Here is a 72,089-nt window from a genome sequence, read left to right on the forward strand (position 1 = left end):
TCTCATAGAATAAGTGCACGCAAGATAAAATGTAAGTAATATTGGACTGTCTCTAGAGAAAAACTGTAATACAAGTATAATTAATGATGAAATGGACAAAACATAATTTTTTATTTCTCTGAAATATATGTTTAGTGAAGTTTAAATTAACTTCTAAGAAACATAATTTTACAGACTCGCAATGTATTTTATAAATATATATCTCATAGTTTGTGTTTAAAAATACAACTTAACAAAATTTTTATTAAGAAATCATAGCTAGCCCAGACTGCATGGCTCAGTGGTTGAGCATGGACCTATGAACCAGGAGGTCACAGTTCAATACCTGGTCAGGGCACATGCCGTGGGCTCAGTCCCCAGTGTGGGGCAGCCAGGAGGCAGCCAATCAATGATATTCTCTCATCATTGATGTTTTGACCTCTCTCTCCCTCTTCCTCTCCCATCCTCTCTGAAATAAATAAAAAAGTATTTTTAAAAAAGAAATCATAGCTATAGTATTCTAGATGCTATTCTAAAAACTTTTCATGATTTTTCATTTAATAATCATGATAGTACCTTTTTTTTTTTTTTTTACTATTTTTTAAGATGTGATAAAAAAAAATTGGGTATATTATATATGGACAATTTACCTAGATTCTCCAAAGATTATATGGCACATATCCAGAAATTAGCCCAGGTCTGTCTGATATCAGAACCTGTACTCTTTATGTTATTTATAAATGTCATTTTCTATATATTATTAAAGTTTTATTCTAAAACCATTCAAATATATGTTTAGATTGTAAAACAATGGACATGGGATGTACACATACAGTTGTTGAGTAAGTGAATAAGTGAATGAATGGTGGCATTAAACTTTTAAAAAGTAAAACATTTGCCAAAACTGGTTTGGCTCAGTGGACAGAGCTTTGGCCTGCGACTGAAAGGTCCCAGGTTCGATTCTGGTCAAGGGCATGTACCTTGGTTACGGGCACATCCCCAGGAGGGGGTGTGCAGGAGGCAGCTGATCGATGTTTCTCTCTCATCGATGTTTCTAATTCTCTATCCTCCTCTCTGTAAAAAATCAATAAGATATATTTTTTAAAAGTATAACATTTTATGTAGAGAAATACATTAATGTTCATGTGAATAATAATAGAATGCATGCATCTTTAACATTTCCAAACGTTTATCACACATTCAATATTACTTGTGACAACATCCCTGTGTGATGAGCATTTGTATTCTTTGTCCACTTTGTATGAAAACACTAAAGCTCAGTTGTCTTACTTTGTCCAAATTCATACAACCTGCAGTGGCAGAGTCTGAACCTGAGCCGGGGTTCTCTCATATGTTCATGCCTGGACACAACTTGGTCTTGGAAATTAATCACATCAAATGTATCACCTTCCTCCTCCTGACCTCTGATCTGTCCTAAATGTATATACTCTAGACGCAGGTGTTCTTTTCTTTTTGTCTCCTGTTAGAGTTTCATGTGGTCACATTCACTTTACATTCTGAGTCATTATATTCTTGCTCTGTAAGCCCGTGTCTACTGCTCCAAAGCCCTCAGCTATTCTGGGACTATGCTTCTGTCCTATATATAGGCTGCTACTTTGAAAATTAGATGAGTAGTAACCTTGTTAATATTTCATAGTCTCGATCCTGCTTGAATTGATAGCCTTGCAGTAATTTTAGTGTGAAAAAAATGTAACATAATATGCATGGAGAATAAGTAGTCCTGTCAAAATTAATAAGACTTAGTTGTGAGAGGGGGAAAAAAATTCTCACTTTTTTTAACCCCAATTCAGGAGGACGTAGCCTTTCTCTCTGCCTACTCAAGTTGCCATATCACTAAACAAAGCATCTTCCTGTGCTGGAGTGCAGATAAAAGCTAGCATCACCGTTCTCCACAGATGAGTCTAGAACGGTGGTGTGCTACGTATTCCCACAGAAATGCACAGGGGTCTGTAACCATGAGAAGAGGGCTGTCTCCGAAGGAGGACCGCCTGTCCCTACAGTGTAGGCAGCTATCTTGAAGGGCAAACATGTGCATGATTTAAGATAAATAATATCTTAAATATCATTGGCTCTGTTGATTATTAAGGTGTCAATTCTCAGTGAACAGAGAAGCAGCGCCCTCTGCTGAAGAGGCATATAGTATGCAATCTTGGTCTCATCTCCTATCCATCCAGCTATGTCCTGCAGGTGTGAGCTCCCAGGTAACTCCCCCTAATTCTTGTTTCCATCCCTCATCTTCCTGGCTTTCCACTCTCTTGGCTTTTAGTCCTTTAGTAGATCCCAGGACTCTGCTTCATTCTTTGAGGAGCCTTTGCATTATCAGACGAGGCATGTTGACCTTGAATTTTGTTTCACTCTGATTTCTGGACAATCCGTTAGCTTTTTGTGTTATTTGGAAACCTGTATGGCAAGAAGAGTTCCCCCTGCCAAGCCCATCCACCCAACATAACTCCTGCGGTGCCAGCCCCTCCAGCCCCTCACATGCAGTGAATGGAAGTCTGAATGACCTTCTGGGATCTCCTTTTTTTTTTTTTTTTTTTGCAGAACAAAGCTATTAGACAAAAGGGTTTCTAATAGCTCTTGTAAGCTACCTAGTTAGGGTTATTTGTTAAATTATTTTAGGATTTAATGTAATGTCTTTTTTTTTCTTTAATCTCTGTCAAGGTCTTCTGAATATTTGGGATTGTCTACAGCTCGCTTACCTTGTCATAAAGACACAGATGGTATCCTGAAAGCTTGAAAGAACTGATATGCTTCCCCACGTTCCTCCCATTGCCAGGTACCACTTGGCCAATAGCGAGAGCCAAGAGCCAAGGCCACGCCGGGGCGGTGAAGATAGCTGAGCCCACATTACACTGATGGTTTTCATTGTTGTGTTGAGTCAATTGGTAAAAACCACCATCACCCTTCACTTGTCTTAGCCAGGAGGGCTTTTCCATTGTTCAAATGCTTTCCTGTTCGTGGATGAAAGATCGCGGGTTACTATGATCTGTAGAGCTTCTCCTGACCCTTGACAAGGCACAATGACATTGGACATCAATCCCATGGTAATTTGCAGCTATTCTGGGGCTGTTGTGCCTTTATTCAAGGCAAAAACTTCAAATACATGTGAGAGAGCAGTTTGCATTCTAATATCACTTTGCTTTGTGCTCAGAAATAAACTTGGGAGTCGTCAACAAATTCCACTGTGAATTAGTCACTAAAATACACGAGGGCATGCTGCTGGTTCAGGATTTTGCCACAAGTTCACTTGTTTGTCCCTGTGTCACTGCTTCAGAGCACGTGACGTCTCCTTGAATGCGTACTTGAGGCTTAGAGAACATGAACATTTTGGCCAGGCAGCCGCTGAAGGTCCTGTAGGGTCACCTTCATACTCACTCCCACTGGCGATGGAAATCCCTGGTTGGGGTCTCATTTCCTTCCTATGTCCAGAAGAATGAAGTTTCTGGCAAGCCCCTCTCTCTGTTATGTCTGAAAGCTCAGTTATGCCTCTACTTTTAAATCTTATCCACCTGATCTCCATCTGTTGTGGTTTTGGTTGAAGAAAACATATCAAAAACAATTTCCGTCTTACTCTCCATTCAAGAGTTCAAAGTTCGGTCTTGAACCTCTCTCTTTTGAAAGACGTTGTGTACTGTGAGTCCTTCCTCCCAGAGTTGAGCCAGTGCACTGGTTCTGTTAACACCGGCTTCGCAGAATCAAGCGCTATTCAAGCCTCTTCCTCTCGTCAGACATTTGACATTCCTTGGTGCAATATACAGAGGAAGCCAGGAGGTAGGGAAAAAATGAAAGGATTGTCGATTAAAAGTATTAGGTCTTATGACCCAGGAAATAGCTTATAATTTGACAGGAGGGAAGTTGAAGTACAGCTTTGGAAAGGGCAAGAGATAATCTCATAAGGAAAAGCAAAGAGTGAGAATTCTGTTGGTTAAATTAATATTTAGAAATCCAAAACACAACTGGGTTTGGTTCAGCTTTAAAATATTTTTTAAATTCATAATCAAAATATTAGTTTTCTGAGCATTCGTGGGGAAAAGAGTGATGCCGGCGGCAGAGGAGGCTTGTGAGATGCTGACTCATGCGGATCAGCCTGTGCATTAAGATTAAAATTGTTTTTGAGGGGAAAAAAGGAAAACACACAAAGGAGAGGCTCTTCCATTTCATTTTACATGTGAGATAAAGAAACATATAGAGGGTTTACCCCCCAAAATCTACACACACACATTTTGAATACTTGTGAAGGCAGCGTTTATTAAAATACATTTCATTTTCAAAATTGAGCTACCTGCTCTTATGTGTGTATAGGTTTGGGGGTCACCCTGTATACATCTTCATTTGGGCTAAGCTTAGGAAAGTAAGGTTCTCACCTGTGGGGGGCACACTCTGTGATGGGGAAGCAGAGATGGGCACGCTGTGTGCTTTGTGAAAGTGGTTTCGGAGAGAGGAGACATCGGTTTGGGAGGGATCTGCCAGCATTTCAAGGCTTCCTTTTATGCAAAGGCGAGATCTGGTCTGTCTTCTGTTTCCGTGGCTACAGAACTCTGCTCTGCGGCTCACAGAGGTCGCTGTCATTTTCGGACAGGCAGGCTGCTTTATGGCAAAGGGAGCAGAGTGGAGTCATCATGATGGGGCCCGCAGAGCATGAGCCAACCAGCAGGGTCGTGACTCACAGGCACCAATCCCCCGTGATTTTATTCTGAGAACCACAGGGGCCGGGCAGCCATGGTTCCTCAGGCCCTGCAGCTGCAGCGTGTCTGGCCTTTTTACTTAGAGAGCGCGGCCACGTCTCAGGACCCCCTCCCCCATCATGTGCCCTGTGAGCTTCAGGAGTCAACCCCGAGCTGCTGGCTGGACATGGCCGCTGAGGTGAGTGTGGCTCTGTCTCCCATCAGCAGGGCTCCGTCTACGGGGTCTTCTCTGCAGACCGGTCTCCTTCTCCTGGACCTCAGGCATGGCCATCCCACTTTTTGGGTCGGTGAACTGTGGATGGTAACGAAGTGGATCGTGGTCAATGTCTTGGAGTGAAGAAAACATGAATCAGAGTCTCAGCTGATTAATAAGACTTCTTATTAAATAAGAAATAGGTATAATTTTAAAACACCCAGAGCGGAGACATTGTAAAGGAGAGAGAGAAATCTTGCCATTCACAAGGACATGGATGGACCTTACGAGCAGCATAGGAAGTGGGTGTGTCAGAGGACAGATGCGTGACTCTCCATCTACACAGAATCTAAAACCAAAACCAGAAGATGAACTCATTGACAGAGCAGATTAGTGGTTGCCAGAGGCAGGAGTGGGGGTGGGTGAACCAGGTGAGGTGGCCGAAAGGTAGGAGCTTCCGCCACAGACTAAGGACTTCCTGGGATGCCACATACACAGGAGACTGAAGTTAACAGCCTGAATGGGACTTCGAAGGTTGCAAGGGGAGTGGGTCTCACATGTTCTTATCCTAAAAACAAAATATTGGGAACCCTGTATGATGATGAATGTTCACTGGACACTGGGGTGACCATTTCATGATAGATGCAAATACGAAATCATTATGTTGTCCACCTGAAACTCATGTCACATCACAGGTCAGTAATATCTCCACTTAAACTTATTTTGCATAAAAATGAAGACCTTTTCCAGGGTGCAGTTGGCACCCACAGGGTGCGCTATGTGACTGGGATATGCAGGAGGAGCACCTGGGGTCCTGACCCAGGGGCAGCCAGCAGGAGGGTGGGCTGGGACGTGCCTCCTGGCAGGGCGCTGCGAGAATGGCCCATCAGGCCTGAGGTGCTGCCTCCTGCCAGAGGCCAGGCCAGGTGCAGGGGAGGGACACCTGGCTAGGATGGAGGATTGAAGTGCTCATACCCAGCCCGCAAATCTACAGCCTCAGGAGCTCCCCAAGGGCAAGATCCCCAAGGGCCCTCCTCCAGGGCCTGGGTCAGCCCCATGGGCTTCTGGGAGGAACCAGGCCCGGAGCCGACCCCTGCTGAGGCCATTGCACACCTATTGGTGCCTTGCAAACCTCAGGGCCATCTGCCCCTCCACCAGCTGGGAGGACTTGATAGCCATGCGCAGCCTCCCAAGCAGCAGCACACGTGGGGGGCTGCCACAGCACAGCTCTGCAGGAGGTGGCCCTGGCCTTGGAAATGGGCTGTGGGCAGAGCCAGAGCTTCTCTATGAAGCTAGAAACATGCTATGAAAGTTACCCTGTGGGAAAACATTTTGAAAACAACTCCTGCCTGCAATAAAGGAAAAGGTAGATAATGTCCCTAATGAGCTTATTACTTTATTTTTTTAAAAAAAAAATAGGAAAAGAGACAGCGTGTAGCATAAATTGGCTTCTATTGGATTCTTTCAAAAGGCAATTTAGCAGAGGTGAGCACAGAAAACAAACAGGAAGACTGGCCCGTTCACAGGCAGGAGCTAGAGAGCACCTTGAGGGTCAGAAACTCAGGCTCGCACAGGGTTGAATGAGGTCGCTGATTCTTGCCAGATGCGAACAGGATAAAACCAGGAGCCTCTGAGTGACAGCTGTGAACATTAGGCTTAGCCATTGCAGCCGTAGCCAGAACTCGTGAACGATGCACACGGAATCCGGCAAACCTTCCAGGTGCTCAGACACACTCTCGAGGACAAGCGGTCTGGTATGACTCCCTACAGAAGCCTTGTGAATGCATGTTATATACAACAGACACATGCATGTTCACACACATGTAAGAAGGCAAGAATCCAATATCGCTATCCAATTATTCTGGGTATTTTATGTATCATACTGTATGTGTTATGCATCACTACCTTGTCTGTTCCACATGAATATTCTGTGTGTGTGTGCCTGTGTGTGTGTACGTGTGTGTGCACACACGCCTGTGTACACATGGTAATGAGTAGTCCGCTCTTCCTTTGCTTCCTTGGTCTCTAACACAGGAAGAGCCACATGCAGATCTCATGATGTAAAGACTTCCAGGCATGGCTCAGAGATCCTGGTCTTTGAACTCCACGCAGAGACCAGATGGGTCTCGTGTGTTGTTTTGCTCTGTCAGGGGAAAAAAACAAATACTAACGACCACAGAGGCTGATTTCAGTGTCTATAACTTACAGGTTATGGTGATGCTATGGAGGCGCATAACAGTCTGCTTGAAAATATGCTCCAGTGAAGAAGATTAAGCTGATTCTGAGGGTTTCGATGACACGGGTCTTCAAGCAATATGTGGCATGTTCGCTGGGCCACTGTAGTCTTGTCACTCCTTGTGAAGCTAGATGCTATCAGTCCCATTGCCCTTGCTTCTGGATGCTGCTGACTCGCTCATTACAGATTGTTGTGTTGGGTTGCAAGATTTCAAACCCGGATTACTTAGTCACAGGAAGTCAATGATCTTTATCAGGATTCTGAAAAGTCAAAGTCTTCAGCAATACAGCCATAGGAGTTCTTCGTTTCTTAGCAAGCTAATGGCATTTTGTTACAAAAAATGCTGTGAGCTTCCTGAGACCTTGTTTTGCTCTGACATGTCAGAAAGGAAGTCTATGCTAATTTCAGATTAAGGATAACTTATGCAAATTGTCCTTTTTTGGGTGGTGGTGGGGGGGTGCTTCCTGAATAGATTTTGTCTTTGTCTTCCTGACAAACTTGGAAATTGAACAACTAAACTCAAACAAACTGTCTGTGAATAATACCAACAGGATACTTGCTAACTATAAATCGACATAATCAGAAGTGATGCATGGACAAGCTGAGCCGGAAAGGATGAGTAAGAATCCCATGGGAATAGAAGAACTCTTCCGTTAGCAAAACATGAGTCAAAGCAGGTGGCAGGCATGTATGATAAAGACATTCTGGAGGTGCCAATCGTTATGGCCAAAGTTGTATGTTGAGCACTAGAGAAAGGTTAAATATTGTCTACCATTGGCTAACATTACCTATTTTGCCAATGTTCAGATTTGAAAAGAGCAACATAGCAGGATCTCAAATGTATCTGTCAAGACAATTGTATCATGTGGGGAGAATGAAATCAAGTGCCTCTCAACCTCATTAGTATGAGAACTATTTAATCAGACAGTTACTTCTTTGAATTCCCAGAGCAAATATTTACATTCTGATTTACAGGGACATGGGGTCCCACAGAGTGAAGGGATCATCAGTAGCATGAAAGACAATGTGACCGGCTCTCCTCAATGTGTGCTGTATGTAAACATGAATTCTAAACAAGAAACGAAAATTACTGGAGGGATAAGGGACCAAACATGTCAGAATCCTGGGAAGATGAAATAAAGGTAATAAAAACAATGACTGATACAGAGACTGTTCATTGTTTCACCTGGGAGGAGATGCTGTGTTTTATTCCCATTTTACAGGTGAGAAAACAGAAGCCCAGTGAGATTAATTAACTTACTCAAGATTTTACGCTAAGAATGGTGGCATTTGAACCGAAATCCATGTCCAACTTTGCTTCTAACCACCATGAAAATATTGTCCTCCTACTGTCTTCATCACTTCTCCCTTTGTTTCAGGAAGCAGAGCCAAGATTATCACGTACCATTTTTAGTTTCAGCTCATAAAGGATGGTAGAGTATTCCTTATATAACTTTGAATTTTTCCCTAAAACTTTGTCAAGGAATAAGCATGCAATTAATCACAATTCTCTAGCAGTGCCTTACTATACCCGTATGGATATAATACTATATTTTATATCTTTATTTAATATTCATAACTATTAAATCATTTTAACTTGACATTTACATTCCTGCTCAGAGAGCTTTGATACTAGTAGTGTTTAAGTTTTTAAATTGTTCAAGTTAAGATGATTAATAAAATACGTGAACTGAGACTAGAAACTAGAACTTTTAAATGATAAGCTATTGTTTTTCTTAAACAACATACATCCATATACTTCACCCTTCAAATTCTCATGTTAACTCTCTGAGACAGTGGTCGGCAAACTGCAGCTCGCGAGCCACATGCGGCTCTTTGGCATCTTGAGTGTGGCTTTTCCACAAAATACCAAGTATGGGCGCACATGTATAGTGTGATCAAAACTTCGTGGCCCATGACCAGAAGTCGGTTTTCGGCTCTCAAAAAAAAATTTCAATCGTTGTAGCATTGATGTTTGGCTCTGTTTACTAATGAGTTTGCCGACCACTGCTTTGAGATATATTTCATCTTAGTGAGCTTCTGTAGGTAACCTAGAATAAAGCTTAAAGTACTGCCTCCTTTTAGGAGTCAATACTCCTTGAGATGACTGATGAGCAAGAATTGATTTATAGATGCCAAAATATGTATCTGGCAATGTAGATATTATAATACATATGTCACATTGCAGTGATGTGGGTGTTAGCAAGGCATTTTCTTTTCCTAACTCTCTTAACACTGTTAAGGGATATGCAAATAATAATGTAAAATTTTGAGAGGCAGGACTTCATAGCTTCTAAATTATGCTGTCTCGTTTTTGTTTTTGATTTCCTGAATTCTTGCATACTCAAAAACCTGAGCACCTCCTCCTCAAGCTCCAGGAAGCTTGATTGGTTTTTCTCTCATTTCACGTTTCCCTCAAAGTTCCCAAACCTTTTTATGAATTCAGTAAATTAGTCACGTATATGGCGGTCACAGATTTTCCTCATGGCCAGGGCCTGGAAATCATTTAGTACTGATCAAGTCTGCTAGAATCATACCTTAAACTTAATTAAGTTGTCTCAGATATAGTTGCTTCATTACAGCATTTATTAAACATTGTTAGCTTCATACAACCATTACATTAAAACACTTACAAAAACATTTCTTTGTCATTTTCTCTTAGCCATCCGATTCCGCAAGCCCCTGTAATAATATTTTAAATACATGGATGCTTTCCATGTTGCTGTCATCACAGGCCTGAGGACGAGGTCTGCTTTTATATCACTGCAAACAAGTGGCTTTGCTGCACTGACCCTCCTAGTCTTACAGGCAAGTGATGGGAGCAATACTTGTCATGTTCTACTGGCCTGGTCTACCTGCACTGACTGCAGGAGAAGGAGGCTGGCCAACCCGAGTGTCCATCCTTTTCCCTTTAGACTGACCGAGTGCTCACATAACCTTGACCATAAATGAGTCACCTATGTCCATGCAACTCACTTAATAATTTATTTAAGCCAGTAAACAGGTGATAAATCTGTTGTATTGCTCAGCTTTAATTCCTGTATAAGCAGTGATAACCGATCTAGGTATTGCCAATTATTCGACCTCATTATTAACATTGGAAAACATTGCAGACAGTATGTGCTTATTTCAATATCAATTCTTATGTGAGTTTCTAATAATTCCCAGCATTCAGCATGCCGGAGCTGACTCTGAGTGATTTATTTATACTGTGAAATGGCCAAATGGCCCTTCTCATATTTCTAACAGTTACGAACACTCAGCCTGACAGAAAGATATCTCTTCTATTCATCAAATCTGGTCATTGGGATAATAATGCCTCCTTTGCAAGGCCACACTTTTAAAGTTGGTGGAAGATAAAATGTCTTTAAATAGAGCAAGTTGAAGGAGATTCTATTTATCTGCCTTCAAGTAAAGAAGAAAATAGATAGATAGGCAGACATTATAAATACACAGACGCAGGGACACCCTCTCTCGGAGGCCTGGTGGGAGAGTGGTGATGAGTAACAGTGGTAGCTCTGCCCAGAATCGGCCCCTATGAGGACCCAGACTCTGCAGCTCTGTATCTGCAAATCATGTCCAATTTCCACCGGGACACTGTGTTTTAGGAAGCATGTACTGCAGCCTGTTGGTAGCAAAGTGATAGGCAAATGTCTGGGGAGATGTGCCCACTGGAGTGGTATGAGCAGTGCAGCCTGATGCCTAAGGGATTGGGCTCTTGGGCCAGATCGCCTGTTCCGATGTCCAAGTTCTCCGCACACTTGGTGAAGCACTATGCTGGTGCAGGTATTAAATAAGTAAGGGTGCATAAAGTGCTTAGAACTGTGACTAGCGCAGAGGAAGTGCCATTACATAGGCATTAGTCAATAATAGCATTATCATTAAATAAATAGACTTAACCCATCAACTTAGTCGATTCTGTGGAGAGCGGCTTTAGTGTTTGGACAGGTTCAAGCCTCGGACTGATGAGAGGGCATGGTCCTCTCATTCCTAAGTGCAAGTCCCAGCCTGGAGGGCAAGGCCTCCCAGCAAAATGATAGCCAACAGCTTTGGCTGTGAGCTTAAACCTGTGGTTTGAACACGTGGTCCACATGCCTGAGTGATAGAGGCTGCAGGTAAACAAAGCCTGATCAGGTGCATGTAATTGAGTAGGACTGAAACCCACAAAAATGCTGCAAGCATTTTGACCATACCCTTGCTTTGCCTAGTGAAAATCTGGCAATAAAATAAAGATATAGTTTTTGGGCTCTGTTGCTGTCTCTCCATCAGAGAGGCAGTATCTCACCGAAACCCAGCTTCCATTCTCTTGTCTGTCTTTTCTCAATCCTTCACCGCTCCCTCTCAGAATCACCCTTGGCCGTGCTGGCGCAGCACAAGATTCAATTTAAGAGTCAGTCTGAACAAAGAACAATCCCGTCACCCCATCATTTGCTGTGATAGATGGATTTATTTCTTCTTTTCTCAGAGCTGGGAGAATGACCGTGAAAATAATGTGTTGGTAAAAGTGGGGACATACATTTTTGGATGAGGGTTGCAACTAGCCAGTAGCTCATGACTCAGCTTCTCCCAATCCTCTCCTGAGAATCATAACAAATAAAAACCCTACACCATGAAACTTAACTTTGATAGATGACTTTTGCCAAAACCTGCCCAGCATCCCCCCCTTATAAAGCAGTGAGGATGACAGATGAGCTGGAGTTGTGACTGATGGTGACACATGCTCTGTTGTGCTAGGCGCTAGTAGCTAGGGGAACCCGCCACCGGCCAGGAGGATGGGGGAGATGCTTCCTTCCTCTGCTCACAGGCTGCAAACCGAGCGGAAACCGTGGCTCCACCTGGGACAGAAAATGGAGGTACCAGTTCTCTATTGTATCCATGTTTATTTTGAAAAGACAAAACCAGGATTGTTTGTTTTCATTGTTTCCCTACTCTTGTTCACAAGAACACAGGTCTTTCATTTTCCCAAACTCTTTGGAAGTTGCTTTTCTTGTTTTTGTTTTTGTTTTTCTTAAAAAATGGTTGTGAGAATAGTTAAGTCTTTACAATAACCCACATGAGAGTATGATAGATTTCACCATAAGGACTGCAGTGGAACTGGAAGGAAGGAATGTGCATTTGATTGGATGTAGCTGTTGCAGAGAGGGACAGGTCAAGGATGGCTCCCAGTTTTCTGACAGGGTTTATTGGGTACCTGCTGGAAGTAGTACAGAACTGGCAGAGCTGGGGGAGCAGGAGGCGTTAAGGCCATGGAGACGGGTTATGTTATTGGGTAGAGTGCACTGGGTTGTCGACAAAAGATCGAGGTTCAAGTGTGAGTAGAGACCTAAGGGTCTGGGGCCAAGATGAGGTGAACACATCGAGAAATTAATTGGAAATGGTTAGTAAATGTGATACTCAAAGCGAAGTGAGCACATGAATTTGGAACAAGTGTAATGTGAAAAGGAAAAATAAGCTGAGCACCAACGTTGGAGAGCCAGCGTTTAATGGTTGAGTGGATGAAGAGGAATCAGCCAAGACTGAGACAGATAAGGCAGACATGGGAGAGGTAGTGTCTGGAGGCTGGTTGTGAGCGACAGGAGAAAGAGCCCATGTTTGAGAGTGAAGGCTGCCCAGAACATTCAGCCCAGTGTCTGAGCTGGTTCAGGGATGTCACAGATAAGCTCAGTGGATCTCATTGGGCATAATCCACACGAAGTAGTTACCTGTTGTCTGCATAACAGAGCAGGTGCAGGAATGAATTTTGAAATCCTACTGCTTTCACACAATTCTTAAATTGCTGAACAATTACTTAGGTGTTGATACTTTTATATGGTAACCAAACTGATTTATTCATTTTAAAAGACCAGGAATTGGAGTAGCTACTATTTATTGGGCACCTGCTACTCACTATGTTAAATTCCAATGTTTAACGAGCTGTAAATATTATTATAATCACTTACAGTTGAGTGAACTGAGGCTTAAACTGTTTTCAAAAACTCATCATCACGTGGTGCAGTGAATTCATGGTAGGCTAGAATCAAATCTGGATCTGGGATTCTTTGTCCAAGAAGTCAAACTATGTATGTTCTACTGGTTTCAATGCGTTTTCATAAGGATAGAAACAAAAGAGATTCTTGTAAAAAAAAAAAAAGGAAAACATTATTTTTGGTTATTGAATATAACTTGAGAAATATGAAACAGAGCTTTAAATCCTAAGGAGTGATTTTTGCATATCCTACAATTATTTTTCAATATTCATCAGCACGTTCTGTGCATCCCTTTAAGAAGCAGTCTGTGGATTGTCAGTGTGTCTTTGTTCCAAAAGGATGCCAAGCAAGGCATTCAAGAGACGTAGTGTGAGCTCTGAGAAGTAACTCACACCATGGGTAATGATAGCGAGGCGGCCAGTGTCCTCACTGCCGTATGTCTCAGTCTGTCTCCCATGAGCACTGATCCTACACACTGCATTGTCCTAGGAGCTTATCCAGTGCAAACCAGCACCACACAAATAGAGTAAGAATGCATCTTTTTAGCCATGTTTGTTCCAGCACTCAAGAAACTCCTACCATTTATTTGAGAATAAAAATTTAAAAAAAAATCCAATGAGCAAATATTGAGGTAAACATATTTAAAGACAAATGAAAACAAAATACCTTCTATGCCAAAGGTAGTTTGGAGTTGTATGCAAACAAGTGCAAGAAATGTGGGAGGGGTTTATGGGTCTGTGATTCTTGTTTTTTTTAATCCAATGTTAGTGAGAGAAAAAACACAGGCAAGTGTGAACACGTGCAGGGGTGACACAATGGAAGTTCACCTTAGTGGGGAAGACAGAGGGAGGTTTATGTTGTTGTTGTTGTTGTTGTTTAATTAAATGTGTTGGGGTGACATAGTTAACAGAATTATTATATTGGTTTCAAGTGTACCATTCTGTGGTACATCACCTTTATGTTGCATTCTATATATCGCACCAACCAAAGTTAAATCTTCCATCGCCATATATTTATTTACCTTTACCTTTATTATCCAGGACTCCCCACTTCCCTGTGGCAATGAGCATTCTGTTGTCTGTATCTGTGTGTTTTTGTTTGTTTTCCTTATCTGTTCCTTTATTTCCTTCTGTTTTTATATCCTATATCCCCATATGAGTGAAATCATATGGTTCTAGACTTTCTTTGTGTGACTTATTTCACTTTGCATGATATTCTCAAGTCCCATCCATATTGTTCTGAAAGGGGGTATTTCATCTTTTCTTATGGCTGAGTAGAAGTTGAGTTGAATATAAAGTCTGAAATCACACAGGACATTACTAAGAGTGGCTTGGTTATGGTATTAGCTAGTTCTTTCTCCCTGTTGTATGTTTGTGATCAGAGTAAAATCAGCTGTTTATCAATTTGGTATTTCTGACTTGTTGCACCCTGGGCAGGCATCACTTCCTGGAAGAAATCTGTGGTAGGCAGACAGACTCTAAGATGGTCCCCAACATCCCTGCCTCCTAATATGCATGTATAATTCCCTTGCATAATTTATTCCTCTTAGATATGGATAAACTTATGAAATTGATTCTAATTAATAGAATAAAATTTAATTATTAAAATGTGGCAGAATTTGTGGGGTGGGTGCTCCTTCTGAGATCTGGTTATAAAAATGTTATGGCTACTTCCTGGGCATGCTTTCTAGATCACTCTATCAGGTCACTTAATCTGGGGATATTTGGCTGTATAATTCAAGGAGCTGAGACCTACTGACAAGAACTTGAGTGAAATTGGAAGGAAATTCCTCTACCTCCAGATGAGCTTTCATATGAGCCCACAGCCCCGACTGACAGCTAAACTGTAGCCTCAGGAAAAACCTGGAGTCAGGCAACCATCCTGATTTCTGAGCCACATACACTGTACACTAATAAATATTTATCAACCTCCTATTTAAAATAATAGTGACTATTTTAAGCTTCTTGGAAGTAATTTGTTAGATAGCAACAAAGAACTAATAATAAATTTATTGACTAAAAATAGTAGGGCATAGTCATCTAGTCATTCTTATGAGTTTATCTGAGTTGCTAATAAATGTGGCAGCTGTTTGCCTGAATTAATCATATCCCTTAACACTATAAAGGAGAGATGAACCCCCTCCAAGTAGGGAGAATGGAGGGCTGTGTCGAAAAATTGACATCTGTTTTTAAGCAAATAAATGTTTACTCTGTTCTGACCATAGCCTTGATGATCATAATATGTATGTATATATCACAACATAGAGAAGAGAGAGAGGACATGCAACATTTTTTGAGTGCCTGATTTCCATAAGTTTAACTAGGGTATAAAATATATAGACGGATAAGTCAACCATTCGGTTAAGCCATAGTGCAGTGCAAATAATTGCCAGAGTGGTGTACTAGATGCAATAGTCACTCCAGCTAATTTGAAACATCAAAAACTTATTTTATATTTTTATCACCAAAAGTTTTTTCATGCCCCTCTTTCCTGCTCAGCATAGCCAAAGTTATATTTAGACCAACCTGGCAAATTCTGTCCAAACCAATAACTTTTATTCTACCTGGGGTAATAAAATATTAAATTCTCTCAGAAAACATTCAATCTAATTTAAGTCTTATTCTCACAATCAGCTTGCAGTTCAACTCTTTTTCTGCATTTCCTCCCATGCTTGCTCTTTGTCTAAAAACAAGGAACACAGTGCGGAAGGGGCATCTGCTTCTGTGATTAGGAGAATGTGAGGCGGTATGGCTTATTCATCGTCATCTCCCTGTGGCGGCTGACATCTGGTGAGTGTGTGTCACCCTGCGTTGCCCCTAGGGCTGGGGACCAATAGCACAAACTATCTTGGAGGATGTGTGCTGGCTCCTGAGCATTCAGCTGGGCACCCTCTGCAGCTTCTGGCACAACACACACCTCTGCATGAGAGTACCACACGTTCTCTTTGCCTCCCTGAGCATCTTCCGGTGCACAGTAAGCTGCTTCTTGTCTATCATGTTCTGGGAGTTTATCAGAAATCTTGGAGTCAGTGTCATCCCACCTAGGATTCCCACATGTGATAGGCAGTCTCTAAGATGGTCCCAATGGTGGTGCGTATGGGGATTTCCTCTCTTCTTCTTCTCTCCTTCTCTCCTCTCCCCGTCCCACCCCATCTTTCTTTGGATGCTTAACCTAAGGGAAGTCAGGTGCCAAATGGGTGTGTATGTGATGGGAAACTGAAGAAGAACTCAGTAGCCAGCAAGGAGTGCAAAAGCTGCAGGGATTTCTTTGGGGCCAGCAGTCCACCATGAACAGAGCCCCATGAGATAACGTAAAGCGAACCAATCCCAGTAGAGAATACAGATCTTCAGTAGAGACCACGGCCATTGCTGGCAGCTTGGGTACTGCCACTGCATGGCCTGGGAATTAGAACTACGACACTCAGTTAATAAATGTGTGTTGTATAAGGGCCACGTTTTGGAATAACTTGTTAAACAGCAAAAGCTAAGTAATGTACCACACCTCCCTGTGAGTGTTCTGCATATTTTTCCAGAGCCCTGGCACCATCAGAAGTTCCTTTGGTCATGCAAACATCAAGTTCCATATTCTAAACTGGAACCATGCCCTCTCTCAAAACTAATCCCAAACCTGAAGAGAGATTCGTTCGTGTGACAAGTTTTTCTAGGATGGTATATGAAACATTCTCTACCCATACTCCTGCACAGAAGCAGAAGAAAAGACAAAATTAACTGAGCCTTAGGTTTTACAGAAGTTATTCTCGAAATCTCTCTCATCTCTACCCAGCTAATACCCATACTCCCTCTTTCATATCGTCTATGGTGAGGGCTGCAAAGATAGCTCTTCCTTACTTGATACTTATTATAGATCGGGAAACCACTGAATTAGGAATACAACTTCCTTTATATGTGACTGTTTGACATAATGTATTATTATCCTCAGATCTGAGTTCTCTCCATAGTTATCCATATACTCTACACAGTCACCATGAAGAGACAGACAAGTGGTAAACCAGGAGAGCAGCGAAAGAAGCCCCTTAGGATAATGTACATTAAAATGTAGCAGAATTTTCTGAGGAAGAGCTCAATGGAAGCTGGTCTTGCTGATGAGCTGGAATTGGCGCTGAGCCTTCAAGGATTAGAGGATTTGCATAACTCGACTGGAGGTTTATTATCATTTCAGAAAAGAAAAAAAAATACGTTGTGCAAAGGGCGCTAAGATAAAACTGCATTTGGGGGCATAGTGGGAAGGAGAACCCCGTGGAACCAAGGTTGTCTATGGGGCAGGTAAAGAGAAAGGTTTCTGTTGCACTGGGTTACTCCGAGTCTGACTTACCTGGAGACATGTTTTGGAGTAGAGGAGTAAGACAATGATTTCATGGCTTCACAAGTGAGTTGAATGGTGATTGGTAACCAAATAATAAATATTTATTGAGGGCCTTCTATGCATCAAGCATAACACGGAAAGCAATGGCCATCGGAGTAGAAATATATATTTGCGACCCTCATGGAGTTTATTATCAACTGGTGAAGACCATACTTATACAAATGAACCACACAATGTTAGTGTGTGAAATTCCAGGCAGTTGGAAGTCATTGGGACCGATAAGGCTGTCACGGTACTACTTCATGGAGTAGGCTTGCTTAACAATGTTTATAATGGCACTCTTGGTTATGAGGTAGTTATAGATTCACAAGCAGCTGTAAGAAAGAATGTAGAGAGGTTTCCAGGCTCCTTTCTCCAATTCCTCCAACACAAACATCTTGAGAAACTACAGTACATTATCATCTTCAGGACATGGACATAAACACAGTGAAGACTCAAGCATTTCCATCCGAAAGACTACTGACACTGCCTTCTTTAAACCTTCCTGCCCAACCCCTTAGCAATCTACTCTTCATTTCTAAAAGGTTGACATTTCAGAAATGCTATATAAATGGAATCATAAAGCATGCAATGTTGGTGACTGAGTTGAGGTTTTTTGTTTATTCATTTGTTTTCTGTCTACAGATGTCTAATTACTCTAGGACCAGTTGTTGAAAAGACTCTGTTTTCTCCGTTGAATTGTTTTTTATACCCTTGTCAAAAATCAGTTAGAAATACTTGTGTGGGTTGATTTCTGTTTCATAAATGTGGTTCTGTTAACTGTGTGTCTATACTTCTGCCAATAACACACCATCCTAATTACTTGAAATGAAGTAATTTCTTTTTTCTTAAAAAAAAATTCAGCTTTACCTTTGTTTTCCCATATAAATTTAAAAACAATCTGTCTCTGTATATGAAATATTTTGCTAAGATTCTGATAGGGTTACATTAAGCCCATATATAAATTTGAAGACAGTTGACATCTTTTTTATGTACAAACTTCCAAACAATGAACACGCCATGTCTCTCCATTGGTATGGATTATCTTTGGCTTTTGCACCAGCATTTTGTAATTTTCAGCATACAAAATCTATACATATCTGTCAGATTTACACTATTAATGTTTTATGTTTTTAATGATTTTAAATGGAATGGTATTCTTTCCACTTTGGTTTTCATGTATTCATTACCTATAGACAGCAATGCCTTTCTTAATACTCTGGCTAAAAAAATTCCAGCTCTATGATGAAGAAGAGTGGACATTCTTGCATCATTCCTGATCTTAAAGGAAAATCATCAGTCTTCTTTCACATTTAATTATATTGTTACCTGTAGATATTGTCTAGATGCCCTTTATTAAGTAGAGGATATCTCCCTTTATTCCGATTTTTCTGAGAGATTTTATCTTAAATGGGTTTTGGAGTTTGTCAAACACTTTTTCTACATTAATAGATATGATGTGATGCCCCTTCTTTAGCCTGTTAATCGTATATAGAATTACATTGATTAATTTTTGGCTATTGAAAGTAACTTTCATTCCTAGAATAAACTCTACTTGCTCACAGTGTATAATCTACTTTATGTATTGCTGAATTTTATATGCTAATATCTTGTCAATGGGTTTTGCATCTATAGTCATAAGAGCTATTGTTCTGTAGTTTTTTTTTCTTTTTCTTTTGTCTTTCACTAATTTTAATATCAGAGTAATAATAGCTTCTTACAATGAGTTGAAGGTATTTCCTCCTCTTTCACCTGATGAAAAAAAATGGTATTAAAATGGTGTTACTTTTTCTGTAAAAATGTTGTAGAATTCTTCAGTGAAACTATATTCACCTTGAGATTTCTCTTGAGAGTTTTTAATTATGAGTAAAATTCACTTTATGATTACAGAAACATTTAAATAAACTATGTTATAGTTGGTTGTGTTTTTCAAAGAATTCTGACATCTATATTTTCTGGAAAGAAGCCCTCTGTTTTCAAAACCTTTCCTTCTATAAGTAACATGCCGTTTGTTTTCACTTGTCTTCAAGATTTTTTTTGTCTTCAGTTTTCAGAAGTTTGACTACATATCTTGTTATAAAATTCTTTATATGAAGTCCTGTTTTGGGTTTGCTCAGCTTCTTATATCTTTAGGTTTATGTCTATTGCTAGATGTGAGGATTTTTCTGCTGTTATTCTTTTGAGTATTTTTTAAATCTCTGAATCTCTTTCCTCCTTTTTCACAAGTCTACAATATATTTTAAAGTGTAATGGGAAGTAGTTGGGGGACATCTGTAATACTGTCAACAATAAAATGAAATAAACAAATTTTTCAAAAAGAAAAAAAAGTTTCTATCAAGGAACTTGTACCACTAAGATTTTAATGAGAAACAAACCATCCTGAAACTTTATGGCTTAAAACAATCCTTCATTGTCTTGCAACTTTGTGAGTTGGAATCTGGGCTGATCTCATTCAGGCAGTCCCCCCCCCCCCCCCCCCCCCCCCCCCCCCCCGGCCTCTCCTGGTCTTACTCAGGCATCCTTGGTTAGCTGCTGATTGGCTGGAGGCTGGTTGTTTGCAGTGGGTGGCCTGCCTCTGCTTCAAGTGTCCTCTTCCCTCCCAGGAAATGAGGCTGAGCTTTCTCCCATGGAGGTGGAAGTGTCACAAAATCTGAGAAGCCAGCTCCCACATGTAGGTGTTTTCCAAGGCTCTGCTATTGCCAATGCCCCGCTGATCAGAGCGAGTCACATAACCCACCACATTCAAGGCCTGGAAAAGGAGATTCCAGCTTTCAACTGCAGGGGAAGGTTTTTGCAATCCAGCCCGGGGCTCTTGTGATCAGATGCACTTCTTAAAAAAAAAGCATTTGGTACTGTGAGAGGCACGATTTGCAAAAAGCAAGAGTTGAGGCTGAGAGATCAGTTTAAATAGGAAGAGAGAAAATTGGAGATTTAAAATGTGCTTAGGGGAGAGCATTGACAAGTGATTGACTAGGCATGAGCATAGGAGGGAGAATGTGCAATGCATTGCTATTAGGTTCCTGTCTTGAGCAATGTGGTGAGTAGTGGTGACACTTATTGAATTAGGGACCCAAAGGGGTGGCAAGATTAAGAAAAGGGTAATGAGTTCAGTTTGGGATAAATTTTATTTGAAAGCACCCAAGTGGAGATATTGACTATATAGTTCAATATAGGGCCATGGTGTTAGAAAAGAATTCTGGACTGAAGAAAAAGATCCATGAGTCATCAACCTATTGACCATATCTTTGGTTGTAGGGATGGGTGAGTTAAATGCTAATATCCTTAGGAGTTGTATGGTTCTGAAAGCATAAAACAGAACAAATGAGGATTCCTTTGAATTCAACAATCATTACCATTAGCCAAAGAGATATTTTATCTTACTGTTGTATTAAACACAAATGTTTTTAGTAATTGTTTAAAGGATCCGTGTGTATCCCAAATGACAAAAAATATGAAATATAATAACAGTTATCACCCATGATGGAAGCTACAGACTTCTATGAGTAAAGAGAAGGGTCACATGATTGTATATTTGAAACAAGGAAGGAGTCAGGGCTATATACTCATAGGATCAGATCTCTCCTGGTATTATGTAATTATTAATATAACAACTCTAAATAAAGACTAGTCTGCTGATCAAAGTTGGCAATAAAAATTCATTCATGCCCTGGCAGGTTTGGCTCAGTGGATAGAGTGTTGGCCTGCAGACTGAAAGGTTCCATGTTTGATTCCAGTCAGGGGCACATGCCTCAATTGCAGGTTCAATCCATAATGGCAGTGTACAGGAGGCAGCCTATCAATGATTCTTTCTCACCATTGATATTTCTCTCTCTTTCTCTCCCTCTTCATTTCTCTTTGAAATCAATAAATATATATATTTTTAAAAAGAATTCATTCAGTAAAATGATAAGACAATACTGGGAATAATTTGGGATGATATTTGACTTAGTTTCAAGTAATGAAAATTGAACTGGACTTCAGAAGTCCAGAGATCATGGCCAGCCCAAAATTCCAGCCATATGTCACTTTGGTCATGTATGCATTTCATAGTGTGGATGCATATTTAAGCTCAAGGGCTATTTAGAATAAAGTACAGATCTATTTTTAAGAGAAGTAAATTAAGGTATATTTATCTTACCTTTCATGGAATGAAATCTATGCATCACTTCTTTTTTGTATATGTGAAACTCAATAAAATCTGGCATGTCTAAGTGACAGCCTTGTCAATCCAATTTAAAATGTTGTTGAATGATTGATTCAGAATGGTGATTTGTAAGTATAAATCTTGCTAAGTTTATGTACAGTATATTATGATCATCTATGAAAGCTTAAATAGTATATAAGTTAGTATTTTGGATTTTTTTAAATGACTAATATTTGATAAGAGTTTTTTTTACAGAAAATAAAAATGCTTAACGTGAGTCTAAAATATTGGTTATTAATAAATTCTGTTTAAAATGTTTTAGCTATCTTTTGAAATGTGACCAAGTTGTATCCAAAGTCCTCTTAAATATTATTGCTTTTCTAGAATTATAAGTCAAATTGAATTTGCTAGCTGAACTTTAGTTTGGTGTTTTGACTTCAGAAAGTTAAATTTAAAATAAAATCATAAAACTCTGTACAGTCTTACAATCAGAATCTACCCTGAAATCAGAACAAGCAGATTAGAAAACTATTGCATGAAATGAGGAAGTCCATTACATAGAGTCAAAAAAACAGGGGACTTAGGAGGGGTAGTACAATGGGATGGGAAGTGGCTCAAATACAAAAATACAGACAAAACAAACGGTTGGGAATCTTGGGAAAGAAGGAACTTGGGCTGTACGCTATCTGACTGAGGTTAATGTTAAATACGATGTCCACAAAGAAAACCAAAATTAACAGCGAACAGCAAGGTGAGGAATTTATGTTCCCTACCCATTGAGCATTCTGGAGCCCCATTTTATTTGCAACAAACTCATTCAGTTCATTGCCTCCAGTCACCTCCAATCCCGCATCAATGGCAGGTGGGAGGAGTGTGAGGAGGAGCCTGTGGGTATGGCTAGGGGTATGTCAGGCAATGAGCACTCAGAGCAAACCATGAGCTCATCAGAGCTCATTTTAAAGCTGCTCATATGAAGCTGGCTCCTTGCTCTAGCCCTTCCTGCCCCCAGAATTGAAAAGATACATTAGATGCCTTCCTAGCTTCCTACTTTCTCACTCATACCATCATCCTCTACGCATGTGCCAAATTCCACATGCCTCCAAGGCTCCTGGTATAAAATAATACAATTCCTCTCTCTTCTTCTCAAGCACTGACATTTTAACCACCTTCTCTGCATTCCTTTAAAGATGTAAAATAGCATCTGACTGGCGATCTTTTTCTCACTAAGCCCTTCTACCACCCTTGGGGACTTCTGCGTCACCAAAAGCTCCCTTTATGCCTTGACATTTGCATCTGCAAGGATGATCTTTCTCATTCCACTTCAGCCTGTCCTCCAGTGGCCCCATCCCCAGCCTTGCTCCCTGGAGCATCTCTGCTTCTGAGGCCATCCAGGCAGATCACGGAGAGGACCTGTCCTCCCAGCCTCCTAAATAGCGAACCTATCTATGTCTTTCCATCCCTCCTACCATCTCCCTATTACGCCTTCATCTCATCATTATTCATTTTCTGGATTGTTGTTTCTATCTCTTAATTGATCTGGCTGATTCCATTTTGTAACTAATTTCTGTCTCTTCTCCTATCTTCAGTAACCCTTCTTCATAAAATGCAAATTAGATCACTGCCCTTAGGATAGTCTCCAAACTCTTAAATATATGTGCTTTAGTTAAGCTCATTTCCTTTTTCCTACCTTAACTCTCATATTGCCTTACATCCATCTGTGCTCCATCGAGAGTGAAATGTGTTGAGTTCTCTGAAGATTCCATGTATTTTATCTCTAATGCTCAAATACTCTGTTCCTGCCCGAAATATCAACCTCCCCACCAACCATAAATTCCGCCCAGCACCATACCCTCTTTGTCTAGTTCTTTCCTATACATTCTGAAGGTCCTAAGTTTTACTTTATAAAGTTTTCCTTAAAACTCCTCTGGACCAAGCACACTATCCTGGTTGGAGTGCCCTATTTTTATGTTACTAAAACTTTCTCTACTTCCCAATCAGAATTTACTACACTTCATGATAATTCTTTTATACTTTGCAGGTTCTTTGATCATCATATATCTGGAGATATTCAAAAGAGTCAGATTTCTTTAAACATTTTTTCTCTCTTTACTGTCTATATGTTATAATCTGAGAAATATTGTCTGTTTTGTTTTAGAAATTATTTTCCAGCCCAGCCTGTGTGACTCCGTGGTTGAGCAACAACCCATGCAACAATAGGTCGCTGATTTGATTTCCCATCAGGGCTCATGCCCAGGTTGCAGGCTCCATCCCCAGCCAAGCTATGCAGGATACAGACCATCAATATTTCCCTTTCATCAATATACAATATATCTTCCTCTCTTTCTAAAAATTAATAAAAACAACATATTTTCAAAAAAAAATTATTTTTCAGTTAGGCTAGTGTTGTTTCTTTCCTGGATGAAAGCTATTTACACTGTAAGGAGATGTGCTTGAAGAAAATGGGAAACCAAGAATCGCTGATAATTCTGTGATCTTAGTATGGATTGTTTCATAGATCCCCCTTTTAGTACTTATGTTCATGCATTGAACGCAGCTGCATATTTTAATATAAACTAGCATTCTTTATTCATTACATACTAGGCACCATGGCATCTTGCACACATTTGCTTATTTGTCTTTCCACAACATACTAAAAAGTAGGCATTATTCCTATGATCACAATTAAAGAAATAAGAAAACAAAGCTAATAAAGCTTAAGTAATGCCTCAGGCTTATGCTTTCCCCTAATCGGGAAAGCAAGATGCACACACAGGCACTAAGGCCCACCTTCTGAACCACTCAAATGTTTTAGGGAAAAGTAACCTTAGTATAAGGAGACAATTATAATGTTTTCTGTGCAAAACAATGTGATTCCAAGAAATCAGCATTTGAAGTGAAATAAGACACTTCTTTGCTAGTTCTCAGGCAAGCTTCTATTTTGGGGTTCCATCTATGTATTATCACCCAACTATCTCCTATTACCTACCCTAATGGACATCATTGGCTCCTTTTGTGTTATATTGACATTCATGATGAAAAGACATAGGATGATTGATCTAAGGCATGAAAGTAGAAGGCAATCTGCCCCTTTATCTACTAGAGGTAACCAAGTATCTTGTGAAAGCACATTTACTTAATGAGGAAATATTATACGTCCTACCCTGGCGACAAAATCTAGCACCTTTGCCAAGAGCATGTTCAATAACTATGAATTGTATAGTCCTCAAATCCTTAATTAAGTGCCCTTTCCTATAAATCCCTTGAAGTATAACCCATTTTTCTAATAGCTACAAATATCCTTGGCACAGAAATGACTTCTTCTGCACTAAACATACATATGCCCAGGGCATGAGCACAATAGCATGGGAAAATTGATTCTCTGAACTCTGCGCTATTAAGCGAAACTCAGCCAGGAATGAACTCAAAGAAGGGCGGGTTAGAGAGCATGTGATGATGATTTTTGGATGAGGTGGTGGGCTTGAGGGAAGAGGTAACCAAGGAAGACACAGTTAATGCATTTACATTTCAGGACAGGGATGTCTCTGAATTTCCACATGTCCTTCCTCCCTCCCTCCCATCCTATCTTCCTTCTTTCCTTTTCTTCCATATTCCTGCCTTATATTAGAGATTCAGATGCATGGATCCAGGGGAGAAACACACATTTTACTCATAAAAAGCTTTAGCCCTGGTCGGGTTGGCTCAATGGATAGGGCATCAGCCTGCAGACTTAAGGGTCCCAGGTTTAATTCTGGTCAAGGGCATGTACCTCTGTTTCAGGCTTCTCCCCAGCCCAGGCCCTGGTTAGGGTGTGTGAAGGAGGCAACCAGTTGAAGTGTTTCACTCACATCAACGTTTCCCTCTCTCTTCCACTCTCTCTAAAAATTAATGAAAAGATATCCTTGGGTGAGGATTAACAAAAAAAACAACAACAAAACAAAAACAAAAAAAGTGAAAACTTGCCCAAATGTATGCAGCCCACAGCGGGAGACTAAGATTCAAAGCCAGCTGCATCTAAGGCAGTGCTCATTCTCTTAACCATCTCCCTGGACCAGACATTAGGGTCATCTTGTCCAGCAGGTCTTAGCTCTCTGGCTGTGCCTTACAATCACCTGAGAAGCTTTTTCAAAGTATATTGATGGTCACACTCCATCCCAAGTGGGGGGGGGGGGGGAGAGGGAGGGAGAGGAGCATGCAGGAACCAGCTGGTGTATGACTCTCTCTTATCATTGATGTTTCCATCTCTCTCTCTCCCTCTCCCTTCCTCTCTGAAATCAACAAAAATATTTTTAAAAGAATAGAACCCACTGTAAGACAGCAAATTTGGAAATTGCTTACTCTTCCCAGTCAATTTATTTAAAAACAAGCTGACAAAAGAAATGAGACATTTGAACGATTCTTATCCATTCTTGTGTTAATACTTTTTGTATTAATTACATAGTTAGAAATAACCCTCCTTTAAAATGAAAAGTATATATCATTTTAAGCTATAATTTGTTTTTTACCCAAATTATGAAACAGCATTAAGTATAGGGTATCTAGAATAATTAAGTAAAAAGAATGTCCTATTTTTGCTAAAGAGTTTCGATAAGTTTCTTATTTTCTGGCTTTTTAAGTTTTCATCCACTAAAGGAGGACATTGATGCTTCTCCTGTTTCAATTTGATTGACGATCACGTTGGAGAAGGTGCTTTGTAAACTCTGAAGGATTATGGACGTGTTTGTAATTATAACGGTGTGTTGTCTATGACTTTCCCAGCTAAGCCTCAGCAGCCCTAGCGATTACTAAATCAGTATTCATGTAGATCATATCACCCAGAATGCTCCGAGGATCTCTTAATGAGATTATAGAAGAGCAAATATTTTAGCCAGCCTTGAAATGTAGCACGTTGGAAAGTTAATGGATCAATTGCCTAATAGGAGCCATAACTATAACAGTTTATAAGGGAAGTGGAAACAGCTCTGTCAGCTGACATTCAATCTAGAGGGACTTGGGTGGGAGGGAAACAATTACCCAGAGTGGATTACGGTGCTCAGAATTGCAAGCTGTGCCCTGGAATCTCAAATACGCCCAAGCAGACTGATGTTGAAAGTTACATTCATCAAGGCTGAGAGAAATGCTTTTCATACTGGCATTTTAAACATTTCTAAAACTCTCCGTTCTTCACCTCCAAACTCTTGCAGTATAATTTGCCTAAAGTGTGGATGCAGCATCTTTGAAATTAAGTCGTTTAGAGTTATTTCCTTTTCGAATCTGCTAATGAAGCTGTTTGATAGGAGCCAAATCTATATGATTTAAACTGCTATTGCTTCCTTCCCCAGAGACTCTCCCAAGGAGTGCAATTCCTCAGAGAGGGCTCTCGGTAGGATTTTTTCAATTCTTCAGTGAAACTGAGAAACCCTGATTACCATATACATTTCTTGGGGATTCACCAAGCCCTATTAGCATATTAAACGCTTTATATCTTTTTGCTGTAAAAACATATTTAATTGCTTGAACCAGTGTTTTTACAATTTCATGGGCTATGGTAAAGAGATGGTCCTTGGCCTGCAGTGAGGCCACCTACCCTGGATCCCAGGCCCCACCTTGACCTACCTGTGCTCAAGTTTCTTTACCTGTAAAACGTGGAATATAATGGTACATAGGGCCCGGCCCATATGGCTCAGTGCTTGAGTATTGACCTATGAACTAGGAGGTTCGATTCCTGGTCAGGACACCTGCTCAGGATATGGGCTCAATCCCCAGTGTGGGGCATGCAGAAGGCAGCTGATCAATGATTCTCTCTCATCATTGATGTTTCTATCTCCCTCTCCCTCTCCTTTCCTCTCTGAAGTCAATAAAAAATCTTTAAAAAAAATAGTACAGAGGTAAGGTTTCCAATAATGATAATTTGAGATGACATTTGTAAAGTGCTTAGAACATTGCCTGACATATGCTAATGTAAGAGTTTATTAAAAATAAAATAACTTTCTCCTTCTTGCTGTATTTTTTCAAGAGCCCTGATACTTGAGAGACTACTCAAACTGGCAGGGGGTCGGGGTCTAATTTAATATCTCCCAAGGCAGCTCCGTGAAGCTCAGAGAAGTTAAGTAGTTTGTCAGATCCTGGTGGTGGTCCTTATATGAAATCACTGCACTAACTGCGTCTGTGAGGAATACGTAGCCGATTGATGTTTCCTCCGACTTCTCTCCTAGAAATGTTTATTCCAAGTAAACCTTTATTTTCTGAAGCTCATGACATGCTTTGGGCAGTGAGGACCAGAAGAATTTTGCTATCCTTTCAAAACTGGTCCCTTTGTGGTATTTAACATGGGGGGGGGGGGGGGGGACATATAGAGACCAATTATAGACCCTGACAGTACCATTACTCTCACTGGCATTTATAAAAGAACAGAGGAAGGTGAAATGGACATTCTGCCACCACAGGAACATTTTATTAAAATTGTTAGATTGATTAAAAAATCACAACTTACCAATGTTTCACAATAATTGGCAGAGGCTGGGGGGGCATTGAAATCTTGATTTTTCTTTTTGTACAACAAGGACTAGACATGGTCTGCAGCTTCTCTTCGCTCTTTCTTTGGGGATCTCTTGTTTTGCCCCTAAGCGCTGAGAACTGGGGCGAGGCCCACAGTGCCTCCCCTGCTCGGGGCCAGCAGGCCTGGGTAACAGGCGTTGGGTTCCAATTCAGACAAGACCAAGGAAGGGGCTCCTACGCATTCATTTTAGGAAGAGGTTAGAGGTCAGTATATTTTGTTGACCTTTCAGTGAGGTCTTTGGCTGAGCCAAGTAATCAAAAGCTTTTAGTTTAACACGTAATCTGTTCGGCGGAGAACAAAACACGGTCATGGTCATAAAGTCTTTGTGTAAATAAGAAATATAAGAAAAGGTCAATTTTTGGGAAAAAGCACAGTTCATTTTGTCTCTCAAACAAGAGGGACGAGAAAGATGTACGCCCTGCATGGGGCTTATGTGAAGAAGAATATTAATTACCAGGTTCATGAACATCTCTTGCAGGGTTTACTGCCAGTTGTAGAAAAATCTAATGCAGCGTTTAAAGAGACATCAGTGTCACTGCATTAAAGAGACGACTCCAAACTGTGGGCGAAGGCAAAAGGAATCACCTCTCTCCACTAAAGTGTTGGGTCTACACTCGGGCAGATCTTCCAGGAGGAGCCTGGGGTCCCACAGTCCAGTACCAGGCCTAGCTGCAGGGCTGTGTGGTGTTCATTGCTCCTGTGCAGTCGCCGCTACAATCCAGGCCCCTTTGTCAGCTCCCCTGCGCTGTCTTTAGGGCTAGAGAGTTAGTTGTCATGAGAGAGAAAGAAACATGTGTCTTCTCCTGCTTTTCTCAGGAGATCCCCCTTCTGTGGCAGGCACACCGGCAGGCGCACTGTCCCCTCGCACGGCCTTGCACTCTGACCAGAAATCTTGGGTCCCTTTATGGGCAGGTCACCCCTTCCTTGCCTGTTGCTGGTGACTCGATGCTGTTCTGTCCTCACTCTAGTCAGTGTCCTCACTCTTGTTGTGAAAGGAGGTCGTAGCTTCTCTTGCTCCTGCAGGGAGGTTGCTCACAGCCTTGAAAGATAGCAGCGGGCCTCTTCCAGGGCAGCTGAGTGGAGGTGAGCTTCTAAGTGCGCTGTGCTTCGCCTGGTGCAGCAGCGGTCCTGTGGTCCATACATAACCTAGTGCAGCGTGTGAGCGATAATAAGGAAAAGGCTACTTCTGCTTCTCTCCCAGAGGCTGGGAGATTGGGACTGAGTGTTCCAACCCTCTCATCACAGGACTGGTGTTTCTGGAAACCCCCAATCTTAGGGGCTGTCCAAAAGACACCTCATTAAGATATTGAAGAGGAACAGAATTTGTCCCCCCAAAATATGTCTATTTGGCATGATAATAATTGAGAGTTAGTCCTTCTCTTTAGGCTGATGATGATGATGATTATTATTATTCCTCACCCAAGGATATTTTCCCATTGATTTTTAGAGAGAGTGGAAGAGAGAGGGAAAGACAGAGAGAAACATCCATATGAGAGAAACATTCCATGGGTTGCCTCCTGTACACACCCAGACCAGCGCCCAAGCTGGGGAGGAGCCTGCAACCAGAATGGAACCCAGGACCCTTAGGTTTTCAGGCTGATGCTCTATCCACTGAGCCAGACTGGGTAGAGCTAGGCTGATAGTTTTTAAGAAATAGCAGAATAGCCCTAGCTGGTTTGGCTCAGTGGATAGAGTGTTGGCCTGTGGACTGAAGGGTCTGAGTTCAGTTCCAATCAATGGCACATACCTCGGTGGCAGGCTTGATCTCAGGCCCTGGTCGGGCGCCTACAGGAGACAACCAATCTATGCATCTCTCTCATATTAGTGTTTCTCTCTGTCTGTCCCCCCTCTATCCCCACTCTCTCTAAAAATCAATGGGAAAATATCCTCAGGTGAGGATTAACAAAAACAACCAAACGACAACAAAACCCCCAGCGGAATAGGAGGTGCTCTGAAAACTAAAGTAGAAGTTACTCCTTTTTAAGAGCCATTTCCATTTGAAAGGGAGATCTCCATGTGTAAGTGTGTCTGCCTCTCTATACCAGGAAGAGAAGGACTAAATCTCAAAAAATGAAAGCATGGATTAAATCTGTGTAATAACTGTGTCTGTGCTTTGTCTGATAATCTCCCGTAACTGGTTCCCCCCACCCCCAACATCTTTATCTTTAGCTGAGGAGGGTATTTAAGGTGGTGGTTTGGGCCATTCCGGCGAGTTGCTCTGTGTCCCTGGGTCTTTCCCGTCCACACAGGAGGTGCGCATGTTATTAAACTTCTGTTTGCTTGTTTTTCCTGTTGATCTGTCTTTTATTACAAGAGGATCTCAGCCAAGCACCTAGAAGAATAAAGAAGATTATTTTTCTTGCCCCATTATAACAAACACACCTTTATTGCTCTCAGCACTTAGGAAACTTCAAGGCTTTTAGGAGCTCTGTCTCAAACATAGGAAGGAAGACTAAATCTGTATTTCTTATGATAAATCACAATATCACAAGTACTCTCTAGAGCAGTGGTACTCAGCCTTTCTAATGCTGCAACCCTTTAATACAGTTCCTCATGGTGTGGTGACCCCCAACCATAAAATTATTTTCATTGCTACTTCATAACTATAATTTTGCTACTGTTAATGAATTGTAAATATCTGTGTTTTCCGATGGTCTTAGGCTCTACAGAAGTGGTTCTCAATTTGTGGGTCACCACCTGTAGAGCCTAAGACCATCAGAAAACATAGATATTTACATTATGATTTATTAATGGTAGCAAAACTACAGTTATGAAGTAGCAACGAAAATAATTTTATGGTTGGGGGCCACCACAACTTGAGGAACTGTGTTAAAGGGTTGAGGCATTAGAAAGTTGAGAACCAGTGCTGTAGAGAATGGTGATGTGTTAGGTGAAAATTTAATATTAACTTGAACTGGACCAAGTCTTCCAAGAAAGTCAAATGCCACCTTGTTGGGTAAGGTGGTTAAAGTTCCCTTTGTTTAGTGCTAGGTCAGTTTCCATTAAAGATATTGTATTCCATTCCAGCCTCCCAGGACCCTCAAAGAGATTGACAACTAGTCAAAAGCTCAGAGAAGAGCAAGAAATATTAAGAAGATTGGGGACTTGACTTGTCAATAAACTAGACCCTTCACACCACTTGAAGCAGTGTGTCAATGATCAATTTCCCTTTAAATTCTGGAGGCCCTCTATCAAATTTCTCACTAGGAGGAGAATAAAACACCTGCTTTCTTGTCTGGCAAAAGCCACCACTGCCCAGATTTGGCCTCAGTCCAGTAGGACTCGGCCACTACCTAAGATGTTGAACATTTGAAATGACTGGAGTGTGTGGCACAGCCCAGTACGTCCATATGAGGGTCTTCTGCCTGACATTCAGAAAGTGTAACAGAGTATTTTTTCCTCCAACCAGAATTATCTGTAATTCCACAAGGGACTAAGAATACTCGGACTTTCAATTTCCAGAGCCAGCTACTCTGGTAAAACATCTTATAATCATGTAGAAGAGGTTTAAAGGTGTTTTTCTCCATCCACTGATTGAGCCACTGATTGGAACATACTCCTATGCAGGTGGAGGCAGTGGGCTTCTCTTTCTCCATCACAAAGTAAAGCAACGTGAGGATATTCCTTGAGGCAAAGACCTGTTCTTATTTAGTTTGGATTCTTGGGCTGTGTCCATCACAGCTCCTCAGACACAGTGGGATTTTAGCAAATGTTTTCCAGCTGATATTCATGTGAAGAGTTGCTAAGGAGTGCATAGAATATTTTGGAGGCTTATGGTGAAAAAAATATGGAATAGGTAGGTATGTGGAATTTTGGCTGATAAAATCTAAACTAAAATGTAGCAACATATTTGTCATAGGAATTAAAATAGAAAATAAACTAGGAATAATTTTTAAAAGTGTAATTTGCTTCTTAGATTAATTCTACAAAATTTAAAGATAAACTGAATATCACGAAATTTTATAATATAGAAATATTAATATGTACCTACCAAACAAAGTGGTAAACAATTCATTTAGAATGAGCTGGAAAAAAGGAAAACATGTAGTAAAATAAACTTACAGTAAGAAGAGAAGAATTGGGGCATTGGGAGGGGAAAAGAATGCCTTGTGTGAGCACACACTGTGGCAGGTACTGTGCTAAGGACATTTCGCCAAGAAATTTCTAAATACAAAAAATTGAACCTGACTGCATGGCTCAGTGGTAGAGCATCGGCCTATGAACCAGGAGGTCACAGTTTAATTCCCGGTCAGGGCACAGGCCTGGGTTGTGGGCTTGATCCCCAGTGTGGAGTATGCATGAGCCAGCTGATAAATAAATCTCATCATTGATGTTTGGTTTTCCTTGATATCTCCATTACAAACAAGTACAAGACTAGAAAATTGGCCTCTAAGATCTTAAGTTCTGAACTTCCTTCTGTTTTCAACTACTCATCATTTTTCACTTTCACCAATTCCTAATGTTTATACTAGTTCTTTATACACATTTTAAAAAATGCAGGGATAATACTAGTGGAGACACCATGAAAATAGTGTCTCCTAATTAGTCATGCTAATTAAAAAAAATAGTCATGCTAATTTAAAAAATGTATAGAAGTTCATAGTTTAAAAAATTATTTACATGTATTTTCACAAGATTAGACCACAACTGAGAACTCTATATTTAAGCATACTCTACTTTTATTTTTCTACTGTCCAGTGAGATATTATTTACATATAACATATATTTATTACACAGAAAATCACTATGTGATATAAATGTTCTAAACTAAAATAAAATGAAAAAATTAGCATTGCTCTAATGTGGTCCATTGGATTAAAACATTCTGTCCTCCTTGGAAAGCCTTTAACACAAATAGGAGGTAAACTTCTGTGATGTCCTCTCTAACCTTGTGTGTAATATGTTATTTCACGGATTGTAATTGTTCCAGAAAAGGGATATTTTTGCCTACTTTGTAGTACTTACTCCTCAGGGATCTAGCTGAAAATTTGTATTCAATGGCCCTGCATTAGGTGCTTCTCATTATCACCTTTATTTTCCCAGAGAAGTGCTTTAGAACTTGCATCAGAATTATGACGTTATACTTCCCATTTGCATTCTGGTCTATGTGCGATACAGACCTGTGTTTTATATCAGTGGCAGTAACTCAACGTGGTCCTTTCATAGCCATCACAGAGTGCAGAATTCCTCTGATTCCTCTGTGTAGGTTGCTATAAATGAAAGGTCTATGTTATTGATGGAGTTTAAGACATGCTACTCAAAAAATATAGTACTTTGGCATATGGAATATTTCAAGCAGCAGGAAAATGGCAAGTACAAGGTCCCAGCCCCTTCATCTCCCAGAACACTGACAGAGCATAAGACCCTCCTGTAGAGGTCCCGCCCTCTCCCCAAAGGAAAGGAGCACCCTTATCTCCAAAGACGAGAGGGGAGGCGGAGAGGGGAAGAGGGGGGGCCTGAAGGAATCTGAATAAAAGGTTTTGCTAAAGTTTGCCAGTTTACTGCTCTTAGCTTATACTTACTACAGTGCTCCACACCTCGCTAACCTTCATCAAACCTGGTATAAGAACACTTTTCTTCCCTGCCCTACTTACTGTAAAGCCACTTAGCCTTTGTCTTAACTCAATTGCCACAAAAGCCAATTTCCTTAATTTCCGTGGCACCTTCTTAACATTTGTCTTATAGACTTTGTCACATTCTGCCTTCAGAACAGTTCAGCAGTCACCTATCCTCTTGTTTTTATCTCTTCTATTAAATTGTAAGCTCCTTAGTCACCTAATTTGGTTTTTTAATGAGAGACCTTTTTGTACAACTTGTTTCTTGTTTTGTTTTATTTTGTGTTTATTTTTATATGTCAGAAATAGAAAAACAGACTAATTTTTAGCACATAATCATGATGTAATAAATACTATGCTTTATATTTTCAACATTCTAAGAATAAGATTATGTCCATTTTATTGATTTGGGATAATTAGAAATGAGCACAGAGTTACATACTTTTATTTTTTAAAATATATTTTTATTAATTTCAGGGAGGAAGGGAGAGGGAGAGAGATAGAAACATCCCATGATGAAAAAGAATCATTGATCAGTTGCCTCCTGCACGCCCCACACTGAGGATCGAGCCTGCAACCCGGGCCTGTGCCAAGACCTGGAATTCATAGGTCGATACTCAACCACTGAGCCATGCTGGTAGGGCAGAGTTGCAGCCAATTCTGCTTCATCCCTAAACTCATTCTCCATCCTCTCTTCCATGCTAACTCTTTGCTTGCTTTCCCAGGTGCACTATTTGTCTGTTGTCTTCAACTGACTTCAGTTCCAGAAAAGACAGCTCACATGTAGTAGGTGCACAAAACAGGCTTGTGAAATGGTGTTTGTTGAGTAAAAGTAAATTTGCAACAGATTGAAAATGGACATTCTTGCAAGATGGAGCTCTCTTAGGTGTTTTTTCTTTAAAGCACATGTGTCAAACACAAGGCCCGCGGGCCAAATCCGTCCCGCCAGGCCTTGCAATGTGGCCCGCACCGCGCTGTCATCACTGCACTCTGCTGCGTTTCCATCACAATGACAGTTTATGACTGTTCAGTAAACCATTCGGCCCACGATTTAGGCTGGATTTTAGATTTTGGCCCCTTCTCTGATTGAGTTCGACACCCCTAGTTTAAAGTATTTACAAGGAACATTTAAAATTCCTGTTCAGGGACAATAGCAAATGTTGGTCTTGCAGTGGCAGGGTCTACCACGTGGCCCTGTGAAGTGTGGTCCTATGCCAGCGGCATGAGCACCACTAGGGAGCTTGCCGGAAATGCCCAATCTTGGTCCTATGGTCCACCTACTGAATGAGAATCTGTCCTCGGCAAGACTTCCAGGGAACCTTATGCATGTTCACATTGCAGAGCACTCCCCATGCTCACAAGCCTCTTGAAGATAAAAGTCATATAAGAAAAAAATACTGCGAACTTCACTTTGGTGGAGCGAAGGGGTGGCATGCTTGTTGAGCAAATGCTGAGGCAGCCAATCATCCCGTTCCATATCATCAGAATTAACAGGCTGCACAGCCCACAATTACTGTCCAGAGACTTGATCGCTCCTCTTCTCCTCGCCCCAGCCCAGGCCATCCCATTAGCCTGAGCCCTGGGACACATTTCAATGACAAGCGCAGTAAGTGGTTTCATTTCCCTTTCAGTTTCTATTTGCAAGCAAAAAAATAAAAGAGAGGAGGAGGGATACAGAAAGAACATCACAAACAGCATCATGCAAATGAGGCCCCTTTAAACAGCAAGCAATCAGCATAGGTACAAGCCTTCTGCTGCTGTCCCAATGCAATCATGGAAGTGCTTTCTCACCGAGGGACAGAGAAGACAGCGAGTGCTATTGAACATGGCCAATTTTTACAGTGCGTCAGCTTGAAAATATTTAGCACAGATGTTTCCATAATTGTGACACGCTGGGAAAATGCACACATTCCACAGCCCGCTAACCCTCTCCTCCATCTGTGCCTGCGAAGGTCCTCCGTCACTGCACAGGGCCATTCGATGGAACAGCCTAATGGGATCTGGCTCCAGACCTGGAGGAAAGTTCCCTCTACCATCTGGGAGACTCAATCTCCTTGCAGGTATAAGTGTGTGTGCCCTTACATATGGTTGCTGCTATTGCATGCCTAAAAGATCGCGTGTATTCCCCTGAGCTCAGCGGTGAAAGCAGAACTCTCCCCTCATCTGGGATCTAGAGAGAAAGAGTCGAGGAGGGGATGGGAAAGCAGGAACCCCACTTTCCATTCCTTGGCTTCAGCCTTAATTGCAATCAAGGTCAGGCGTGACTGGCAGATTTTTCATGAGCCGATGATGGTTTGGTGCATGCAAAGTCAGCCGACTCATGTGGGTTCCCAGTGAGGAGCTGCCCCAGTCACAAACCATTGGCTCCGTGTTTTTTTGTTTAATCTGAGCAAAGAGATCAGCTAGCGGCGTGTTCCTTCTGAGCGTTCCAGTCACCATATCTCCTTCTCTTCTCTCAAATCCTGTCTCATTTCTGAGTTTGGGCCACATGGTTCAGCTCCCAGTCATGCCCTGTTCTTCTTTGGCCGCTGTCCTTCCCAGACTTGCATTCTGTCCCGTTAAGAATATACATCCTCTAAGAAGAAGGACCCTTTCTTCTGTTCTTCCTCTTCCATTCTCACTGTTGGCTACAGAAATGTTTTCAATTTGTGGTTCACTGAAGGTAAAACGAATCCAAATATTAACTCTCAGACAAATAAATCCTATGAGAATATAGTTGAAATATACCATGGGGACTATTCTGTCTTTCATGATTTTCTGCATGTCTTCTAGCCCCTAGTCACACTGAAACTGAAAACTATTTGCAAAATACCAAACAATTTATCTGACTTTTCTCTCCTGCAACAAACTCTGAGGCCAATAGATTTTTAAGACCACTCAATCATTTGAATGTGACCCAGAACATTTTTAGTACATGCAGTATTTTCAACTTGAGTCATAAACATTTCAAATATTTTGTAGGCACTTTACAGGTTGAGTAAGCCCTCCTGCCTGGATTGCTCATAAATTGAGGCATCATCACAGCCACCTTGGAAGAGCTACAAAGCCAAATGAGGGAGCTAATTTCATCCTCATCCATGTTCAGCAGTGATAAAGCTCAGAAAATATTATACCTGAATTCTGATCTAAAGAAATAAGGAATATTTCTAATTCTAGGTTCTATCTCTCCATGATTATTTTGCTTCATGCCACACACTTAAGCACTTAAGTTAATATATATATATATATATTATTTAAAGGTTCTAACGTTACAGGGAATTTAAGGAAAATATTATTCTATCTGCTCAGCTATGCACATTGTGAGAATATAGGGACAAACATAGGATTGACCTGCTTGTATTTTCAACCATGTATTCAATTTTCGTTCAACACTTGTCAATTGCATATCTGTTATGTGTTAGGCACTAAGCCAGAGTGTTAATATACCAATATGAGAGCTAAACTGATGTGTTATCTTTCTTTTTAAGTTTGTAACCCACTAGGAATATAAAATTACACATGAGCAACTTAAATATGAGGTGAGTCATTACATAGACAGTAGAGGCTATCATGGGAGCCTTAGAAGCCACCTAACTCTTACTTATGAGACAAAGGACAGCTATCTCCTAAGATACAACATTTTACAGATATCTGAATGATAAGTAGGCATTTCCCAGGAGAAGTGGAGAGTAAAACTATGTCAAAGCAGGAGCACCCACAAAGCTTTAGAGGCAAGAAATTTTACATGGAGTAATTGTGTCCTGAAATTAGTGTGTATAACTTCAGACTTGAGCCAACAGATCCGTATCCCAGACCTAATACATATAACCTGGAAGAACCTGAAGGGCAACAGATTGTGTGCCCCTAAGATATGCCACTTAGCATGGGAGTACTTCAAGCTGAGGGCATTGAGAAGAAGCAATAGAAGAAAAGCTCTCTGCCCTCTCCTCTTTGTCTGAAAGCGGGACATAAATTTGAAAAGTAGTCCCCCAGCCCATCTCTACCAAGAAAAACAAAAATTAACTGTGGAGACTACTCCAGTTCATCTTATTAGCTCAGAGATGGCACCAGAGAAATTTATGTGACAAACCTTGCTAAAACTAGCCCTTTTCTATTATTAGCTTTCCCACAAATTGCCCCTAGAAGATCAAAGTCCTGTTTATTTTTTGTTGTTGTTGTTTATTTGTTTTTTTGGTCCTGCCATTTATCTGCAAAATTATTATTGTTTGCTAAAATGTTATGTAAGCTGAAGTTCTGACCACCCCTTTGAGTTACTCATCAATACTATTTCTACATGTATTTATATATGATGCACATGTTAATATACTTTTTTTATTTTTTTTTTCTCTTGCTAATCTGTTCTTTGTCAGTCTAATTTACAGGGCCTAGCCAATGGACCTAAGATGGGTAGAGGGAAAAATATATCTCTATATGGGTATATTAACATATGCATTCTTAACAGTCTTCATGCTATACAAAATGGTGCAATAAAAGCCACAACTCTTGGGGGAAATGGGATTAGAGGCACAAAACCAAAAAAAACTTTATCAGTCACACACAAACAAAGGTAGAAGTTTAATAAAAAATGTTGGCAGTTTTACATGTGTTAAATAATAAAGAAAAGGCAGGGTATCCCAAAAAATGTATACACACTTTGAATAATTATTCCTTCCAATGAGTTAAATCTGAAAAGAATAAAATATCAATTGATCTATCAGATGTGATGTGTGTATACATTTAGGGGGGGAAGTACCCTATGTATAAAGACAATGAATAGTGCACTTTACCTTGAAAGCTGACTTTTGCTTGTGGGGTATGGGAAGCCGAAGTATCGCAGTTTGTGAGCTATTGCGAAGTGCTGCAAAAAGAGTTGTCTGAGCCCTAACCAGTCTGGCTCAGTGGATAGAGCATCTGCCTGAGAGTTCAAGAGTCCCAGGTTTGATTCCGGTCAAGGGCATGGACCTTGGTTGTGGGCACATCTCCAGTAGGGGATGTGCAGGAGGCAGCTGACTGATGTTTCTCTCTCATCGATGTTTCTAACTATCCCTCTCTCTTCCACTCTGTAAAAAAAAAAAAAAAAAAAAAAAAAAAAAAAAAATCAGTAAATACATATATATATATATATTTTTTTTTAAATTGTTTGGAATTGAATGAAAAATTGTAACACCAATTTTGCTACTGTGAAAGTTACCACAGATCTAGCAGATTCCAAGCATCATTCTTAGGTGGCTCCTTGCTCCTGGTCTCAAATTTAAGATGTTGAGGAGCCATGCTTCTTTCTGGAAGCTCCAGGGGAGAATCCACTTCCAAGCTCATCCAACTGCTGTAGAATTCAGATCCTGAGAAATATCGCTGAGGTTTCCATTTCCGGGCTGACTACTAGGTGAGGGCTGCCCTCAGCTTCCAGAGGCCTCTCTTTAGTCCTTGAATGTGGCCACTACATCTCAGAAAGAGTAACCATGTGTCACACCCTTCCATCGCTTGCAATCTCTCTGACACTTCCTTCTGCTTTGTATCCCTCACTGCAGCCAGAGAACATTATCTGCTCTTAAAGGCTCCTGTGATTAGATGGAGCCCACCTACAGAACACAGAACAATCTTCTTAAGGTCTGTGATTAGGAACCTCAATTACATTGCCAACAACCTTGTTATCATGGAATAATATAGTCACAGTTTCCAGGATTCGGCATGGCACCTATGGGAATCTATTCTGTTTACCACAATGGGTAGAATTCTTAAGATACTTGGTGGAATGAGGTAGCTGGCATGTGTCCATTTTCTGCATTACTACATGAGTCAGTTCAGCTGGGTACCAATTTCTGTGGTCAGATAGTACTTCTTGTGGATGAAATAATGTATACACAAAAATGAAATTTGGGTTATACCCATATTCATACATCAATTGTAAATTTCTGTTTTCAAAATAATCACTATATTAGAGATGCTCACATACATTTTAAGGAAAATAAAATGTAAATGGGCTTAAACACATATGGATATATGACACACTCATAGGCACAGTGGCTCCTAGAATCTGTCTGGTCTCAGATATATTCTAAGTAGGAATCTGAGCTAATCACCACATTTATCTGGCCTTTAAGTTCCTCATGGGTAAAATAAGGGACTCGGCCAAATAGTCTTTTGAGTCTCTTCCAAATAAAAAAATTAATTTCTATAATAAAACTAAATTCTTATTAAGTACATAAACAACTTATAAACAAGATTTGAAGAAGTGATGACTATTTTTATATTTGTGGATGTGTACATCTGGCCAAAGGCTCTGAGTCCAATACATTGTTAAGTGACATTTTTATAACCTTTAAAATCATCAGAGTATATATTTTTAAATATATTGGAAATGAGTGTATTTTTGGCCCTGGAAATGAGAATGGAAAACAAACAAACAAAAACTTAAGAGTAGCCCGGACCAGTTTGGCTCAGTGGATAGAGTGTCGGCCTGTGGACTGAAAGGTCCCAGGTTCAATTCTGGTCAAGGGCATGTACCTTGGTTGCAGGCACATCCCCAGTGGGGGGTGTGCAAGAGGTAGCTGATCAATGTTTCTCTCTCATCGACATTTCTTACTCTCTGTCCCTCTCAATTCCTCTCTGTGTAAAATCAATAAAATATATATTAAAAAAAAAAAACAAAAAAAACAAAAAAAAAAAACTTAAGAGTAAAAAAAGATACAAAAAGGATTATGGGATCTAAATACCCATTTCCCCAAAAATAAGACAGTGTCTTATATTAATTTTTGCTCCCAAAAATGCACTAGGTCTTATTTTCAGAGGATGTCTTATTTTTCCATGAAGAAGAATACAGTACACATTTATTGTTAAATGAAAATAGAGGAAATTTATTACTTGTATTCTGTATGGTACTATGGTAGTTGTCAACACAAACCAGACAAACTGTGAATCCTATAGTATCAAGAATTTACTCACGACAATCATGTCATCATCTTCTGGAACATCATCATAACAATCCAATTCCTGAATTTCCTGGTGAATTTCTTGTGACTCCATTTCTTTCAGAATCAGTGGACCAAATCTCTCATGTTTAGCCTAGAGAGGCCTCATTTTCGGGGGTGGGGGGGGGGGTGGGGGGATGCCTTATATTTCACTCAGAAGAAAACCTGTAAGTAGGTCTTATTTTCGGAGGATGTCTTATTTTGGGGGAAACATGGTACTAGCTGGTGATAAAATATATGTATTTTTTTTCTGTAGAGAAATAAATGGCATATAGAAAATACTCCCCTGAGCTAATGCCATGGACACTTGAATATAGATATTTTGAGTCAGATATAATTTTAGGCAGGCATTGTCAAATATTGTATCAGGAGACAGAATGGAGAGTCACCACAGAGACAATATTTCCTCTTACTGTGAGTCAGTTTATCATACTGGCCCAAAACTGTCAGCTAAGATCTCAAAGATTTCTGTGTCCAAGTGTTCAGATAAGCTTGTTTAGCCAGAACTTAAAAAAATGTTCTTCCTGGCAATGATGCTTTAATGTACTCAAATGTGGGGAACATCTCCCGATCCTCTGGTTTCTTGCTAGGTTGGGGAGGGTCTTAAAAAGTGCACAATCTCAGGCCATGTCATCAAGAAACTTGCAGCCACAATAGCAAAGCTCTTCCTCAACATGCTCTCTGCTATTCACTCCAATCCACAGAGGAGAGGAATGAGTCAAAGGAAGCGCCATTAGATCTCACTAAATTGCGATTCCCAAGATCCCTTTATCAGCTCTCAGTTCTGATGAGCTGCCTATTACAGCGGACCCTGGAGCTTTGCTAGCAGATTACATCATCTCATCCAGCGGCCTGAGTCATTTAGTCACTCTTCCCTCTCAACACCTTCTCCCTTCATCTCACTTCCTCCTCCCTAAAGGCTGGGCTGCCTGTTCCTTCTCCGGGTTCTCTTAGCCTCTGATGATCTTTACTCTTAGAGCGTGGGTTATACTGTAATGTCCTTACGGTTTGCCTTGAGAGCTCAGAGACTAGACTAGGAGCTGTAAGAGGACAGGGACTGTGTGCTGTGTCTCTTTGTCTCTTCTGCCTTTGAAACTCACTGGATTACAGAAAGTACTCCATCCCTGTGTGTTAAATAGATGATGTCAATAGCGGTGGTGCCATCCAATGACTGAAATTAAACCCTCTCAGGAGACAAGCTTAAATAATTCAGCACTCTTAACTGACAGTCACTCTTCACAACGTGCACCCTGTAGTTTTAAACTTTTTAAAATATTTATCTTTATCGATAAAAGTATTACAGATGTCCCCTTTGTTTTTTCCCCATTGATCCCCTCCGCCCTGCACCTGCTCCTCCCATAGCTTTGCCACACTATTGCCTGTGTCCATGGGTTATGCATATCTATCTATCTATCTATCTATCTATCTATCTATCTATCTATCATCTATCTATCTATTTGGAAAAGTATCTATTTTGGTCCTTTGCCCATTTTTTAATTGGATTGTTTGTCTTCCTTTTGTTAAGTTGTATATTTCCTCCTAGTATAATTTGGAAAATTTCCAGACTATGGGCAAATGATTTCATTTGAGTTGATGGGAAGCAAGTGTATGTATTGGGAACCAGTGTGGCTGGCTGAGTTACTCAGATTTCATTCAAGTAACAAAGTATTCGTGTCAAAAAATAGTTATAGGAGAAAATGGACACAATTTATAAATATTTTGTGTCCAATAGTTTGGGTATTGGCAACCAATACTGACCAAAGTAAAAATATGTAACAATCATATGTTCATGTTAATCATATGTCAGTAAGTGTTATTAGCAAATGTGAAGTACTTATTCTTGAAATGAAAAAGATACGAGATCATATAGCAAACTTGAAATATGTTTAGGCCTTTTTGTTTGTTTGTTAAATATTGAAATAAGAACACACTCATATTTGTGTGTTCTTATTTATAAACAAGGTATCTTACTGTATATAGATATTATAAGATATTATAAACAAGATATCTTATTGTATATAGATACAGTAAGATATCTTGTTTATAGGTTAGGAAACATTTTTAAAATCAAATCTGCTCCATTATTCTGTATCTCTGATTAAATGCTAAGTTGACTCGGAAGAAAACTCAACAATAACAACAAAAGAGCAGTCTATGTCTGTATGAGTGTATAAAAATGTGCATAATGATAGGCCTTAGATCTCAAAAGTGCTGGTGTCACAAACCTTGACTAAGTCGGTCTATTTATTGTGGATTGTTTCTCAGCTTTTGGCTAAGATCAAGTGAAAAATCAGTACATGTGGAAAACATTGTGGCTAACAGAAAATATTCAAGTTAAAGGTCATTAAATCCTTAGTATTGCTTTATTATTTTTAGGTTTCAAGATTGTTTTAACTCTTTAATAGGTGGCACATCTCAACTTCAGTCTGTCTGTATAACTGATTACTTACTTAAACTTGTCAAGTAAGAGCTGCTTTTTTATGCCTTTTCCCCCCCATTTCCGTGTGACTCAATGCCACTAGCAGCAGTGTTTCTGCCAGACACCCCACCTGTCTCCATATTATTCCTCAGTTTGGGCCACATTCTAATACATATGCCTAGAAGGTTGACTGCTCAGGAAGGAGAGGCAGGTTATTTAATCATTCATTTACTCTGTAGCTATTTATTGAGTGCCTATTAAGCTCTAAGTACCCTGTTGTGTATGAAGACACAATAGTAATTAAAACAAACATGTCTCTGCTCTCAGGAAGCTTAGAATCTAAAGTCAGAGAAAGACAATCAAACCCTCATCGATGTTAAGTTGTTCTTATGATGTCTGTGTAGGGAAGGTACACAGTGCTTAGAGAATCACAAAAGAGTTGGCATGGTATTGAGGAAGTCCAGGAGGGTTCCTGGAGGCTGAGGAGTAACTCTGAGCTGAGATGTGAAAACTCACCAGGTAAAGACAAAGGGGAGTTTCAGTGAGAGAGAGAGAGAGAGAGAGAGAGAGAGAGAGAGAGAGAGAGAGAGAGAGAGAGAGAGAGCGCTGCACATCACTGGCAATAACTCTCTTTCTGGGCCAGACCCCCAATCTAAATCATGGTTATTTAAGGGAGAAATTGGGAAATTATGTCGGCTGGGTTTTAATTGTTTCAGCTGAAAATGATTCATATGCTAAAGTTACAAATATTGGGGTCAAATATTCTTCCCCCTTATCACCCAGGGAAGGGGCATGGAGTTATGCAGCATTTACCAGCATATTATTTGAACTTTAGAGAGTAACTAGTTAAAAGGAGAGAGAGAGCAAGGACAGGAATGTTAGAATAAGAACCATTTTATCCTAGGAGCAGTAAAAGCTGTTGAAGCATTTTACTCAGGAGTGGAGGATTCCTTTTCTGGCTTGATTGTCAGAACTGAATGAAGTGGGCCCAGGTAGGTGGGAGCAAGTCACCCTAAAGGCTACTTGATAGTAGAGACAGCAACTGATAGATGAATGGCTACGATGGAGACAGACATGGTATCAGTTGTGGGAATTAGAGATTGAGACCCCTTTGGAAGAACCTGCCCAGCTGGTGTTGCTCAGTGGTTGAATATCAACCTATGAACCAGGAGGTCACTGCTGGAGCCAGGTTGCAGGCTGGATCCCCAGTGTGGGGCGTGCAGGAGGCAGCCAATCAATGATTCTCTTTCATCATTGATGTTTCTCTCTTCCCCTCTCCTTTCCACTCTGAAATAAACAAAAATATATTTTTTAAAAAGGTCCAAGAAAAGTTGTGAAATAGGCAACTGCACCTACAAAATTGGGCCTCAGAAAGGAGGACTGGGATGTTGATAAAACATGGCTAAGTCATCGCCATGTATATGATAATTGAAGTCATATATATGAATAAAAATGAATAATGAGGAAAACCAAGAGTCTTATGAAGTTCCCTATCAATGTCAAATGGCCATTTGAATTCCATCTCTGATTAAGTTTGAATAAATTATTATGAAACCAGCTAACACAGAAATAGCAAGTTCACTGTAGAAAGTTTCTGTATAACATAACCAAGCTATTGGTTGCATTTGACTTATATTTACAACTATTTAGAAAACCTGGATAAATGTAATGAGGTACCTGTGATTCTTTTTACATAACTAAAAACTTTGAAATTAAAGGCAAAATTTTGTTAGCATAACTATATTTAACTTAATTTCTCATTTTCAAAATTAAATTTGCTCCATTACTCTGTATCTCTGATTAAATGCTAAAATGATTCAGAATAAAACTCAACAATAACAACAAAAGAGCAGAATGCCTCTATGAACATATAAAAATTTACATAATGATAGGCCTTAGATCTCAGAAGTGATGGTGTCACAAACCTTGACTATTTTTATATACATATTTCCTTATTATTATATACATATTGTAAAATGTGTTTCTTTTCATGTATTTATTATTTATTCACTCTTTATTATATTAGATATAGTAATAGACCTTAGCTTACACTCCATGACTAAATGAAATCTTATATTCTTGGGGGAATTTGACTAAGGAATATATTTTCTATGAGTGAATGGGTGTCTTGATAAATGAAATTTTAAGAGGAAATTCTTTGAGACTCTGATGTTCATTTACAACTCCATCTCCCCTCTCCCCCAGATTTGATAGCTATTAATAATTCCTGCCTGAATTAATTTTTAATAAATAGGTTCTATACGATGGCTTTTCTGCCCTAATTGGTTTGGCTCAGTGGCTAGAGTGTTAGCCTGTGGACTGAGGCGTCCCAGGTTCGATTCCAGTTGAGGGCGTGTACTTTTGTTCACATCCCCAGAGCCAGTGGGGGTGTTCAGGAGGCAGCTGATAGATGTTTCTCTCTTGTCAATGTTTCTAACTCTCTATCCCTCTCCCTTCCTCTTTGTAAAAAAATTAATAAAATATTTTAAAAAAATAAATGATGATTTTTCTAACACCATTGTTTCTTTTAAATTTATTATTTGCCATTCTGCTCTTGGCAATTAGATTGTAAACCATTACTACTTTTATTTATTTTGGTGTACATTCATTTTTTCTCAAATTTAATCAAGTTCACTTATCTGTCCTTTCACCTTACCTTTGGATATGTCTTACAATACTTTATTATTTTCTGGTTCATTGGCCTTCTCTAATTTGGTCCTAATATCAGCCATTTCTTCAAAGATTCCTGGTTCCTTTGGTTACGAAATGGAATTTAGAAACCAAATTGTAGTTACTAGGTATGTTTTTAAGGCAAATATCTTTTAAATAAAATTCTAATGACAATATCTGCCCTAGCCTTCAGCAATTCAATCAACCAAGCAAGAAACAGACAAACAAAAATGCTAAATCCTACATTGAGTCCATAGCAAATGGTGTAATTTAGGTAAAAATGTTATCGCACTCTCTGCAAGTGTTGTAGGACATTCATTATTATAATTAAGTACATCAAAAAATGTATCAGGGTTGAACTAAGTCCTACAAAGATTAAACTCATTTTCAACTTACATTTGGATAGTTAGACTTTGAAATGCTTAATTAGGATCTTAAGACTTTGAAAATTGAGTTCCTTCTCATCTTAAAAGAATTAAAACAATGTTAGATAAATTTAAATTTTTGTTAAACATTAGAAATCAGTTTTTTAAGAATCTACATTTCTTTCTAAAGCATGAACTAATTATACCATCTAAAATTAATGGCTTGGTTATACACATCCTTTGTTAATAATTAGATGTTTAAGTGGGTGTAAAATGTGAACATGATTTTACTGAGGCCTGCACTGTCTTAAACTCAGTCCTTTGCACTAATATGAAAACATTGCTTACTTGATGAGCATTTTCAAAATCCAAGATCAGGTTGTTATTGCTCGCATGTGAAGTTAAAAACATATTTGTAAAAAGAGGAATATGTCCTGACAAAGGATCACTCTCTGTCTCTCAATATACCCCATATACCAAGTATCTGTTGTTGCTTATAGCACTTAGCAGTATCAGATATTATTCAATGATTTTATTTATTTGTTTATTGTCTTCATCCTCCATTAAAACGTGTGTTTTGGGAGGACTGGAATTTTTGTTTCCAGCACCCAAATAGTAGCTTCTGGGTATATGAGTTGAGTAATTAATGAGTCAAACATACATACTAGAAGGAATGTAAGTGCAAAGCGCCTTGTCATTTTCTGGTGGAAAGGTATGTTGTTGGAAACTGTACAATGTTATGTCTGAAAAGCCAGAAGGACATCAGAGGGTGGATGGGCGTGTGGGGAGAAATAGGTCAGGACATGATGCTCCAGACAAATAGGTCAGGATATGTATCAAGATCAAGTAATACCCAAGTCCTATTTTTATCATATTCCCAAGTGAAGTGTTCATGTAGATAAAGAGTAAAGGTTTCCACTTGCCTGCTAGAGTGCTTTTTATCTTAAATAAGTGAAGATTTAAACTATAATTAGAAATGCAGTGAAATTAATGTGTGAGCATGAAACCACTAAGTAGTTAAGGGAATTCTGAACCACAAGTAGAGAACAAAGTTAAAAAAAAAAAAAAAAAAAAAAAAGACTAGCAAGTTTGCATTACATCATTACCCATGCTACTATTGCACTATGTGGTCTTCTATACATGCAAAAGAAATAAAAAAAAAAATACCATAATTTTATAGGCAGCAACATATATATATGAAGGCAGCCATAATTACAGTTTTTCACTCTTACTATTACCGAACTGAAGGGGGGGTGTCTGCCTGAGCTCATGAAAGCCCAATAAAATGCAAACAGGATTTTGCAGCTAAGAAGCTGGAGGCTTATTTCAGGAAATGGGACTGACCCGGGAGACCTAAGGAGTAACACCTCGCCCCCAGGTGGCCAGCAGAGGTGGACTCTGCAGGGGAAATCGGAGTCAGGGGTCCATGGGCTCTCCTGATGAGTGGAGGCCAGTGCAGAGGCCAGTGGGAGTCATTGGGTCAGCACTGATGTCAGCATGGACAGTCTTTTCCTGGTGTCATGAGGGTGGTCAGCAGTCATTCTGCTCCTATAGGCAGATGTTACCTTGAGTGTGAAGGAATCTCTGATCCTCCTCCACAGACCTGGGCTTTGCTCTTTTTTCTTTTTTCTTTTTTTTAATATATTTTATTTACAGAGAGGAAGGGAGAGGGATAGAAAGTCAGAAACATCGATGAGAGAGAAACATCGATCAGTTGCCTCTTGCACACCCCCTACTGGGGATGTGCCCGCAACCAAGGTACATGCCCCTGACTGGAATCGAACCTGGGACCCTTCAGACCACAGGCTGATGCTCTCTCCACTGAGCCACACCAGTTTCTGCAATGGGCTTTATTCTTAAGGCCATTTGATGTTAACAGAATATGACGTCTAGAAGCTTACTGATGAGGGATGGACGCGCAGTAGCAGCAAAGGTCCAAGGGTCTGGCCCAAGGAGGCAGCCGCATCCTGGTGCTGTCACCTGGGCCACACCGGCCTGCCTTCAGGAGAAAGCCATGCTACAGCCATGCTCGTCCTGCTTCCAGAAGGCCATAGCTGCATGTCAGTGGCCGTGAATATACGACTTCCTGTGCCTGGACGCATTTTTCCGTTTCCTGCTTTGTTTGTTTTGTTTAACCTGGTGCCATGTGAGAAGTATTCAGTGTCCTCAGAGGATCACGGTCTTTGGAGATCACCAATGACATCAGAGCAGACATCCAAACAGGCCATGGGCAAAGGGGGGAGCAGAAAGGAGGGTCTGGTCTGCAGCGGAAGCCAGAGGCCAGGAGGGGGACGCAGGAGGGACGTCAGAAGAAGCTGCTCAGACGGCCAGGCCAGCTGTCTCCGAGCTGTCTGCGAGCTTCCACACATGGACCTGAAACAGAAGAAATGATGGACCTAACGGGAGCCTGGCATGGCCAGAGCCAGTCTAGACAGCAGGAGGAAGCAGGCCATCTTGTAGCCAGTTCACAGCATCCCTGCTGGCCAATGAGGTGAGGAGGGGAGGGGAGGAGAGGGGAGGCACAGGCAGCTAAGAACCGTCTGGCTGAGGTTGCCAGGGGGATGAAAACTTCCAAACCCTGTGTTAGGGGGGAGGGATGACAGGTGTGCAGGAAATTCCTTCTTCTTTACTAAGACAAACGACAGAGAGGAATTTTACAGTTTTCCTCATCAACAATGCTGAGCCCCGCACAGGAACTCCCTGGAGGTGGGAGGCTGAAATCCCTCCTTGTGGCAGCACCCGCTTCCCTTCACACCCTGCTGTCCCTCACTGCCACCACCGCCTCCAGCGCCTCGCATTGACATTCCTGTCTGTGAGAGAGCACCGCCACCACCTTACTCAGCCGGTTCTTCACTCTCGGGTTCAGCCGAGGGCCTGGCACATGGAAAGCATTTAGGGCACTTCTGCTGAATCAATGGATTCTATTTACAGGTGGAAAGACACGGTGATGATGCAGAAGGAAAGGGCACTCGCAGAGAAGATGTTGTTCAAAGGCTCTGAGAACGAAGGCCCGACACCGCCGTTGTCATTCAGGACATTTGGTATCAGAACCCTGATGATTTGTTAGAGCCCAACAAACAGCGTTAGAGGCACAGGAGTCAGAGACAGGTGTGTCTGACATCTTTTTTATTGCAACCAAGGTCATTGGTGGTGGTGATTGTGACCAAGGTCATTGATGGTGGTGATTGCAACCAAGGTCATTGATGGTGGTGAGTACCAGGAGAGCTCCTTGGCACTCGGTAATGATCATTGGAAGAGAGGGCATGTACAGATTTCTATATTTCTAAAGCACTATCTGAAGGTGATTGAGGTTTTTGCCAAGATTATAGAGAACATGTTTCCTCCGGAAATATGCAAACACTCCATTGATATCGCTGGAAGCTCTTCTGTGAACTTAGAGAAATTTCATTTTGTCACTGCAAAGGGAAGCATAACATCTTTGAGTTTTGAAAAAATTAATTTAAATATCAAGAAGTATTTCTTGAGCTTTGATGCCCTGAGACATTCTGATGACATGAAGTTTCATCAACGGGTTCTCTACATAAGGGGCTAACAGCTATGTCACATGGCATTTGTTGTTTCTCTGATTATTTGAAGGTTTTTTCCTCCAGATCTGTGGGGGAGGATATGGCATGGACTCTAATTAAAGACATAGTTTTGTGCTTGCTTTCACTTGAACAGCATTCCTTTTCACAAAGATTGTAAGACCCTCACCTGGAGCACAGGCTGCCCTGCCTCTGCATCTCCATGATGCCCAAGGGAGGTCTCAGCCAGGCCCCAGTTCCCAGATCTTTGCTGAGCTGGGGCTCTGACCAGACACCACAGGGCAGAGGGGGGAGTGCAGAGCAGGCAGGCCAGGGCTGAGGCCCACAGCCACGGCCTCACTGCTGGGTGAGAGAGAAGGAATTCAAACCGCTTTTGCGGATGGGAAATGCAAAGGGTGCTGCAGAAGGTAGTCTGGGCAGACCTTCATTTGGGAGTTCTGGAAGATAGGAGAAGTATTCTTTGAGGAAATACATTACCATTGAGGCCTCTGCTAGTGATTGTCCAGCACCCTAGTCCAGTGGTTGGCAAACTGCGGCTCAAGAGCCACAGGCAGCTCATAAGCCACGGTTTGCTAACCACTGCCCTAGTCTCCTCACTGGCTGGAAAGGGAATTCAAATTTTTAAATAGACAATGTAATTCTGAATAGTAACTACTATTTCTATAACTTTAGCTATTTTTAATATATAGAAATATATATATATATATATATATATAGCACAATATATATACTATATATTACAATATTAAATAGATTAATTATAATATATATTACTATATATATGCTACATATTAATGCCCATTAATTATTAGTAAGAGTTTTTTTTAAATAATTTGTGTTTATTAGAAGAAGCAATCAGGTCTTAGTTTTCAAAATAATTCAGCAAACTTTAGCTTATGTAAATATTAATCTATCTAATTTGGCAATATAATTCTAATTAATTCTCTTTTAGAAAAAAATAAATAGCAATGGATTTTTTTAAATGATTCACACAAGCTATGTAAAAGGCACTTGAACTGACTAAAATAGTTCAAGATATTTTTGCAGATATATGATCAAAACAAAAACAAATTACCTAACAATTACTAGCCCAAAAGAGTTGGCTTTATTAAGTATGCTTATATTCCTTTGGTATTTGAGACACTAAGTATTGTTTCAGAGAAATCTATCCCCATTTCCCTCTCCCCTCCCCGTCCCCTTCCCTCTCTTCCCTCTTCTCTCCCCCTCTCCCTGTCAATAGCCTACATTTTAAACAAACTTGTGTTGTGTTGAGAGCCAGCTGAAACGACCTGTTTTCATCATGTCAGGCACCTGGGAGGGATCCGATCATGGTTTTGCCTGCAGAACCCAGCGCACGGCTGTGGTGGGTGGACAGCAGCCTGGCTGCCTGCCTCAGGCTTTGCTGGCTGTGCCGCCATAAGTGAGCCAGCAGGCTGGAGGGCCTAGAGAGCATCACCAAACAGCTCCCAGCCCCCTGCGCCACCTCGGACATGGTGCAGATCTAAGATTTGGGCCCTTGTACTTTCTAGAGATAAATTAATTAATTAATTTAAAAAATTTCTTTATTGGAATCTCTTTCATGACCCGTGTAGAAAGAGTTCCAATTCAGGGTTCAAGTTCTGGAGAAGGGCCGCACATAAATAGAGACTTGAAGAAATTCAACTTGGCGATATGGGGGGCCAGGCGGTAGTCCCACTCTAGTGGGAGAACTATTCACTGCTCCTGCCCTGCCATCCCTTTTCTTGAGGCTTTGGGGAAGACAGATGTTTTATCTTAGGCAACATAAACAGAAATTTACATTAGCCCTTAGGCAGGAAATAACAGAAACTTACATGGGACAAACAAGGTGGAGGCTGCTTCAGCTAACAATGTCTCAACTAAAGAGTGAGTGGTGAGAGCAATTAAGGTTGTTGACCAGCCTTCCTGGCTTCCTGACAACATCTCTTTTAGTGAAACTGATTTGTTTTCCAGCAATTCTTTCCACTTTGAAAACTCACATCCCTGTGCTTTCTGCGGATGCTAGTCACAGGGGACAGTCTCCATAAGAACAGCAAACAGTCCTCAAGCTTTCTGGAGAGGCACCCCAGTCTGGGAAGGGGCCTCGGAGGTCATCCACTCCCAGCTCCCTTCAAATGCTGGCGTTCTGGGGCAGGAGGCCTGCGCGGGGGCCGCTGCTGGGTGGGCGCCTCAGGGACGGGGAGCTTGGCTGCTCCACACAGAGCGCACCCCCTGTCGCCGCCCTCACTTAGACGTGTCTTCTATTCTGTGTGTGTGTGGGTAATTGCTTCCCTGGGTTGTGAGCTATCCCTTCCCTTGGGGCGGTGATGAGTGTGTCTAAGCCTCAGGCTCTCCCTCGGGGGCAGCCTCTGAGCGGTGTGGCTCTGGCTCTTGTCCCCCGGGAGGGAGCGGCACTGAGACTGATGGCCGGTCAGGAGGCCAGGGCTGTGCGTGGCCCTGTAAGCGGGAGGGTGTGAGGCAGGGAAGGTGGAAAGTGGCCTCTGAGAAGGGGGAGCAGCAGAGGGCACAGCCACCGGGGAAGGGGGCTCAGATGGTGACGAATGAAGGGCCTGCTCGCTGGAGGTTCAGAGGCACACTTGGCTGCCTGCGCGGTTCGCCTCAGGCTTCATGCAAAATTCATCCGGTGAAAGCGATATTTTATACTAAATGAGACCGTGAATTATTGTCTGTCTCTTCTTTCAGCAAGAAAACTCCAAACACACTGCTAGAGCTCAAGGTCAGATCGATATAATTGGAAAGTGACCGCGGCAAGGCCCATGTGCCTTCAGAAAGAAGAATGGCTCAGGAAGCAGACGCAGGGGGTCAGGCTGCCTAGGCCCAGATCCCAGTTTTGCTAGACAGGCTATTTGCTCTGTGGGGATCAACACCTTCATTTATAAAAGGCGAGTAATGATAAAAACTACCTCATGATGTAGTTCTACATGTACACTGAGTGGCCAGAGTATTATGATCTCTGAATGTATAATAATATGGCCACTCAGTGTATATCCTATAGAATAAAAGGCTAATATGCAAATTGTCCCCTCGACCAGGAGTTCGACCAGCAGGCAGGCTGGCCAACCGCCCATGTCCCCTCCTCCCCCTGGCCAGGCTGGCTGGACCCCACCCTTGCACGAATTTAAGCACTGAGCCTCATATGGTTGAAATTGATGGTTTTGAAAGCATAATCGTCTGGCCACTCAGTGTATATGCATGGTGTATTCATTTCTTGAATGTAGACCATGTCATGGAACTGGAAGACTCTTTCAAAACCAAACATTTCAACCATAACATGTGTGGGAGCGCAGGCCTGAGCTCCCCGGGGGCCCTGCAGCAGCATGTGAGGGTCCTGGGTAATGTCATTGTTGCAAACTACACTCTCTAGCGGTCTGACTTGGACAAGCTTGCTTGCATACCTCACCAGACTGCCTTACTTTCCTTACCTAGCTAGTGCTCCCCACACAGAACCACTGTGTGGGAGAAATGCACATGTGGCTCAGTGGTAGCACCGCCCCATGCACTGGGAGGTTAGCGGTTCGTTTCCTCGTCGGGGCACATACCTAGGCTGCTAGTTTAGGGGCTGAAACCCCCACCCCAGCTGGGAGCTGACCCTGATTCTGATTATGTTCCTTCCTGTTTCTATGGCCCGAAGAATCCAGGAGTCAAAACCAGTCCTGGGTAATGGCCCTCCCAGCCTGTCCTTTGTCTTCCTGTTTTGTTTTGTTCTGTTTTGTTTTATTTTGGTGAAGTTTTGGCTGAGGATTAACCTAGCGCAACCTTCGCAGACCCGCCGGCCAGCCAGGCCCGGGCCAGCGGGATCAGGGAGCAGCAGTGTCCAGAGCTGTCCCGTCAGTGGTTTCTGCATCCAGATTCTTGGAAACACATGCTTGTGTCCAATCAGGCACGGCTTTGATCCGGCCTGGCCTGCAATATGAAACACCATGTCCCTGTGAGCGAATGTCTGGCTCCGACCTCAGAGCTGTCACTCCACGTCTGACAATGCTGAGAGCTGAGGAGGATCCAGAGGTGCAGCGTGGCCATTAGTCGGTGTTGCAGAGAGTAAACGTGACAGGTTAAAATGGCCCGGCTGGTACTACAGCTTCTCAATCGCCGGGGAAGTTGTTTTTTTCATTAAAATTAGGACAGTTTGCACGTCAGGTCTGTGTCCTCATGTTGTGAGGCTTCATTGCAACTTTAAATGACTTATAAACGCATTTATTTTCTTTAGGGGCTCAAAGTAGAAATACTTTTTTTTTTATTCATTCGATAGCACCAATACATTTTAAACAAAATTTACAAATATAAATTAATTAGTAGCATACTAAGTATTATAGACTACCTTTAAACCAAAACATATATGGCATTAACAATGTCATGTTGTTTTCTCAAAGAAGGATGATACTGTTTATTTAAACACCGAGTAGGAAAGAAACACACTCTTCTTGTACAAACACACCCAGAGAAATGAGGAAATACCTCCGGGTTACAGTTAAACTCCTGTGTGGCATGTAACTTAAAATAAATAGAATACTTTTTTCCCAAGACGCATGCTTAATATAGTCATAATATTTACAAACGGTCACCGCCATTTTAAACAAACTTGAGTACAAAGCTTCCTGAAACATTCAGACACTATTAAGCACTCCGATGTGCGGTTTTCTATGAAGACTTCAAGCCTGAGAGGCATTGCTAGGGATCCTGCAAAGCCTGTTGGCATCATTATGTCATATTCGTGCTAGAACGTTATGTAAAAGGCACATGGAAATAGACATAGCTAGTCACTGTCATTGTGTTTGAAACTAATATGCACCTTTTTTTTTTTTTTTTTTTTTTTTAAGCTGGTATATGTTCAAAAGAATCAGAACTATTTTGTTTGGTCTAATTCTTTAAAATTTTATTCAACAGACACGATTAAGCAATATCCCAGGGTCTAAGATAGACACATGGGACATAATCTCTAGCCTTCATGCATCCATAGTCCGGTGGAATCAATACCTACAGGAGCAACTGAAAAATATGATGTCTTAATCCTATCACAGAGATGTCTAATAGTTCTTAAAGGAGGAGAATTACAGGGAATGGGCTGAGGGTGGTGTTGAGAGAGAGAAGAGAAGAGAAGAGAAGGAGCCAATATTGAAATAAATATTTGGAAGAGGGTATAATTCATGAAAGAAGGTGCTGCTGGTGATTGGTAGAAGAACTGAACAAGGAAATAAATAGTAGAGGTTGCATCATTCTTTTTATGTTAAAAACAACAACAACAGAAGACCACAGCCCCAAATGGAGTCCCTTACACCAAGCCCACATCACTACACCAAGATGTGACTGCAGGTTCTGCTCTCCCAGAAATGGAATCTCAGGCCAGCCAGCCGGCAGTCTGACTAGCACTGGGTAGTAATCCGTCTGTGGGACCCTGCCGGCCTGCCTGAGAGGAACCTCGCAAAAAGCAACCCGACCTTCCACCTCCTGTCCCCTCCTCACTCCTGCTCCTTCTGGTCGCTCAGGTGTTCCTTTGTGCAGCTCTTTGCAGCCCAGGTTCCCTGCCTGATTGGAGATTGGATGCTGCTAGATTGGAATCAGTGTTTGCACAGATAAACTCTTACAATGTTTTACTATGCCTGAGTATATATTCTCTCTCAAGTAATGTGTTATCAGTGAGTAAAAAGTAATATTGAAATAGATGTAGTAGCAGAAAAAATGAATAGCCATGGAGAGACGGGGGTGGGGAGGGGGGAGGATCAGAGAGGAATTCAGATCTGAGCTGAGTTATGAGAAAGCAGGGAGAAGGAGAGGGAGCAGAAGACCCGATGCCCAGTCATGGGATGGGTGGGGCTGCAGTTATTTCCAAAGAAGACAAGGGGAGTCAAGTGCAGGCTCTGGTGTGCCTGGGTGGCTGGACCCAGGCACACAGGAGGTCACTGAGCCACACTCCACACTGGGATAGTCTGCTGTGTGTTCCCTCTGACTCAGCAGCATGGCTCACATCGGGAACTGAGTTTCGGATTGGAAACCTGAATTGCAAGCTGCAAGGTGTCCAAGAACCAGGAAGTTTGGATCCTGTGCAAATTTGATTGCATATGAAATTGACTAATGAGTTGTTTATGCTCTTGGATCCAGTCCTTTCATATTATTCCTAAGCAAATGAGCAGACCTTTAAAGAAATATAGTCATATTAAGTATACTTAGGTTAATAAAAATGATTTTCAACCACAATACGGTAGTTAAATAAATTGTAGCAGGTAATAATTTTTATTAATATGCTAAATCAGAATTTGAAGCATAAGCATTGGAAATGGTATCAGGTTCATAATATAAATTAAATAAAAATAATGTTTGTAAGTTTAGTGTACTTCTGTAAGTATTATACATAGAGATATATTTAAAAAATGTAGACGAGCATCACATGATCTCACTGATATGTGGGATGTAATGAACCAAGTAAACTGATGATAAAAATAGACCCAGAGCCACAGAAGCAGGAACAGACTGTGGAACCTCAGAGGGAAGGCAGGGGAGGACGGGTGGGAAGAGATCAACCAATGAGCTTGTCTGAACATACGCATCACCCAGGGACACGGACAATGAGCAATGGGGTGGTGAGGCCTGGGAAGGGGGACAGGAGTTTGCCTTTCTAATGGGGGAGGGGGGTAGAACCAATGGAATACTTCCAACAATAAAGATTTAAAAAAATTCAAACCTTCAAAAGAATGTAAAGTAGATTCATCAATATTGATGTTGATGGTAGCAAGTGTAGGGCTGGATAATGGGAATTTTCTTTTGTTTTCTTAGCACTCTGCATTGTTCAGAAGTATTTGCTAATTATGAAGCACTAGAAAGAGTGGCTTTGAAACTAAAAATGAAGGCAAGAATGTGAATATGTTACCTGAAGTACATGTTTGTAGTATTCAGGAATGGCCTCCGCAAGCCCAACAACAGGAACGCTAACTCCCACCTCTCCTCCTCCTAAGGTGATGTGGCTCCAACTAAAGCCAGTGTTTGGAGCTCCTCTCAGGTCTGCAGAGGGACCTGCAGTCCGGTATAGCGTGCAGAAATCCTTTCACTGGTGGCCAGAGATCTAACATCTAGGATATAGTAAGACTCTCAAGGCATGAATATCAATTAAAGGTCAAAATGTTGGTAGATGAAGCACATATTATACACTGTTTCACCTAGCCAGCATGGCTCAGAGGTTGAGTATCGACCTATGAACCAGGAGGTCACGGTTTAATTCCTGGTCAGGGCACGTGCCCGGGTTGGAGGCTTCATCCCCAGTAGGGGACGTGTAAGAAGCAGCCAATCAGTGATTCTCTCTCATCATTAATAGTTCTATCTCTCTCTCCCTCTCCCTTCCTCTCTGACGTCAACAAAAATGTATTAAAAACAAAAACCAAGCACTTTCCAGCCACAGGAGTGTGGTATGCCATTCCTGTCCACCGCGTCTCTCCCCGGTTCCTGGGATGACCTAGCCGGCCTCCTGCCTTTCTGGCAGGAGCCCGGTGGACTGTCTCAGCAGGACAGGCCAAGGTATCCTTTTTGACGATAAGGATTATTTCACTCCCCCACCCCCAGCGTGCAAGGGCTTCCCAGGTCACTAAAAGTACAGGCCAATGCACTGACGCCCCTAAGAGAGTTTCACCTGAGCTGGCCCTGTTCTTCTCAAAGCATTACCACTTCACTTCCCCGTGCTCACAGCTCTCTCGCACGCGGGTCCCTTGCTGTTCCTTGAGTCCATGCAAGCCTTCCATTGAGACCCTGCCTCTGCTCCTTCTGCCCGGAAGGCTCCTCAGTCAGGAATCTGTGCGGCGAAGGAAGGCCCATCTCCTTCTGGTTTTGTTTCCCTGCTGCCTTCTCAGGGAGCCCTTCAACAATGGCCATTTTGTGATTGTCACCAGAACCTACTGCACTTTGTACCTTTCTGATTCCCATCACTCTGACCCCCTTTTCTTTTCTCTACAGAATTGAGTGTATTTTAATATTCAAAATAATTCACTTAGTTATGATGTCTACTACCTACTGTTCACCCCCACCTACTAGAATATAACCTTGCAGAGGCAGTAACCTGTGTGTTTTAATCCCCAATGTATCCCAGTTATGTCAGTGTGTGCCTAGCAGCTTGTAGGCACTCAAGAAAGGTTTGATGAATGAAAGAGTGAATGAATAAGTACATCTTTTCTTGATGCTCAATAAAAGAGAACATTTATATCTATTTAACAAATAGAACCTAGTATGTCTTATAGTTACTAGAGGCCTGATGCACGAAATTTGTGCATGGGATCGGAGGATCCCTCAGCCTGGAGTGTGCCCTCTCACAATCCAGGACCCCTCACTCCTAACCAGGGGGCAGCTCCTGTATTGAGCATCTGCCCCCTGGTGGTCAGTGCAGATCATAGCCAACAATTGTTCTGGTTCCACCATAACAGTCACTGGGCTTTTATATATATAGATGCTTACTTATGTCTCTCACACTGGACTGTGATGTCCTCATGTGAATATTTATATGCTTAGTATACACTTTTAAGAAAATCAATAAATAAATGTGAGGATGTATAAATATCTCCCATGACAGGTGAAAACTGGACTAATATATTACTTTCAGAAAGATATAAAAAAGAGTATATACTCTTGTCTTCAGATTTTAAAGTAGGTCCCTTCATTTCTAAGGTTAAAGTTTCAAAAGAAAGAACAAAATCCCAAGCCAGTGTGTCTAAGTGGGTAGAGCATTGGCCTGTGAACCAAAGGGTCCCGGGTTTGATTCCAGTCAAGGGCATGTACCTCAGTTGCAGGCTCCTCCCCTGCCCAGGCCCAGGCCAGGGAGCATGCAGGAGATAACCAATGTGTTTTTCTCACATTTATATCTCTCTCTGGCTTTCCCTCTCACTTCCAGTCTCTCTAAAAATCAATGGAAAAACATCCCAGGGTGAGGATTAAAAATAAAATAAAAGAACAAGCAAAAGTATGAATGCTTCTTCTACATATGGTCTTCCTGCTTAAGAGACGGAAGTCAGGACCTTTTGTACAGACAGATATTCCAAGCAGATGGATTGGTTTGAATAAAGACTGTGGGCATCATAACTATTCATAATTGTGAGGACAGAAAATACAATATTACACAGTAACAAATTATTATAGTGGAAGCATGTATAGATTAAAAGTTAGGAGATGTGAGCTCTAGATCATATTGCACCAGGTAATTATAATGACATTTTGCTATTTACAGCTCAGAGGCTTAAAAAATGCAAAAAGGATATAGAGAACATTCTGTCATAGTAATTTTCAGGTAATTAACTGCATAAAAATTATTAAATTTGTTTTATGTTCCGGATGTCATGAAAATGTCTTTACTGCATTATTTAATCTATTTTTGAATAATAACCAAGTTTTATTATGCCCACTATTTTGTTACTATGGAAACTGAAGCTTGCCAAGGTAAGTAACTAGCCCAAGGCTGTGCTATTTGTGGTGCTGAACAAAGAACTGGAATAGGGCCGCTGATAGCAGACCCTGAGGTCCACACCACCTCGCTGCTCTCATTCTCTGCAGCCAAAGAATGAGTGAAAATGTTCCTTCACAATGTCTGTGTCCAGGATGGCCATCTTTCCTTCACTACAGATACTCACATGTGATTTAGATTCTCAGTTTTGTACTTAAAATGTTTATATTGCCTCCATCTCTAATATCTACATATATAGAAAAAGTCTATTCATCATTCGAGACTTAAGCCAAACACAGTCTCCTAGGCAATTCTAGTTCATGAATAAATAAAAATGTATCTCCTTTTTCTAATAACACTTTAAAATAACTCACTATAATGATGGCAGTGTCTCCTCTGAATGCGAGATTTTAGACAGATACCTATCATCTGTCTAATAAGAGTGTGATTGCCTAGTGGTCAGGAAAAGTATAGTTGCCTTATTTTTTCCAGTTTTACTGAGGAATAATTGACAAGAGTTGTAAATACTTAAGGTGCACAATATGCTGTTTTGATATGCATATGCACTGTGAAATGATTACTACAGACAAGCTACTTGATATATTTATCACCTCATATAGCCACATCCTTGTATGTATGGTAAGAACACTTACAATCTAGTCTTTCAGTAAATCTCAGGTGTTTAAGACTGTATTATTAGCTATTGTCACAAAGCTGTACATTAGATCCATAGAAGTTTTTTATCCCATCTATTTGAAAATTTGCCCTTTTTGACTAACATCCCCTTTCCCCATTCCTCTCAGACACTGGCAACCGCCATTTCACTCCCTGCTTATAAAAGCTTGATATTTCAGATGCCATACAACACTGAGATCTTTAGTGTTTGTCTTATGCTATGTATACCTTCTACATATATTATCATATTTATCTGTATATATAATAATGAAGGCATAATATTCTAATTAGACCAAAGAGCCAAATGACCTTCTGAACAATCTTCCAGATGAACCCAGAGCTGTGAGGGCCAAGGCAAGCCACTGTGGCTCCAAGGGCAGAGCCCCTTGTATGAATTTCATGCACCGGGCCTCTAGTATATAATATACGTGTGTGTGTGTGTGTGTGTGTGTGTGTGTGTGTGTGTGTGTATGTACACATATATATGTATATATGTCATATTTTCTTTATCCATTTATCTGTTCACAACATTTTGGTTATTTTTATATCTTTGCTATTGTGACTAATCATTCAGTGAACATAGGAGTGCAAATATCTCTTCAGGACACTGATTTCATTTCCTTTTAATATACCTACATGTGGGATTGCTAGATCATATGGTAGCTCTAGTTTTAATTTTTGAGGAACCTCTGTACTGTTTTGCGTAATGGCTATATCAATTTTTACTTTTGTTATGCACAAGTATTCTTAGGCACCTTTTTCATCCAATGGAGAAGAATATTGTGTTAGGCAGCACGTCATGATTGTGCTGGGTAGCTAAGAAATTTAGTTTGTTGCATTAAATCATTCTGGCATCTGTTACTGGCTTTGATCATTGATAGCATTTATTTGTTAAGTGTAAGTAGTTTTCTTCGTGTTTATATAAGCCCAGATGTTGATTGGTTCTTTAAAAATAAAAATTACAATATCAATCAATTTTAATTTATTATAATTTAATATTTAAAGATATTGTCAATTGCCATGATTATTGATGAGCTTAAGTGTTCCTGAAATTAAATATATATATATATATATATATATATATATATATATATATATATATATATAGTATTTACTCCTTAATATAGTCTATGCTATTTCCTTTTGTCCTTAGTGTTAAAAAAATGTTTTCTGAAGAAAAATTCCTCAATAGGGTTATCAACTTAATCTACGTATCATGTCATGACAATATCATGCTTCAGTTTATATCCTAGCAGAGTCAATTAAATAAATTTTAATTTCTAAAGCTAGGAAAATTGGCTTCACAGCTAGCTGCCTGACTGGTTCACTCAGAAAGAAATACGTCAACTTTCAAAGACCTTGAAATGCATATCAACCAGTGTCAGGAATTATGAAGTTGCTGAGCCAAGAAGGAGTTAAAGAATTCAGGCACATTTGAGCTGGCTTAGTAGATTAAGAGCAGATCAATCCTCATTGATCCTCTCAAGCTAAACTAATGGGTCTAACACTTGGACCCATTTCACTGAATTTCCTATTGTAAACTTTCTTACTGTAATAAACATTCAGTCTTAAAACTTTCTATCATCTCTCCTGATCGGTTCCTCATGTTCTGTGGAGCTAGCTCACTGTACTAGCATACAAACCCTCCCCCCAGCCCACCCTTCCTTTTTTTTTTTTTTTTTTTAAGTTTTAGTTTCTGCCTTGGAGGGAAGGGAATGCATGGTGTTTGTCTAGAATATTGTGACTACAGTCTAAGATGTGCCTTCTATCAGTTGGGGTGCAACATAAAATGCCTCCTGCTCTGTCTTGCTGGGCAGTTGAGAGGAAGTTTGTCGTTTGTAGTGTTTAATGTATTTCCTACAGACGTGTAGGAAATGCTTGTTTGAAGTTCTGAGGCAAATCACCTTGAAGTTCAGGGAGATGCGATAAACTGCCTGATGAAAGAAATCATATTCAGAAGGAATCCTATGAGGGGAAGGCAGTCTGTTTATTTACATGATGATCAAAGAGTCTCCACGTGCACCGAGGCCACGTCTTCTCTCCCTGAGTAATTTGCACAGAATAATGCCCACAGCTGAAAGGAAAGTGGGAAGTCTTTAATGACTGTATTTTGGTTTAATGTGTTAAAAAATTACTAAGCCAACTAAAATAATATACTTCTAAATATGTTGTTCTTTGAGGAAATACTCTATACTTTGCATACCTATAAATATTAAATCATAAATTAAAACTGGTTGACATTGTAATTTTTATTTTAAAGAAATAACCAACACTTGGGCTTATATAAACACAAAACTACATTCAACAAATAAATGTTACCAATGATTAAAAGCCTTTGTAATCAAAGCCAGTAGAGTATTGTACAGAACAGATGCCAGAATGATTTAATGCGACAAACTAAATTTCTCAGCTTCCCAGCACCATCATGACGTGCGGCCTCACACAATAATCTTCTCAATAATCTTCTCGCTGTGAAAGAATGGATGTTGCCCCAAATGGGAATCTTAAGAGTGATATTTCTGTGAGAGAAAAACCACACATTATTAAAGAATTCGCTTTTTCCTTCATTTATGAAATTTACCTCTTTTTTTCTCTCTTACTAAGGTTGACTGAGCTTCAAAAAATGAGGGAGGCAGGCAAAAATGCAATCAACTTCAAACATTACTTTGGCAGGGCCCAGCAAAACACATGCAATTAAAACATCAAACACTGTGCTAATAATTATGTTTCCTATAGTGCCTTTTCATCAGGGCTTTCAAACGAAATGTACATTCCTCAGGGATGCTCTGCACATTTCTAACTCACATGGCCACAAGCCTTCTTCCCTTCCCCCTCCTAGCCTGTGCTCAGAGTTCTAACTGAATATGATCGACACTCATTTTGCCACCAAATCTGTAAGATGTGGTTTCTCCTTAATCTTCTTTATCCTTTGTTTGGCTAGCTGAGTGACTGATTCTCAGTAATTTGTAAGCACAAGTTGTCCAATTTGAAAATGTTAAAAAATTGAATTCTAGGCTTTTCCAAATGAATAAACATTCATGACTTTCAGTTATAGCACTTAGCTTGAAATACATAACCAAAATTGTACTTTCATCAGCAAAAGGTAATGAGCAAGGAACATAAGTGAAGCATTTAAACTAGTGCTTTATTAGTATACTAGAGGCCTGGTGCACAAATTTGTGCATGGGTGGAGTCCCTCTAGGTGGCCTGTAGGGATCAGTTGGAAACCTGCAGTCCAACACCACCTGCAGCTCCTACCTGCAGGTCCTGTTCATCCTGGCCCCACTGTGTCTGCTGTGAGCTCACACCCAATCAGTTCAGATTGAGAGGGGCCTCTCACTCCTGCTGCAGCACTTGTCAGTCATGAGCTCTACATTTGGCATCCCCCGAAGTGGACTGGCCTGTGGGATCGGGCTGTAACCGGCTCTCCAACATCCCTCAAAGGGTCCTGGATTGCAAGAGGGTGCAGGCCAGGCTGAGGGACCCCACTGGTACACGATTGGGCCAAGAAGGGACTGTGGGAGGGCTCCAGGGCATGTCTGGCCCATCTCACTCAGTCCCAATCTGCCAGACCCTAGCAGCAAGCTAACCTACCCGTCGGAACATCTGCCCCCTGGTGGTCAGTGCATGTTATAGAGAGCAATTGAGCAGCCTCAGCATAGCATTGACATATTACACTTTGATTGGTTGTTTAGTTATTCTCCATTCAGTCTCTTTGCACATTACCCTTTTTTTTATATAGGATACGGTGAGGGGAGAAGATTTGACTCTAGGTTGTGGGCACTCAAGTACCATACACATATCTTGTAACAGAGAAACCCACGCCAGAAACCTGTGTGATCATATTAACCAATGCCACCCTAATAAACTTGATAAAAAATAAATTAGTGCTTTTAAGGCTCTTTTAAACAATGACACCTATAAATACATTACATGTAAACATGTGCCACTACCTTCATGCATTTTTTAATACAACGCCCCTTTTTTAAACAGGTGTGTGAGGTCGCATTTTCCTTAAGCACTGCACACATTATCAAAATGCCAAATCAGTTGGATCTGACCAAGAATAGTTTTACTGAATAAGGTTGCCTTGTCTCTATAATTAGGCTGCCAATGATGTTTTAATGTCTCCACAGGTCCCGTCTCGATTTCTGACACTACATTTTATTTTCTCTGGTTTAAAAGTAATAACTATCTTTTCATAAATATATATAAATAATTTTTCTTCTTTATTTTCCCCCAAATGAGAATATTTGTCTACTCATTTTGTTATGTGATTTTATTTTTGAGGCCTGATGTTAAATTGTTCTGATACTTCCTTTTAAAAAATTTTTGGTGATATTTATATCACCTAATATTTATAAAGCTTGCCTTAAACTAAATCAGAATCCTTTAAAACCACTAAGTGTAAAGCCCTAGATCATCTGGAGTCTAATTTCAACCTGTTATGAACTATCTATGTATCATTCAGCAATCCATTCAAATACACTAGTACTTGGTTTATTTATTGTTAAAATAAATGTGAATGACCTTAAAATATCTTTAAATATTGAAAACTATACAGTTCAGAAAGCTTAATGTTATGTGCCTTGAATTTCCTGGCTAATACAACACATACTTTTTAAAACTATATTTTTAATGATTTTAGAAGGAGGAAGGGTGGAGAGAGATGGATGAGAAGATCAATGATGAGAAGAATAATTGATTGGCTGCCTCTTGCACCCCACCCCCCTTTTACTAGGGATCGAGCCTGCAATCCAGGCATGTGCCCTCATCGAGAATGTAACCGTGACCTCCTGGTTCATAGATCCACACTTAACCACTGAGCCATACATGCCAGCCGGGCAATACAACATGTACTGAAGGCCTGCTCTCTACACGGGACTGTGCCAATAGGACAGAGCTAAGAAATGGTCTTTTCCTTCATTCATCTGACACATGGGCTCTTTTTATCCATCCATTTCCAGATATGTTGTCTTATTTGATGCTCATAACTTATAAATTGGAAAGGAAGTTATTATTCGTCTCATTTATGAGATAGAGGCAAGTCGTTATTAGAAAATGTCGCATTTGGATTACTATGCACTCTTCGTGAATGGCATGCTGTGGGCCCCTCTTCCTGAGCCACAGACATGGTCCCTCTGTGAAAAAGGCATCATCTCTTTGTGTTTACTTCCAATGTACCTCAAGGGGAACCTTGTTTAATGACACGACACTTGTAAATCTCTTGGAATAAAGGGCTCATTTAATGCAAAGTACTGCTGAACACCGTCCCTGTCCTCTCCCACTGGGCCCCTCAGAACCAAGGAGGCCGCCCGCCAGCTCTGTGGGGAGCAAAAGCATGTCATCACCCGCCCTCTGTGCCCGCTGCCCACGCCCAGCAGCCCCTGTGGTCCTCAGGCAGGCAGATCTGAGGGAGGCGAGGCCACGGGGCCACCAGGCCTCCTCAGAGCATGGCAGGGGACAGTGACAAGTTGCAAACCTTTCCTAAACTTGCTCTTTGTCGCAAATCAGCAGGCCTCGGGAGCTGGTTTCCCAAAGTGCTTGAGCAAATGCAGGGACAGAGAACCTCACTCAGGAGGAGAAACGGTGGTTCTTGGCATCAAAAGCAATGCCGCCTGACTGAGAGAAAGAACTCTGCATGGCGCACCCTCCCGGTGCCATCAGCATCACGTGTGCCTCCTCTTTCTCTTCTCTTATTTTCTGTTCTCACTTCTAACACAGGCCTTTATTTTTATTGACTTCAGAGAGGAAGGGACAGAGAGAGAGAGATAGAAACATCAATGATGAGAGAATCACTGATCCGCTGCCTCCTGCACAGCCCACCAGGGATCTAGCCTGGAACCCTGGCCTGAGCCCTGCCCAGGAATCTGTCCTTGACCTCCTCGGTCATAGGGCAACACCCAACCACTGGGTCCCACTGGTCAAGCCAACACAGGCCTTTAATATGTTCAAATAATCTGGTATTGGAATCTCAATGGGTTGGTGGCTCAAGAAGTTTCTTTGGTAATCTAAATGTCCCCAAACCCAATTACCACTGATCCCTTCCCTTCCTCGAGGAGAATGTGCCCCTTTATTTAATATAATCCCCAAATTTCAGCTTAGGATAGAAAATATTTCATGCACAAGCTGGTTTGGCTCAGTGGATAGAACATTATCCGCCTGGAGACCAAAGGGTCCCGGGTTCTATTTTCATCAAGGGCACTGATCTTGGTTGCAGGTTCCTTCCTGGCCCAAGACCTGGTTGGGAGCCTGCAGGAGGCAACCAATGTGTGTTTCTCTCACATCAATGTTTCTCTCTGTCTTCTCCTCTCTCTTCCCCTTTCTAATATAAAAATCAGTGGGAAAATATCCTCTGGTGAGGATTAAAAAAAAAAAAAGAAAGAAAGAAAGAAAAGGAAAAACTTTCCAAGCAGTGCCTGATTTTCCTGCTTTCCCCAGACTGTCATTCTGTGACCCTTTTCCTTAATGTTTCTCACTAATTCCTCCTGCTTCCTATGTCTATCTCAGCTCTATCCACAACCAAATCTCCCACAAGGTTCTGCTTAGACACATCCTTCATAGAATGATAAAGTTTAAGTACTGATGAGAAGTTCGTGTGTGGTAAAAGGCCTTAAATGAAAAACTCAATATGTTTTGACGAATGTCTACATCTTGTGAAAAACAGCTCCCACAAGATATGACCGTCTCCCCTGAACCGAAATCTTATCGAGGAAGTCCTCTTCGCCCCGTGAGGTACTTCTCTGCTGATTTTTACTTCCTTAGATAATGCTTTTCGGGTTAACAACTTCATGGAAATGAATTCATGCAGCAGGTACTCCATTATTTCTGACTCCTTTCCTTATAAATTCTAGGTAACATTTATCGAGTTGAGGAAATTTCCTTCTATTTTTGGCTTGTGAAGGGCTTTGCCATGACTGCATTTTAAATGGTGTCAAATATTTTCCTGCATCTCGTGAAATAATTACATATTTTCCTCCATTATTCTGGGACCTGTTTACTGGTTTTGTTTTCGTTGTGTTTTTTTTTTTAAATATTAAACCCTACATTTATGGGATAAGCCCAACTTTATCTCCTTCTGTCATCTTCCTTTTTTTTAAATATATGTTGTTGGTATTAATTTTCTAAACTAAAAAAAAGTGTTTAAATATTCATAAGTGATTTATTCAAATTTTTGTATGGTCTTTGTCCAATTTGGTACCATGCTAATTCTTTCCTAATAAAATCAGTCAAGAAGTGCTATTTTCCTCTTCCTCTGTTTCTTGGAAGGTATGTAAGACATCATTTTTCTTTAAACATTTGATATAAATGGCCAGTTCGGTCATATTGGCTTAGAGCTTTTGCAGTGGGATGTTTTAAAATTAGCATTTCATTTTATTTTAAATAAGGAGTTCCAGATTTTTGTATCTATGCTGAGTCAGTTCATCTGATAATTTTAGAATTTAGAGTAATTTTAGAATTTAAAAAATTCCTAGATTCTAGGATTTCTAGAATGGCAGTCTCCTCTGGTTAGATTTAAAGGAACTGATGACTCCATTCCCATTAGTAAGTAGAGCAATGACAGTCCATGGCATGGTCTGGCAAATAGAAATGAGCAAAACATCACCATCGTGTGCTCCTAGTCAGACACCTACAGGAAGCAAGGGTCTGGGGTGCAGTGCGTATCATACTTCTGAACAAAACGGATGGACTCAGGGGTCAGAATTCCGGGGGCTCAAGCCCCACGAGAATGAGCCGTGAAAGGGACCTTGCCCCTGAGGGCCAGCGGGCTAAGGTTACAGGATAACCTGTTAGTGGCCGAATTACAATCCACGCTGAATTCCCAGATTCCCAGGCTTCTCCTCTTCTCCAGGAGGAGCACTGACCGGGAAGAAACGGGGTCCTCAGCATTGGAACTGGGGCATGGGAGAACCTGAGGAAGCTGGGGACACCAAGCCCCTACATTCTGTTGTGCCAACAGACACGGCACCACCACCCCACCTGAGGGAATTAACCTTGCATGGCCTAAGAAACTCTAACGCGTCCTCTGAAGCAGTTGCCTTGCAGGACATCACTGATTGGTGTTAGGACCTGTCCTACCCCTTCTTGCTGCCGTGACTGTAACTGCATTCAAGTCCCAGCAAGCCCCGGAGCGAAGTGCACAGCGTGGCCCATGAGGAAGCATGGGTCCGCTCCATAATAACGACGTGAATTTCCTAATTCATGTGGACAGGAACTCAGAGACTGCGTATGAGAATGGATGTGCAGGGAGCAAAGTAATGGAGACAGAAACATAAAGATAGCCCAGCCTAAGCTTACTGATACAGCCCCACTAAGCAGAGATTTAGCCTGAATAGTATAGCGCAGGGAATTAGAAAGGACTTCAATAGGGGTAGAAAGGGTTGGTTTTACATCTCAGAAAAACCAGCTAAGATGCCAGACCTGCATTGACATACTATAGAGAAAGAGAGACAGAGATGTAGGGAGGCTCGGCCGGTGTGGCTCACCTATGAACCAAGAGGTCATGGTTTAATTCCCGGTCAGGGCACATGCCTGGATTGTGGGCTCAATCCCCAGTAGGGGGCATGCAAGGAGGCAGCTGATCCATGATTTCTCTCTCCCTCTCCCTTCCTCTGTGAAATCAATAAAAACATATTTAAAAAAAACATAAGGAGATGGGAATCTCATAATGGATTCATCACTTAAGACCCACCTGAGAGAATTCAGAAGGCTCAGCTTTCACCAGGACCTTAAGAAACAAACTTAGTCATTTTTACAGAATTCCAAAGCAATGGACCGGATCTTACAGGGAGAGCTGTGGGCACTGAATAGAGAAACTCAAATGCGATGGGAGCAGTAATGGGGCCCAGGTGTCAGGGGCCAGGCGGCAGTCCCCAGCCGCCAGAGTCCACACGGATGTGGTTACCTGAGTGCGCAGCTGAGTCAAAGCAGCGGAGTCCGTGCCTCGGGCAGGCCTGCAGTGCTGGCGGGCTGGTCAGGCTGTTCCTGAAGTGAGGCAGATAGAACATCTATCACATGTGCACTTGTTCTCTACTTAGAAAAGCTTTAGGTTAAGGTATTAAAAGTCTAAGCTGAGTTATACGAAGGGAGAGCTGTGGCCCTTTCCATCCATCCTTAGCCATGAGCTAGATTGCGGACCTGGAGCACTGAATGCCGGGACAAGCTCCCCTGGAGAGAGTCTTGCTGTGCGGACAGAGGCATCCTTGTCATTGTCCTCCCCGCCTTCCCCAGAAGGACTCTGCCCTCCTGCAGGATAACACTGTGTCCTGGGAAAGGAGATCACCAGGCCTTCAGGAAGGGTGGACACTGGCTCTGAATGGCCACCAATTCCATGTCCCTGTGGTTTGCCAGGTGGGTGATGAGATTTTAGCTCAGGCCTGCGTCATAGTGTACTCCGTGGATCCCCAACCACTTCCTGTAGTTGTGTCTCCAGATCCACAATAAATGACTGGATTGGATCCACTCAGCAACCGGCAGAACCCCACATCACTTCTATCACTCCTTCCAGGTAAGAGAAATATTTCAGAGGCGGACACTCATGGAATTAGCTCAGTCCTCTGTACCTAAGAACCAACAATGGAAATAGGCAACAGTGCTACAGGGAAGTTTAAAATAAAATAAAAAATAAAAAGAATTTTTTAAAAATGTAGGGAAGTTTAGAGAGAAGGATGTTTCACTAAACAGGCAGAAATTGAGCAGTAGCAAATGCCGTGAAACGTTAACACAGGTAAGAGTTGGCAAGTAGCTGCTTGTTTTGCCCATTATGAAGGCACTAACGTGATCCTGGGCTGCAGTTGCAGGCACTGGGGCGGGGGGGGCATGGAGAAGGGGCATTCTAAGCAGTTTGTCAGGAAGCAGGGTCATTGCATCTGTCCCTCCCTCCTAGCCTTTGTGGCAGAGAAGAGGGTGTGACAGTGTGAACGGCGCGTCTGAGCTGGGGGAACACATCTTCCCACTGCTTTTGTGGTGACAGCACCTCAGAGGTGAGGGCCGGCTTATAAGATGCGGTGGGCAGTCCCTTTGGCATTCAGCGCAAATTGTCAGATCGCTTTCTGTCTGATCTCACAGATTATCGCTGTCTCGTTCCGGAACACATACTAGCCACGGTTGGACCAGCTTTTACTTCCTCCTGTGAGTTTTATTTGCTGAGCCCATTGCATCCGTGTCTGTCAGCCCCGTGCAGGGACAGGCCCCTCACAGGCCCACGCTGGCCTCAGCTCCAGAGCCTTCTCCAGCTGCACTCCGTGTCCTTGGCGGATGTTGAAGGACACAGCCCTTGTAGAGCATGCGTGTAGATTTCCCCTGCTTCTCAGTGCATCTTCACCGAGGAGAACTGAACCTGTGGCCAAAGCAAACATGGTTCTGTGCGTTTTCTGGAGATGCCCAGGATCCCGGGTTTTTATGGCTGCAGTTATACAACTCTTAGGACCGCAGAGCATCAGATAAGGATGCCTACCTCCCTGTGCTTCTCCTGCTTATTCCTCTCTTTATTTTTGGAAAGATGTTGGAGAATTGGTGATAAGGAAGTAAATTATTAATTTCTCAAAAAGTGCACTTTTAGTTTTAAATTCTCCATAGGAAAACTGTCTGAGAAAAGGGAAATAGAAGAAAGTAATTCAGAAAATGAATGAGATAATTTTTAAATCAGACTTGAAAATAGAAAAAACACACACATTTAAATAACGATAGTAGATATTGTATTTGATTATATTCAAGGATATAGGCATTTAATTCTTACCCTGAAGTCACTTCCACCTAAGATTCTCCCCGAATGCATTTTGTTTTATGTAAATTAGCTTGAGTTCATGATGAAACAAAATTTTGCTGAAGTTTGATCTGAAGAACAATAGTGCTAAGATACCTTTGGATAAAAAGGAAAAATTACTCCTACTCTGTTACCTTGGAGACTCCCAAGCCATATTAATATATTAAAAAGTCTAAAGCAAACCGACTTAAAGGAACTTGTTTAACATGATTTAATAAGGTTTTTCCAAACTTATTTGAGCCCATAACTTTTTTGTTTTTCAATCATAGATATCCATAGGCATTAAACTTGAGACTTTTGGAACATGCTTTGGTAAATATAGCAAAGACACTTGAAAATTTAAAAATTTAAACTGTATTATTTTCATTAAATAATTTAAACTGTATTATTAGCACAGTGCTTATACTATCCAATCAGTGAATATTTATTATACACTTAAAGCCAGTAAATGTACATTACTTAAGGTGATTTTTAATCAGTAATTTTTGTACTAGTTTCAATATATGGGACACATATCTAATTTATTTAATAGCCGTATATTGCCACATTGTATTGTTAATCTCACCAAAGAATTTCCACATTCAAATATTTTAACAAAGCATGCTGATTAAACAGAAAGTAACAATTAAATGTTTGCCTAAGTTTCCAGTGCATAGAACAAATACCCAGAAAGATTTGAGAGAGAGGATAAGGATAATGTCCTAATGAAGCCAAAGACACGTTTTAAAACTCAGTCTGTTGCCTTTCTAACTTAGACGTTTTAAAGAAGCCCCATGCTGTAATCATGGCGTTCATTTGGGTCTGAGACATAATGAGGCCAGAACATACTGTTTTGCACTGAGCGGTGGAAATGGCACTCTGAATTCTTTCAAATACGAATAAATATTATAATGTATTCTAACATTCTCACCAGCATAAAATGACCTATAAATTGACATAAATTCTATAAAATTACACAGTCTCTCAGGTTCCTACCCCTTGCAGAGACCACACTTCCAGAAATGAGCTCTGTCTCAGAAGATTAGCAAACACGTGGTGAGGAGCCACAGGAGTGCTGTGATGGGACCCACAGGCAGACCTGCGGGCGCCGGGCCCCAGCCGGGAGCACACCCCACACCCCGCTGACAAGCACTGGGCTCCGCATAGCTCTCGGAATATCTGATGGGGTAGGCCTACTGAACACAGCCCAGAGCTATGCTGAACGCTGTTAATGTATTCCAGAGGACCTCAGCGTCTCCAGGAACTCTCACCGCCCATCAGGAGCTGCAGACCATTGAAGAGGACTGTGGGAACCCCTTTCATGTCCTGCGTGGTTCGGGGTTCTGGTTAAGAGTTTAGATTCTGGAGAAGGCTGCACACAGATGAAAAGAGACTAGAAGAGAATTAATTTGGGAATATTGGGGGCCAGGCGGGAGGTCTACACGCTGCTCTGGCCTTGCCATCCCTTTTATTGAGACCATGGGAAACACCCATAGCCCTGAGGCAGGAAATAAGAGAAAGTTACATAAGACAAACAGAGGTGGAGGCTGCTTCAGCTCACAATGCCTCCACTAAACGCTGAGTGGTTAGAACAATTAAGGTTGTTGACCAGCCTTCC

Source organism: Pipistrellus kuhlii, unplaced genomic scaffold (genome assembly GCF_014108245.1).
Source record: "Pipistrellus kuhlii isolate mPipKuh1 unplaced genomic scaffold, mPipKuh1.p scaffold_m20_p_6, whole genome shotgun sequence".
Taxonomy (NCBI): domain Eukaryota; kingdom Metazoa; phylum Chordata; class Mammalia; order Chiroptera; family Vespertilionidae; genus Pipistrellus; species Pipistrellus kuhlii.